General features: G+C 44.2%; 1 protein-coding gene across 2 annotated transcripts; it reads right to left on the reverse strand.

Annotated features, from left to right (window-relative positions):
* Positions 1-10377: 10377 nt before the first annotated feature.
* Positions 10378-58126, reverse strand: LOC121287417 (RNA-binding protein 38-like). 2 transcript variants are annotated; one of them, XM_041205277.1, is made up of 4 exons: positions 57733-58126; positions 47858-47981; positions 45625-45679; positions 10378-11906 (listed from the first exon to the last, which is right to left on the reverse strand). In XM_041205277.1, the coding sequence occupies exons 1-4, from the start codon at positions 57898-57900 to the stop codon at positions 11618-11620; spliced, it is 636 nt and encodes a 211-aa protein (XP_041061211.1). In that variant the 5' UTR covers positions 57901-58126; the 3' UTR covers positions 10378-11617. The 2 variants fall into 2 exon arrangements, with proteins under 2 accessions (XP_041061211.1, XP_041061212.1); XM_041205278.1 differs by lacking the exon at positions 57733-58126 and adding an exon at positions 52692-52844.
* Between the last annotated feature and the right edge of the window lie 2455 nt (positions 58127-60581).

A 60581-nucleotide genomic window follows, 5' to 3' on the forward strand; every position in this document is an offset into this window, starting at 1 on the left:
TTTGACTGAATGTGGCATCAGGAAGCCCTAGCAAAGCTGGTGTCAATGGGAATCAGGGGGAAAACTCTCTGCTGGTTGGAGTCATACCTAGCACAAAGGAAGATGGTTGTGGTTGGTGGAGATCAGTCACCTCAGCTCCAGGTCATCACTGCAGGAGTTCCTCAGGGTAGTGTCCTCGGCCCAACCATCTTCAGTTGCTTCATCAATGAACTTCCTTCCATCATAATCAGAAGTGGGGATGTTCACTGATGATTGCACAATGTTCAGCACCATTCACAACTCCTCAGATACTGAAGCAGTCTGTGTCCAAATGCAGCAAGACCTGGACATTACCCAGGCTTGGGCTGACAAGTGGCAAGTAACATTCGCGCCGCACAAGTGTCAGGCAATGACCATCTCCAACAAAAGAGAATCCAACCATTGCCCCTTGATGTTCAATGGCAGTACCATCATTGAATCCCCCACTATCATCATCATTGTGGTTACCATTGACCAGAAACTGAACTGGACCAGCCATATAAATACAGTAGCTACAAGAGCAGGCCAGAGGCTAGGAATTCTGCAGTGAGTAACTCACCTCTTGACTCCCCAAAGCCTGTCCACCATCTACAAGGCACAAGTCAGGAGTATGATGGAATAGTCCCTACTTGCCTGAATGAGTGGAGCTCCCATAACACTCAAGAAGCTTGACACCATCCAGGACAAAGCTTGTTTGGCACCACATCCACAAACATTCATTCCGTCCACCACCGACGCACAGTAGCAGCAGTGTGAACCATCTACAGGATGTACTGCAGGAATTCACCAAAGATCCTTTGACAGCACCATCCAAACCCACAACCACTACTATCCAGAAGGATAAGGGCAGCAGATAGATGGAATACCACCACCTGGAAGTTCCCCTCCAATTCACTCACCATCCTGACTTGGAAATATATTGCCATTTCTTCACTGTCACTGGGTCAAAATACTGGAACTCCCTTCTTAACAGCATTGTGGGTATACCTACACTACATAGGCTGCAGCTTTCAAAAAGGCAGCTCACCACCACCTTCTCAAGGGCAATTAGGGAAAGGCAATAAATGCTGGCCCAGCCAATGAGGCCCACATCCCATGAATGATAAAAAAAATCCAGAATGCTTCAACTAAATTTCAGATTCAAGGGAGATGCAACATTACACTTGAAGGAGAATGCAAGTCCATCAATTGATCCACCATGTAAATTCAGCATCCACTTATAAGACAAATTAAAGGTCGAACTGGACAAAATGAAGAAAGGCAGTATCATTAGAAGAATACAAGAGCACACTGATTGCTGCAGCTCAATTACTTATCATAAAGAAGGACAGATCATTGAGAGTATGCCTTGATCCATGACATTTAAACGCAGCTTTGAAACATTGCCCTCACAAAATACATTAAATCCAAAATTTGGATGTACAAAATTCTTCTCAAATCTCAATGTCAAGCATGGCTATGGATCAGTACATTTTGTGGAGAAGTTCCAAGAAGTTACTACATTTCGTACCACATTTGGACAATACTGTTCTCAACTACTTCCTTTTGGGCTATCTGTTAACCAGGATCTCTTTCAAGCTCACATGGACCACTTTACATGCATTGTACAAGGATGCTGTTGTGGGAAGAACAAATCATGAACATGACCATCATCTGCACTTATTAATGCACGTGGTACGTAATGAGGGATTTTTTGTCAACAGTCTGAAATATTACATAAACATGCCGCAGATCAATTTCTTTAGTTCTATTTATTTCAGAGATGGCATATGTCCCAATCTGAATAAGATAGAGGATATTAAAGCCATGCCAATTCCTGAATGTAAGGATGGTTTTCGAAGATGTCTAGGTCTCTTTAATTTCTTGTCTCCTTACATTACCCATTTCACTCATAAACCTTCATCACTAAGGGAATTGTTGAGAAAGGATGCATCTTTCCTGTGGCACGAGGACCACCAATTCCTTTTCAAAGCACTGAAACTGTCATTAACAGAGGCATCAACATTACAATTTTATGATCCTAGGGAGACAACTACCCTGGAGGTAGATGCCTCACTGAAAGGTCAGGGAGCACACATACTACAAAAGAGGCAAACTGATCGCATTTGCTTCAAAATCTATGTCCGTAAAACAATCCAAGTACTCCAATATCAAGTGGGAAACATTAGCTTTGGTGTTTGGAATCATGCGTCTACATACCTATTTATTTGGCAAATGATTTGTGGTAGAGACCGACCACAAGCCCCTGGAGGTGATTTGGTGCAAACCATTGACCCGGTGCACCGCCAAGACTACAGTGTCTCTTTCTAAAGATTCACAGTTATGACTGTGAGATCAAGCCAGGTAACCTGATGGTCACATCGGATACACTTAGCAGATTATCTAACCCAGTGAAAAACAGAAGATATATCCTTAGATCTACAAGTTGGCTTCAATGACATTGGACTTGAAGATGCACATACTAATCCCAGCAGCTACAAGAAGAAATGGCAAAAGATTCCACATTACAGAAGCTGTGGAAAGCCACCATCAAAGAGTAGCCTGATTCAATTCAGTACGTCCACAAACACATGAGACCATTTTGGCCTTCTCAGGACGAGGTAGGCATCTCCTGGGGAGTCATTTTTAAAGGCAGGCAGATCATCATACCGGAATCTTCACTACCTGATTGTTATGGCACAGCAGTTGGCAAAGGCTGTTATTTAAAATCTCAGAGAGAAACTTTAAACAACTGTCATAACCTATATTTTAAGTGGTATGTTTGAGATGCAGCTCTAAATTCAGGAATCAGACTACCAGTTCTTGAGAGGTTTTTATATCAAACTACATGAGACATTTATTTCACAAGCTAAACATATACACATGGCTACAAATTACTCCTATCATAACTTTTTAACAAATTCCCACTAAGGCAACAACAACCCATAGACTTTAAGCAGACACCAGGCAAAACATTTTCATCTTACAAATTTGAAATAAGGTTCCTTTCACTTTGGTTCTATTGCAGTCTGTTGTAGGCTTACAGCTGCTTTCATGTTACATTGCTTCTGCTCTGCACACACCAAATTGCTTTCTGTTATACCCAACACTTCTCTTTGAATATAAATTCTCATTGTATCACCAGGCCCTTTGAACTCCACCCATTCTAACAATAAAACCCCTTTCATTATACCAATTTTATTAATAATATAAACATTGATTGGTGTCTCCTAGCTAGGTGCAAGATTTCACTTTTGAATGCTCTATGGAACTTGTAGAATAATGCCAATGAAACTTCATTATTATCCCACCCCTTTCCCTGCCCACAACAGTTTTCTCTTCTCCTCTCCTGAAGCTGCCAACTCATGTTGGGGATAGTTCTTCAGTTCTTTGCAATCTCTTCCGATTATCTACTGGGCCGAAATGAGGCCACCTCGGTTCTTGCTGATCCTGCCATCGACACACCAACACTTGTCCACATCGCAAAATCCTGGCTAGCAATCAGGATCAGGAAAACCAGCTTCCTTCACACTCCATCCCAGGGCATCCATGCACACGGACCCGTTCTCCACAAACAAAAGGAATATGTTCAAACCTTGCAAACTGTTTTGAATTATCCGGGAGCTTGGGGAGTCTATGGTTCCCTGTTGCTTTCTCCATAACAGCACCTCAGTCTATCAGAGTCAACTTGCCAACCAATCAGTACCCTTTTCTCCTGTAGTGTAAATTGTGATTGTTTGAAATTTGGCATTCTCACATTTGTCCTGATGAGTGCAAGATGAAAAGCTTTAGCAAATGTCTCTCTTTTCAACAATATAGATAGAAAGTCTGGAATATTCCTGGCTACTACAAGCAGCTTGCATTTTTAAAGCGCCCTTTTTGACACACCAAAATGCTTCACAACGAATGAATTATTTGTGAAGAGTAGGCAGTGTTGTAATGTAGTCATTTCATACACAATAAGGTCCCACAAAAAGCTCTGAGATAGTTCGTGGTAGTATTGATTTAGCAACAAATGTTGGCCCTTTAGTCCAATCAGATTGGCACTACCTTCCCACTCCTGCCATGTATCCCTACATTATATCAGGGGTTACATTTCAAATATATTTCACTGGCTGTGATGCACTTAAAAGCATCCAGGTGTCGTGAAAGTCACTGAATAAATAGGATCTTCAAGTCAAAGATTTCTAACATAATAAAGGTGTGACCGTCTCACACTTTCCTCTGTCCACTGGGAGACACTGGGAGGAAATTTGAAAATCAAAGAAGCCTGTCCAACTAGCCCATAACAAGTCAGAGGAACAGTCTCTGGCAGGACTGAGCACAGCTCGGGGCATCTGGGTGGATTGTCAGACACATTGGTGTATCTACTGGGGTGTCTAGACTCCACAGGTGATTGTAGTTCTGTCATGTGAAGGATCTATCCCATAGAAGGGAGATGTGTTGTATTACAGGATTACAGGATTTCTAACTACGTTGACATCAGGAGACCTCAAGCTCTGATTTTTAGCTCCTGCCGGGGCCAGGAATGGAAGTGGAAGGCTGTTAAAAAATTGGCACTGTCCTGGGAGTGGCAGGGCTACATGCCTGTATGCAGCTGTTGCCAATTACACTAATTAATAGACACTTACGGTAAGTGAAAGAGGCCGACTGGGATTTTCCAGTCAGTCTCCATGTTCCCAAAGCTGGCAGGGGGTAGTTTAGTTGCCTGGAGGTGGTTTTCCAGTGATAGACTGGGGTCCATTACTCCAGGCAGGTTTGGAGGCCCCCCCTACCTGACTGGGTGCAGCAGCAGCCATCCTGTTGAAGGGTTCCGCCCCCCCACTCCCCTCACAGTATGGCCTGGTCTCAAGGCCAATTTTTTATTTCGAATTTTAAGAAGTTGGAGAAAGGGTGCCTCAATTTTGAAGCACCCTCTCCCTCCCCTAACTGCCATGTCACCTTGTGGCTGCTCTCAAGTCGCCATATCTGAACTCACACCAAGCCTCTTCACCCCTTACCCCTGTGCTCACTGACCCACCTTAGTCCCTGGTCCCACAATGTTTCGATTGTCATTCTTGTTTTCAAACCTCTCCATCCTCACACCTTTGTATCTTTGTAATCTCCCCTAATCTTACAGCCCTTGAGATCTCTGCACTCCTTTATTTCTGGCCTCTTCTCTATTTCCCATTTCCTTTGGCCCATCATTGGCAGCCATGCCTTCAGCTTCATAGGACATAAAGCTCTGAAATTCCCTCCCTAAACCTATGTCTCTCATCTTCTTAAATCACCCTTTCAACACTTAATGGTCAAGTGTTTGATCACCCATCCTAATATCTCCTCACATAGCTCAGGGTCAATTTTTGCTTGATAACGCTCCTGTGAAGCAGCTTGGGACATCTTGCTATGTCAAAGGCACTGTGCAAATGTAAGTTGTTGTTGTTGTTGTTGTAGATATTAGGCCACGGAAGTCAGCTCTTGAATGTAGCAGCCATGTGACCACACATGACAGTGACCGGCATCACTGAAGATGAGCAGGTCAATACTGTGCTGCATTTGTCACAGATAAAAATAAACCATACAAATCCGAATGTTTGGTTATTCAATTGTGGGAAAGTTTTAAAAAGTAAGAAGGAATTGAAAGAAATTAGTATTACTAAGAACAATAGTACTGGAGAAATTAATAGGTCTGGAAGCCTATAAATCCCCAGTGCCTAATAATCTACATCCCAGAGGGCTAAAGGAGGTGGCCATGGAAATAGTGAATGCGCTGGTTGTCATCTTCCAAAGTTTTGTAGACTCTGGAACAGTGCCGGCAGATTTGAGGGAGGAAAATGTAACCCCACTTTTTAAAAAAAGAGGGAGGGAGAAAACAGCAAATTACAGGCTGGTTAGCCTAACATCAGTAGTAGGGAAAATGCTAGATACCATCATAAAGGGTGTTATAACAGGACACTTAGAAAATATAAACAGGATTAGACAAAGTCAAGATGGATTTATGAAAGGGGAATCATGTTTGACAAACCTACTGGAGTTTTTTGAGGATGTAACTAGCAGAATAGATAAGGGAGAACCAGTGGATGCGGTGTATTTGGATTTTCAGAAAGCTTTTGATAAAGTCTCATATAAGATGTTAATGTGCAAAATTAAGGCTCATAGGATTGGGGCTAATATATTGGCATGGATTGAGAATTGGTTTGCAGACAGGAAACAGAGCAGGAATAAATGGGTCTTTTTCAGAGTGGTGGCTAGTGGGGTATCGCAGGGATCAGTGCTTGGACCCCAGCTATTCACATCAATGATTTGGATGTGGGAACCAAATGTAATATTTCCAAGTTTGCTGATGAGATGAAACTTTGTGGGAATGTGAGCGATGAGGAAGGTGTTAAGAGGCTTCAAGGCAATTTAGGTTGAGTGAGTGGGCAAATACATGACAGATGCAACATAATGTGGATAAGTGTGAAGTTCTCCACTTTGGTAGGCAAAACAGAATGGCAAAGTATTATTTAAATGGTGATTGATTGGGAAATGTTGATGTACAAAGGGACCTGGGTGTCCTTGTACAACAATCACTGAAAGCAAGCATACAGGTGCAGGAAGCAGCTAAGAAGGCAAATGTTGGCCTTCATTGCGAGAGGACTTGAGTACAGGAGCAAGGATGTCTTATTGCAGCTGTACAGGGCCTTGGTGAGACCACAGCTGGAGTAGTGTGTGCAGTTTTTGTTTCCTTATCTAAGAAAGAATATATTTGCCATAGGGGAGTGCAGCGAAGGTTCACCAGACTGCTTGCTGGGTTGACAGGATTTTCATGTGTCAAATGGGCCGACTAGACCTGTACTCACTGGAGCTTAGAAGAATGAGAGGAGATCTCATTGAAACATATAAAATTCTGACAAGGATGGGCAGACTGGATGCAGGGACAAGGGGTCACAGTCTCAGGATACGAGATTGACCATTTAGGACTGAGATGAGGAGAAACTTCTTCACTCAGAGGGCGGTGAATCTGTGGAATTCTCTACCACAGAAGGCTGTGGAGGCCAAGTCATGAATATATTTAAGAAGGAAATAGATTTCTGGACTTAACACTCTGGTGTTAAGGGCTATGGCGAGGGTGCAGGAGTAAGGCATTGAGATAGAGGATCAGCCATGAACATATTGAATGGCGGAGCTGCTTGAAGGGCCGAATGACCTACCCGTGCTCCTATTTTCTATGATGCTACGTTTCTAATCCGTACTGAAAGACTCAGCCATAGTCTGGGCTTCTGAAAGGGGCAGCTGTAATGAAGAGAAAGGTAATTGTATTGCTGCCTAAGGTGCCAGGGCAGGTTGACCTAGAGATAGGTCCAAGTATATATCCTGGTAAGCGGGGTAGAGACTGGCATCCAATGTAGAGATTCATCTGGAGCTAAAGGCCCCTGTTGAACTGTAGTTCACTCTAAAAATACTTTATTGGCAAGTCATGACACATTGACCAATTAGCCCTGGAGCTTAGGAACAGGAGGAAGCCATTCAGCCATGTCCCATCTTGCAATTAGATCTGTATTTTGACTCTGTTGGCCCAGCAGATATCTTGATCAACACTCAGTCCATCACCAACAGCATAATCATTCCGCCTCATTGTTGTTTATGCAATGTTGTCAGTGCAAATTGTCTACCAAGTTTGCTTACTCACTAGACATCAGGCTTTCCAGCAGGTAGCACTATTACCTCTACATCAGAAGGTTGTGGTTTCAAATCCCACTCTAGAGGCTTGAGCACCAAATTCATGCTGAGAGAGTGCTGCACTGCCAAAGGTGCTGTCTTTCAGATGAAACATTAAAACAAGTTCAACCTCTCAAGTAGATATAAAAGGTTCCATGACACTATTTTGAAGAATAGCAGAGGAACTTGCCCTGGTACCTTGGTCAATATTTTCCCCTCAGCCAAATTCATTAAAATAGATGATCTAGTCACCATAACGTTGTTATTTCTGGGGGCTTGCTGTGCACAATTTGGTTGCTGCATTTCCTACATTCCAACAGGACTTATGAAAGTACTTCATCAGCTGTAGAGCTGAGATTGTGAAAGCTGCTATAGAAATGCACTTATCTTCTTGCACCAAATGCATTGGAAAGATATTTTTGAGCCCACAAGGCAGGATATAAATGAAGTTTTATTAGGAAAGCTGGAGGAACAAGATTCAAAACACTATCTGCCACTTCTTAGCAATACAGTTGATGTTTTTGTGTTTTACTGATTTTTAAAAACAAATATTTGATAGACATTTTGAAGCTATTTTGGAGGTCTTGCGGCACAGTGGGTAGTGTCCCTGCCTCAGAACCAGAAGCTCTGGGTTCAAGTTCCACTCCAGTCCTGATGGCCCAAGCAAGGTGTGTTCATAATGCAGCCAAACAGGGTTAAGTATCAATCTGCAAATTCTTCCAACACACACTCATGGCAGGCAGCAAGAGCCAGAGAGATTCCTGGTCAGCCACGCGACAGAAAGAAATTGGAGTCTCTACCATCCCTTTTCATAGCCCCAGACTACATCTCGTATGTAAAAATGTATGTGGCCACAGCAACTCAGACTCCTTGCGGGGGCCGATTGGCTCACTTGGCTGGATGGCCAGTGTGGATCAGATTGGTGCCACCAGCACAGAGTTTGATGCCTGTTCCAGCTGGGCTAGATTTGGGTCCTGCCTCCTTGCCGAATCGGTGATGGAGGTCATGGTGCTGTGGGTCAGGCCTGCCTTCAGACACAGAACTGAAGAAAAAGGTCATTTTGTGGAAATAGGTTAAAGTGATTGATCAAAAATTTGTTTATGACAGTACAAATGTGGACTTCTCTCGTAGTGCATTTGGTGATTTCATATTAACACTGCTGAGTCTCACACAGCAGGCATGACCTTTGATCTGTTCAGCTTATGTATACAGCAAAGGGCACTCAGACTGGAGTGTCCCTAAGGTCAGGGAGGGTAAATACTAGATAGCGTCTCAATGATTCCTGTGCCAAGACTCTGCACTTGGATGGAACTTAATAATTGATCTTAATCTGATTAGTGAGATAGGCAATTGCACAGCGTCATAGCCAGACCCCATCAGGAGTACTGCATCCAGGGCACCACTTCTCAGGAAGGATGTATTCCAGTTAGAGGGGGTGCAGCACAGATTCTCCAGGATATTACCAAGGTTCAGAGGGTTGAATTATGAGGACAGTTGGTGCAAGCCTGGTCTTTATAAGGGTTGAAGGGTAATCTGGCTGAGGTATTTAAAGAATTTGATAGGGTAGATGGATAGAAGCAATTTCTGCTGGCGAGGAAATTAAGGGCAGAGAAGACATTATCTTAAAATTGGAGCTAGACAGCTTAAGGAATGAAATCAGGAAACACTTTCACACAAAGGGTAATAGAAATCCAGAATTCTGTTCTCCAAAAAGCTGGGGTCAATCAGAGTTCAAGGCTGAGATTGATAGATTGTTGTTAGGTCAAGGAACATGAAGCAAACGTGGGTAAAACAGAGTTGGTATAGGTCAGCCATGGTCTAATAAATGGCACAGTAGGTTTGAGGGGCTGAATGGCCTCATGTTAGTCTTATGATTGTTTCCCCCCCTTTGCCCAAATAGCCTCCTTTCTCTCTTCCTTAAGACTCAGATGTGAAGATTGATGTTTTGGTCTGGTAGTCCAATGCTGGCAGCATTCATGGGATCCTATTCAAGTACAATGTGCAGTTCTGGTCACCTCATTACAGGAAGGGTGTAATCGCACTCGAGAGGGTATAGGGGAGATTTATGAGGATGTTGCCAGGACTGGAAAATTGCATCAATGGGGAAAGGCTGGATAGGCTGGGGTTGTTCTCCTTGGAACAGAGGAGGCTGAGGGGAAATTTGATTGAGATGTACAAAATTGTAAGGTGCCTGGATAGAGTGGATGGAAAGGACCTGTTTCCCTTAGTAGAGAGGTCAACAACTAGAGGGCACAGATTTAAAGCGATTGGCAGAAAGATTAGGTCCTGAGGAAAAGGTTTTTCACCCAGAGGATGGTGGAAATCAGGAGATCACTTCTGAAGGGGGGTAGAGGCAGAAACCCTCAACAGATTTAAAAGGTGCTGTAACCTGCAGGGCTACGAACCAAATGCTGGGTGGCTCACTTTATCAGCTGGTGCAGAAACAATGGGCCAAGTGGCTTCTTTCTGTGCTGTAAACTTTCCATTATTCTATACAAGTCATCCATCATCAGCAGAGCAGGGTAAGAGGAAATCAAAACCTAATCTCTCAGCTGAGGGGGAGGGAAGACAACTAACATGCAGCCCTCCTCCTATCATCACAGCTACAGGCTGTGGCACCTCAGTGTACTGTTCTACTTCCCAGTTACAATAGCAAACCACTTCAGTGCAAGCACAAAACAAATCACAGAACAGCCAATCTTTCATTTGATATTTATGTTCCTTTAATACAACATTGAAAACATTTTTCTCAGTACCTGCTACAGTCCGATAGGAATGCCGTTACATGTAATTGTCGCTTTGAGCCTAAAACGCTTTTGCTTTTTTTAAAAACATTTTTTTACAAAAAAATTATTTAAAAATTGCATTTATAACTTAAAACTTCTCATTCATTTCAGCTGGGTATAAAACGTTTGGTATCCAAATCTATTAGACATCTAGTCAGTTTGCTTCTCAACACAGCAGGTGTTTTTACAGTTAGGAAGTCCCAGTTCCTTACAGGGTATCGGATAGAACACGAGATGAATACTGCACCATTAAATTGATAAAAATTACTGTCCTGTTCATATACAATTAGCTTTCTAAAAAAAAGCTCTCTTTTAAAAAATATATACCCAAGTTGAGATGATCTTAAGATTAATTACAAAATTAAGAAAATAGAACAGTGTTCTGACTACAGAAATATTGCTTCCCTTCCAAAGTTTTTTTTTGCATATTGAAATTAATTAGCAACCTATTAATTTATAATCTACTTACAATAATTTATACATTGGTAGCTGAACAACTAACTTTCCTCTTTCCCCAGTTGCGATTCACAGTTGATCGCAATAAATATTAAAAAGTAGTCACAATTTTTATCCTCTGTAAGGTATTGATAAATAATAGGTTTTTATACAACAAAAATAGCGTTTTGTCTGTGTGTTCTTTTATCTCGCTGCATCATTTCTGCTGCAGTTCGTACCTTACAATAAACAGTCTGCTACTCTTTATTCTAAGAGGTGGTGATAAGGAGAGAATACATTATGTAATTGGGGGAAAGGGGCAGAGGTGGGTATTGAGAGGGTGAGAGAGAGAGAGAGAGAGGCTGACGAGAGAAAGGCAGAGAGTGAGAGAGACAAAAACAGAAAGACAGACAGTAACAGAGAGAGATAGAGGGAGGGTTGTCTGCTTTCCTGGCTTGTGATTAATGTTCGGTTTCTGATCAGAGGCACTTCTTTCCAGAAGGTAAACTGAAAGAGATGACTCATCTTCGAGGAGCCCAGGTTCCTGTCTGCCCCACTAATACTTCAAAACAGCTCTCCATATTCACCCGTTCAATGAGATCTCACAGTAATATCCCATTAATCGCCCGTGTATCTTTCCACCTTAGAATAACAGTCCCAAGCGGATGATGTGAGGTCCTTTATCATTTAATCCTTCTCCTTCCCTTCCTCCTTTTCCTTTATTGCATCCGGTCAGGTTGCAGTGGTTGAGGAGGATACTGTACGAAAGCGGCTGTGGCAGCAGCGGGACTCCCGCCCACCACAGGCTGCTGCAGAGCGGAATAGCCGAATCCAAGGTAGCTGGCAGCAGGTGAGGCGGCGTATGGGTACTGATCGTAGGTGGCATACTGCGCGTAGGTAGCAGAAGCTGTATAGTCAATGAAAGGAGAGGTCACTGACTGCAGCTGGGTTGGAAGGACGACTCCAGGCTGCACAATAGCTTGTGGGTATATGTACTGGGCAGTGAGCCTGAAAAAAGAGAGAGGTACAGGTTAGAAAACATCCCTACACGGCAACAGTAGAACAAACAAAAATAAGTTAATTAGAAAGGGACTTATATTTCTATCACACCTTTCATGACATCAGTATGTCACAAAGCATTTTAAAAGTATTTCATTGGCTGTAAAATGTAGTCACTGTTGTAGGAAATACAGCAGCTAATTTACGCACAGCAAGATCCCACAAACAGCAATGCAACCATGAGAAATCTGTTTATTTGTCTTGGTGATGGCGGTTGAGGGATAAATATTGGCCAGGATGCTGGTGAAAACTCCCCATTTTTGCTTCAAAATAATGCAGTGGGATCTTTTACGTCCACCTAGGGAGCAGGTAGGGTTTAGGATTAGCAGCACCTCTGACACCGTCAGCCTAGATTTTGTGCTCAAGTCTCTGGAGTGGGGCTCGAACCCATGACCTTCTGATTCAGAGCAAAAAGCGATACAAGACCCATGGCTGACACCCAGGGAGAGGTAAGAGGAGACTTAAAGTTGATGCATTTATGCGAAACTTATCACTCTACAGCTGGGTAGAAGTGAACTGTAAATCTGTTTACGACAGCAAATGTATTTTTTTTTAGGGGAATCTCTTTAGGTACAACAAGCCTATCTCATTGAATATCCCCTTGCTCCAATTTAATTCTTTCCTTGCAGAAACTCAGCAGTCTCTTGCACCTGCTGCTGAATGACTTTTGTAATTCCTTCCACAATTCCACTCCACTTTGGTGAAAAAACTTCCTTGACTTCCTTTTTTGCATGCCTCAACTTCCTCATTTTCCTCCTTGCTCTTTGTACTCTCAAGAGGTGATTTTGATTTAACTCGAACAGAATATAATGCCCCTTGCTGCGATTCAGTAAAAAATGTGGACTCCCCCCATCTGCGGGCAGTTGAACTGCAATGTAGCAATGGGCAAATCAGTCAGGTGAGCTGCTTCCCCTCCCTCATTCTTCTGTACACAACTAATCATTCAATCAGGAGGTAGAAATCGCGTCACACTTGGGGTGAGCAAGGATGCTCCAATCTCAGATCCCGAGTTAGGGACGGCAGCACTGGGATCCAATGTCAGTGATTGTTGTGTGGCACAGTGTGCCAGGTTTGACAACATCCAGCTTTAGAAAACTTGTACTGAATGGAGCAGTCATCTCCTCTGCCTTTGAAAATCAAACATAAGCAGTTGAGGTCAAAATACAGAAACAAGCAACCAGTGGCGATTAACAAAGTGATAGGTGCTAGTAAGAAAAGGCAGAGAATACATCCACGGATACCAGTTACACCAGGGTGATCATGTTGGTAGGAGCATTGTGATAGTCATTCTCCTCTTATAAAGGGGCTATCCTCTCCCCCCATAGCCAAATGAAGCTCATCTGCAGTGAGCTGTGCTATCAACTCCCACCACACTCCTATTATAATCTCACTGGGGGGCTTCAGAGGGAGGAGAGGAATCTCGTTCCCATTGGTGAAGATCAGAAAAACCACAACTGCAAACACTTGGCAGCTTCCATGGAGTTGTGCCCGAGATTCTTCACCAATTCTTAACCATTTCTCCTCTCTGCCTACTTGCTGCATCCATTCTTGTGTAGCCCCCTTCAGCCTTCCTTACCATTCTACCAACTCCTCAGGAGGTCAAACAAGTCATTGTCTGCCTCTTGAAAAACAGCAACAGTTATAGGACAATCCAGCAAAAACTTTGCACCTCTCAACAAATGAAAAGCGACACTGGGAGAATTAAATGATGCAGCCAGCCATTTTAACGTGACATGAAGTGGAGGAATTCTATAATGCTCAGCGATAAAGCCACTCTTTTATTATATTAGATTACGTGGGTATTGCTGGCTAGTCCAGCATTTACTGCTCACCCCTAATTGTCCTTCAGAAGGTGGTGGTGAGCTGCTTTCTTGAACCGCTGCAGTCCATGTGGTGTAGGTACACCCACAGTGCTGTTAGGGAGGGAGTTTCAGGATTTTGACCTAGTGACAGTGAAGGAACGGCGATATATTTCCAAGTCAGGATGGTGAATGACTTGGAGGAGATCTTATAGGTGGTCAAGTTCCTATCCATCTACTGTCCTTGTCCTTCCAGGTGGTAGAGGTTGTGGGTTTGCAAGGTGCTGTCAAAGGAGCCTTGGGTGAATTCCTGCAGTGCATCTTGTAGATGGTACACACTGCTGCTACTGTACGTTGATGGTGGAGGAAATGAATGGTTAAGGTGGTGGAAGGAGCGAATGTTTAAGGTCATGGATGGGGTGCCAATCAAACAGGCTGCTTAGCCCTGGATGTTTTGTTCATTTTTTTCTTGGGATTTAAGTATTGCTGGCAAGCCCAGCATTTGTTGCAAATCCCTAATTGCCCTCAAGTTTCTGGTCAATGGTAACCCCCAGGATGTTGATAGTGGGGAATTCAGTGATGGTAATGACATTGAATGTCAAGGGGCGATGGTCAAATTCTCTCTTGTTGGGCATTGTCATTGCCTGAAACAATGTGTGGAGCAAATGTTATATGCCACTTATCTGCTCAAACCTGAATGTTGTCCACATCTTGCTGCATATGGACAGGGACTACTTCAGTATCTGAAGAGTCACACATGGTGCTGAACATGTTCAATCATCAGCGAACATTCCTACATATGATGTTATGATGGAAGGAAGGTCACTGATGAAGCAGCTGAAAATGGCTGGGCCGAAGGCACTACCCAGATGAACTCCTGCAATGATGTCCTGGAACTGAAATGACTGACCTCCAACAACAACCACAACCATCTTCTAAACATTTTGGTTTATAGAATGACCACACTAACCGTGTCTCTCAACCCAAAGAAACAACTGTCAAGCAACACCCTCCTTCTATCCTGTTGCCATGAGGTGCATATCAACATAACAAATTCCATTTTTACATGTCCAGGCCATTAGCCTGACTGGCAGGGAGTTGATCCCATGACTGAGGTGGCACAGAGGTAAGTCATTTCTCCACTCCCATTGGATTCAAGTATCCTGCTGGATGTCAATACGGTATCCAGGGAATAACACACCCATCTCCACTTCTCATAGTGCTTAGGGAGTACAGCTCGAACTCATAACCAACCGAATTGGAAACAGGAAATCTAGCAGCGACTCAAGGTGCATGCCCTGCCCAGCAGCATTGAGAATGTAGCATCTTCCTGAACAGAAGGAGATTGGCTCCTTGAAAGAGCTTTTCAATTAAAACCACTTCCCAACTATTCCCCTATAGCCTTGTAAATGTTTCCTATTTAAGTATTTATCGATCACCTTTAGAAAATTACTTGTTGAAACCGCTTCCATCACACGAGGGCAGTAATTCCAGATCATAACAACTGCACACTAACAAGTATTACACAGTGACAGACCCTATCTATCGATACTGTACCCCAGAGTTATACAGTGATAGACCTGTCAGGATACTGGGGATAAATCCTCTGCTCTTCTTTAAATAATGTTGTTTTTTTTATGTCCACTGGAGGGCAGCTATGGCCTCAATTTAACTTCTAATTTGAAACACGCCACCTCCAACAGTGCAGCACACCCTCAGTACTGCACTGGAATGTCAGACTAGGGTATGCACTCAAGTCCCTGGGTTGGGACTTGAACCCATGACCATTTCAGAGATTAGAGTTATAGCACTGAGTCACAGGCTACACTTCTCAGCATCTTCAACTGGAACAAAACAAGGTAGTTGACCGATTGAACATTCTTCTAAGTTCAAAGGGTAAATGCACTGTGGAGTGTGTTATTGCTCAGGGACCCTATGCTCCAATCATTGCTCTGTTATGGGGATGAGGGGGGCAATGGTGGGAACACTACAACTGACCTCAGTTCACCTATGCTGGAGGAATATGACATGACCCAGGCAACCCCACCTGCAGGAGAATGAGAGATAGTGCCCCATCATTCTGTTCTTCCAGCTGCCTCAAGTAGTTGAGTAGTATAGAAACACAAAAATTAGGAAGAGTAGGCCATTCAGCCCACTGAGCCTGCTCCGCCAATCAGTAAAATCATGGCTGATCTGAGTGTGGCCTCAAGTACACATTCTGTCTACCCCCAGATAACCCCTTGTTAGTAAAGAAATTATCTACTTCTGCCTTAAAAATATTCAATAATGCTGCTACCACTGCTCTCTGGGAAAGAGAATTCCACAGGCTGATGACCCTCAGAGAAAAAAAATTCCTATCTCCGTCTTAAATATTTAAACTGTGTCCTCTAGTTCTAGTGTCTCCCACAAATGGAAACATTCTCTCAGCATCCACCCTGTCAAGTCCCCTCAGCATCTTATGTTTCAATAAGGTCACCTCTCATTCTTCTAAACTCCAATAGGTACAGGCCCGGCCTGTCCAACTTTTCATCATAAGATAAACCCCTCATCCCAATATCACACAGCTAAATTAATCAGAGCACCAAAATACAGCAGACCTAGCTCCAATAGGCAAGGGAGTGGGGGCTATGGGACTGTACCCCAGGACCCAGCACCTACAGGAGAGGCTGGTGGGGACTATGGGACTGTACCCCAGGACCCAGCACCTACAGGAGGGGGAGTGGGGGCTATGGGACTGTACCCCAGGACCCAGCGCCTACAGGAGGGGGTGTGGGGCCTATGGAACTGTACCCCAGGACCCAGCACCTACAGGAGAGGCTGGTGGGGACTATGGGACTGTACCCCAGGACCCAGCACCTACAGGAGGGGGAGTGGGGGCTATGGGACTGTACCCCAGGACCCAGCGCCTACAGGAGAGGCTGGTGGGGACTATGGGACTGTACCCCAGGACCCAGCACCTACAGGAGGGGGAGTGGGGGCTATGGGACTGTACCCCAGGACCCAGCGCCTACAGGAGGGTGTGTGGGGCCTATGGAACTGTACCCCAGGACCCAGCACCTACAGGAGAGGCTGGTGGGGACTATGGGACTGTATCCCAGGACCCAGCACCTGTAGGAGGGAAGAAAATACCAACTTCCATGAATTAACAAGGCTGAATTAATCTTATGAACAGTACAAACTGTTTGAGAGTTTACACTTTGATATCAGAACTTTGGGCGTAATCATGTTTTACCTTATTATATATGACTTTTCACTGGGTTTTATTTTGTTTTTTTCTGTGAATGAGAAGAAATGGGTTTGGAAGGTTAGGGAGTAGCTAATGACCCTGAGCTGCTGCCTGTGAGGTGACTGGACCCAAATACAGCCCTGCGGAAGTAACAGACTCACCGTGGGGAAGATAACAAAATGGAGTGGGAAAATTCTGTGTCACCTGCTGGTGTCCCCCAAAATACATCTCCTGGAAGTTCCCCTCCAAGCCCCTCACCATTCTGACTTGGAAATATATCACCGTTCCTTCACTGTCACTGGGGCAAAATCCTGGAACTCCTGTCCTAACAGCACTGTGAGTGTACCTACACCACAGGGAACGCAGCGGTTCAAGAAGGCAGCTCACCACCACCTTCTCAAGGGCAACTAGGGATGGGCAATAAATGCTGGCCCAGCCAGGGAAGCCCACATCCAATGATGGAACTTAAAAAATAACAGTGACAGGGTGGTGATTGGGTTTGAGAGCAACTAAACCAACATTCTTCAATTTGAAAATAACAAAGTTTTATTTTTGAAATGAGTGTTTAGGTGACAGTTTGAAGTTGTTCGTGCCACCTGGACTGGTTTCCTTTCCTGAGAGTCACTGTGCACGTTTTGAGGTCAGGTCCACCTGACCAGGCACTTCCTTGGTCATGTCTCTGCTCGCTCACTCCTGCTTGTTTTGCAATCTCCTTCCCTCCCACTATCTCATCAAGCTGCTGAGCTGAAAAGCACCTTGCTCTCCTTTACAGAAGCTATCTGACCTCAGGAGGCTGTGCTCAGTGTTCGACCTGCCTCACACCATATCAGCTGCTATTTACAGCAGCATTTTGGAAGCTATTCCAGCACGCTTGCTCTGTTCAATATCACAGCCAGATTTGTTAGCTCTGAAGTGTGCCAGCTCGCATGGCTATACAAGGCTCTGTAAAACAGAGAGGATCAACAGCTGACTGGCTTCACAAGAGAGATTTTCCAAGGAAAAATAAGTTATCTTTCCATTAGGCATGACAAAGGATTAAACCAGATTTAAGAGGGCAGCTGTCTATGGTCCATCCTGGATTCAGTACATAGTGAGAGTGAAACCGAGTCAGGGAGAAAGAGACACACATAAATACAGTGACAAAGAGGAAACAGACACACAGAGGCATGCAGACAGAGAGAGGCCGACACAGTGAAAATGGACAGAGATACAGACACAAGCAGCCGGAAACCCATAAAAACAAAAGAGGGAGAGAGAAAGCACAAGAGAAAGTGACAGACAGGCATGGAGCAGAGGCTTTGGGGGTCTTGCCTGTAGCTGGACAGCCAGCAAGAGACCTGAGCTGCCTCTTTTCCAGAAGGCCCGCTGAACCACAAGCCAATCAGGTAGTGGTGACGCCAGCAGCGGGCCTTGTCCTGGAATCAAGAACCTGGGGGGTGGAAGTCTTGCCTACCAAGAGCTGGCAGCCAATCAGAGGCTGGTAGCTCTTGTGCTCAGCAGCGCCACTGAGTAGGTACTGGCTGTTGCTGCTAGGACAGGCATCAGAGTCCCAGGATCATGGAATGACCCAGGCCACAGGTAAGTAATGTGAGGGGGGCATTTTACAGGTAAGGGGTCATGGCAAAAGGGGTGTAAGGGGGTCGTCAGCAAGGGCATGGGGCAACTCTCAGCAGGCCCCTCCCCTTCCCGATGTTGAGGCCCTCAATCAGGCAGAGTGCCTCTGATCAAAAGACCTCCACCCCCCAGGAGGTGACAAACAGCTGCACATGTTTACTTGCCGTGCACACCACATGGTGACAAGCCCGTCTGCAGCTGGTTTAAAACCAGCAGTGGTGGGATGAGGTCCTTAACTGGTCACTAATTGGCCTCTTAAAGGCCTCAATAGGCAGTGGGGTGGGAAGGTTGACCATGGGCCTTCCCACCCAGAATTTAATTCATATAAAGGCAGGAAGGTGGTGGGGTTCTGAGATGCTACCATCCCACCTATGTACATGCACTTCGAACTTCCAAGCTTGACACCAGCGACTGCACAAGATTCCATCCATGGTGACAGAGAGATAGTGAGAGAGAAACAGAGAGAGGCAGATAGCAAGAGAGACACACATATGGTGACAGAGAGCGAGAGATGGAGAGAGAGAGAGAGAGAGAGAGAGAGAATTCCAGGGGGTTTTGGATGTATGATGATCACAGGTTTGCTGCATTAGACAAACTATTTGTTCCTTCACAGGATGTTTCAGTGGGGTTACTGGATGTGCAGAGCTGATGAAGTCACATTTACACAGCAGCGTGTGCTCTCCTCGGCCTGGTCCTTGTTAAAATGCTTCAGCCAAACTCAGAGTGACAGCTCTCCATTCCGAGTGGAAACAACACCATCCCATAATTCAAAAAGAAAAAGTGAAGTTGTTCAAAAAATAAATGTTAGATTTGATCTATTTCTGTTCAAAGTTGCCATGGTTACTTTGCCATGAGTGCAAAGAAGAACAACCAACCAATGAAATACAGCCACCAAAACACTGCATTCTACAGGAGCTCCTTGTTAATAATGCAGCTCCTCTCATTGAGTTAGTTCTCTGCACAGGTACTTCAAGTGTAACTCTCCAGTAAAAAGAAAAACACAAGTTTTGTCCAGAAAGTGGAAATAATTTGTTAAAGTGAAAGTCAGTGTTACCACAGGTCATCCAGTTTACTGAAGCGGGACAGTGATGATAGACAACGCACAAGGAATGCAATGGCCAACCATTTAGAATGCAAGAGGAGATACCGTTGGGGTCAAGACAATTTCTTCCCCACAAACCCCAAACAGTGTCTACAAAATATCCACAAGAGTCACACAACCCATCAAGGTTAGCTTACCAGGAAACCCTAAGCCCTTTCTTAAATGCTTCAATTCAGTACTTCAATGGCTGTAACACAGTGAGATGTACAGTGGTTGAGAAAAACGCTATAAAAATGAGTCTTTCTTTTTGTGTTCTTAGGTATGTCCCAATAGCCAAGCTTCAGTATTCTAATTGGTGTCATTTTAAATGGGTATCAAAATAAACCCAACGGAATAAATCTAGACCAAAACTGCAGTGACTAACATTAAAGTGAGGGGACGGGGGTGGGGGGACAGGGGGAGGAGGTGAAAGGCTGGAGGGAGTGAAGGAGCATCGCATTTTATGCCATAGTTCATAAGTAACTTAATAACAGATCAATGGGTTTTACATCATTTCAGGGCATCTATAAACAAAGAAGGTGGGAAGGTAAACAAGAGAGGGGGTTTCAACTGTTTTCATGGGGACGGGGCCCCTTTAAGTCACTCACCTGGCAGAAGGAAAAAGATGGACTTTCCATTCAGCAAGTGTTCTACTGAACTTAATGTGAAATAGATGCAATTAGAGGAGAGGACTCAGATATGGAGGGGAAAAAATGGAGGATAAGGATGAAAACAAGAAAGGTAATGAGGAAAGAAGTAAATGAAGAGTGGGGAAAAGGTAGAGGAACTGAAGGGAAGGAGGTTTGTGCGTCTGCAGTCAAATAGGTTGTTAACACTGACTGACTATCTAATGTTAAACAGCAAGAATGGTCACTTGGATTGGGCACTGGTTGGAGCCTATGGGACTATAACCCATTGGGAGTCCAAGTTCAAAACGAGACGGGGCAAAAATGGGGAATAAATGCTGTGATGCAGCTTTGATACATATTTATGTGACAGTGTGGTTAGTGCAGGCACAGCGTCTTCAATCAACACATTGTTACTTTACCACACGCTGTTATACATTGTGCATCTGCAGCACACACACTGACCTACAAAACACGCCATTGTCCTTCCCAAACAGCACAATAAAGCCTTTGAAGAAGAAAAAAAGTCTGTTGCAACCTTTGTGCGCATGACATCATCTCAGTGTCAAAGACAACCAAATCGGTCAGGGTCCACTTTCAGTTCATTCACAGGCAAAAAAAAAAAGTCTCGAAAAAGGCAGAAATATTTCAGGCATCTGATCAGCCACAAGGAAGTGCCCATGAGTGTGCCTGCTAACTAAATGCTCACATTCAGCAGTTTTACAGATGTTCAAATTGTTACTCAAAAGGAGGATATTCAAACGTAACACTTTTTAGAATTTAAGTTAACCTTCAGTTAGTGGCACATCACCTTTGCTCCACCAGAAAGGTCATCTGTACTGAGCATCTGCTTATTTTGGTTTATTTTTGGGTTTATTTTTGGTTTGGGCATATAGAGGCTAGAAGAGGTTACTATAGCAACAGTGGAGTCCAACCCCAGGTCACTATGAGACTGCTTTCCTCTATCCCCTTTGCAAGAGTGAAAGGGGGTTTTGTGTGCAGTGCTTCTCCGAGAGGAGGACAAGTGAAAAGTTGCAGAGAAAGGTGTCACGTTGGAAAATACCCACATGTAAGGATGGCCTGTCCTCCTCCAAACTCCCAGCATGACTAAGAATAATAATTCATGATTGCTCAAATCAGAACAAGCGAATTGAAAAGCACGCCCACACAGCGAGAATGGTTAATGTCAGAACCCACACAATTGATGGATGACTCTTAATCTGTAACATCAAAGTCACGGTTGAGAGCACCTAGCCCTTGTTGTGCCAGTGATGTGTCAGGTCCTAGGGACAGGTATTCATCAACTGACCCAACAACCCAAATTTGGGATATTGCCATAGGTTTCACTCCAAAAAGGCCTGCGACTCCCAAAATATGTTAAATCACACTTGTGGCTACAGAATTTCCCTATTGACAGAAAACAGTGCAGCTTTTGCGTAAAAAAAATAGACAGTTCATGTAAACTGGGCAGGGAAAGTGGTCAAGAATCCACTGGGTTTCTGCCCCAGTTTGGAGCCACATTGGCCCATCCATGTCCACCATGGCTATACATAGGGTCACAAATCTACAGTCTATTTGGAAGGAAGCAGTAGCAGAGATGAAGCTAAGAAAAAAAATGAACACACAGCTACTTGATAGCATGCTAACTCAGAGAAAGCACATAAAAGGAAACGGCTCAGATCTGAAGACCAGTTTAGGTCCAAAAACAAAGAGAAAGAGCTTGTCTGCTGTAGGCAAGCCAACTTTCTTCCTCGTCCATTTAACAGCCTCATATCTACAAATTAAAAACAAAGAAAAGCATAAGTTAGAAGCTTTGTCTAATGTTGGAGGCCAACCTGGATGATTACTGCATTAAACTGTCCCTCAGACACAGCTATCCGATTGATGTCATGCAAAAGGTGTTTTATAGATAGAATTAAAAGGAAGAGATGCTAAAGTGAAGCCTTGTCAGCTTACAGAAGAGGGTGTTCTCCCAGCACCGCAGCCAACAACCCTTCCTCAAATGCCACCAACAAAAACAAAATCACAGATCGACTGGTAAGGCACCTCATTGGTGTCTGCAGGAATTAACTGGGTGCAAAATGGCTATGATTGCCTGTATAACAGTGACTGCATTTCAAAAGAATTTGTTGTAGGAGAAGCATTTTGGGTTGTTTCCAAGAGCAGTGATAAAACTCAGTACAAATCCAAAAATCTGTCTTTCTTTTCACAATGTACTGACAGCTCAAATGAAAGAAATGATAAACTTCAGTAGGTGGGCCAGAATAAGAGCTGTATTCTCAAATAGTTATTCATTGATATGGTTTAACTAGTGATTTGCTATCTAAACAAGAGGAACAGTAGCCCATAAAAATAGATGAATCTCCTTGGGTTTATTTTAAGAGTTGTTGGAAAGGACCATGTACTGCAAGCATGTGATGGCTGCCAACTTCAATGTTCCTGAGGGCTTCAGAGCATTGCTCAGGAGTTTGGTCTGCATTTTCAGTGATTATCAACTGGCACAGATTAACCAGGAGCCTCACAGGCACATTGGGAGATACAAGAACGCAAGTCAAGGAGATGAAGGAGGCTGGCCATTCAGCCCATCCATTTCCATTATCTTTGGCTATGGTAAGGTAAAGTAGCTGTTGTTGGGGTAGTATAATCCCACCACCAGCAGGAGAGTATCCAAACCATTCAGGTCTTCAGCTACAGACATAAATGACCCTCACCAGTGGTTCAGTTGGTAGCATGCTCACCTTGGTGTTAAGTGGTTCTGGGTTCAAATCCCACTCCAGGGACTTGAGCACAAAATCTCTGCTGCTATTCCAGGCATCACTGAGGGAGGGCTGCATTGTTGGAGATGCCATCTTTCAGGAGAGGTATTGCACAAAAATGAATGTAACAGATCCCAGGTAGCTCTGGTCAGTATTTATGCCTCAAGCATGAATGAATTCAGTGAAGCAAATAAAAGCTAGTCTCAGTATTGTGATCATGGAGCTACCAGATTGTTGTAAAAACCCATCTGGTTCAGTAATGTCCTTTAGAGAAGGAAATCTGCTGTCCTTACCCAGCCTGGTCTACATGTGACTCCAGGCCTACATCAATGTGGTTAACTCTTAACTGCCTTTGAAATGGCCTTTCAAGCCACTCAGTTCAAGGGCAATTAGGGATGGGCCACAAATGCTGGCCCTGCAGGCATTGCTGACATCCTGTGAATGAATTAATAAAAAGGACACCATGCAGTGAGCAAGTTACTTAATGTCGAAGAAGCAAAACTTATCAAAATAATAGAATCATTGAATGATGCAACAGAGGATCTGGCCATTTGGTCCATTGTACCTATGCTGGCTCTTTGAAAGAGTACATCCATAGCCCTGCAAGTGTTTCCTTTTCAAGGTTTTAACCAGTTCCCTTTTGAAAGTTATTACTGGATCTGCTTCCACCACCCTTTTAGACAGCATGTTCTAGGTCATAATAACTCGCTCCTTAAAAACTCTTTCCTCACATCACATTATTTACCAATATCTTAAACCTGTATCCTCCAGTTACAAATCCTCCTATCAGTGGAAACAGTTTCTCCTTATCTACCCCTAATAATTTGAATGCCTCTATCTAAACTCCTCTTAATCTACTCTGCTCCAAGGAGAACAGCCCCAGTTTCTCTGAAGTCCCACATTAATGAACGTCACCAGTATAAATGTTAAAAAAAAGGTTCCTATTTTTGGATTGTATGTAGCAGCAGCAGAGCCAGTTAACAGTGAGAGAGAGCTCTCAGGAACAGCCATTTTTGCACAACAGGCTTGTTGAGGGTTTAGCAAATGGAGGTGTAACATCCTGACCTCAAAACACATCTACAGAATGGAGATACACCCAGAGTGGAAAACCTCAAATCAGTTGGTTTCCATGGCAATTGTATTACTAGTTAGAAAATGTTTTACACTGGCACAGAGAGCTGTGTGCATTGCAGTTGGATTGCAGAATGGGGGGAGGGGCTGTGTGTTGCCTGCTCGGTCATCAATCATTCCCCAGATCTCTGAGCTGGCTAGCTATATTTTTTTTACAAGAAGTCCCCATTTTCCTCTCAGAGTCCCGCAGAGCAGTCTGCAGAGGGATCAGGTGGGAACTCTGCTGCCTAGTTTCCCTGGACCAAGAGGAACTAGAGATGGGACGAAAAGGAGTGCTCCCTCCTGCCTCGCCTACAGGCCTCAGCTAGACCTAGTCTAGGGCAGGTGCTGCTACCTCTGGGTGTCTCCAAGGATTAAAGATTAACCCTCTATCATGAGCAACCCAGGAGAAAAATCATTGGGGTAATAAAGATAGTGATTTTCCCCCATTTTCTTTGAACACCAGTTTATTTTTTTAAAAATTGAAGATAAAAAAACACTGTGGGTCGTTGGAGGTGAGAGGTCATGTGAATAGACCTTGAGGAATATGTCAAACCAGAGATGAATTAGCAGATGCCTGGAAAATCCCAGGAGCCCAGTTTTGACAGCATTGACCTGGTGCAATGGATCGCCACCCCTATTTCCCCTCTTTGCTCCACCGGAGAGCTCAATGTTCCTCAAGAATGAATAAGAGAACCTCCTGCTGTAACTACACAAGTTCTTCCTGTCCATCAGCATGAGTCACTTTCTCTACATTCCAGACCTAAGAAACAAAGAGGCTTGGTCAATACCGAATCAGATGGCCCCATGTGTCAATTCAATGTGCCTAGGGTAGAACAAGAGGTTGACTGGACAAGGTCCAGATACAGGATAGCACATGGAGGAGTCTGTCACATATGCAATGCCAGAGCAATGGAAGGCCAAAGGTACTCTACAAGGGGAGTGGTCATGGTGACATGGACACCATGCACAAGTAGAAGGAAAAATGCACAGAAAATAGGAGGTTAATTAACTCTGCAACACCGAGCCTGGGAGTATTAATGAAGATTAATATTACACGTTGCTGATCAGGCAATAAAGACACTGTGGACAAGTGACCTTCACAGCAAACTGACAAAGGCAGCTGCTCTCCCCAGTCCTTCAGCCCATATATTGTGCAGTCCAAACATTGTCCTTGTGTCCTCACAGTCAGCAAACCTTGTGTGCAGGCCTCTGAGAAACTGGGCAGGGTGAGAATTCTCTGCTAGTCCCCATGTCATTATCTTCCTTCCCATAGCCAGTCACTGCCATGCCTCTGTCAGACACCTCACTCACTCTGTAAACATCCCTTCAGATCTTACAAGCCACAATGCACCCAACTGTGCAGACTCCATGTTCCAAGTCTGTTCCTTCATACGCCAGATCTCAGATTCCACTGTTCACTGGGTATCCATCGCTGACACTGTCAGGTTTACCAAAACTCCCTTTCACCTGCAGGCCAGCATGGCTAGCTATCCAGTCTAAATGTCCCCTTCTTTGTCACAAGAATGCCCACCTGTTGCAAGGCATCCTCCCCTCAAAGAAGCTTACCAACATTCGAGATGTCAAAAGCTACCTCCAGGTTGCTACCATTGTACTGGATGGCTCACTCCTCATTCGGCACAATGTTCCCCTTGACCCCTCCAGAGAATTGATGATCATTCCACATGATGTCCTGGCAAGCCTTATCATTGCTCCCCACCTACATCTTGGTCACCCATCATATTATCAACTCAAACCAGTCACCCACCGATATTTCTACGTACTTGACATGGACGCCTCTACTGAACGGGTCACAGCTAGCTGCCACACTCTCGCTGCTCTCTAGACCATTCTGTATACTGTCGTCCCCTTGTCTTCAAATGACCCTCTAGAGGAGATTGGCATCTCATTTGTTGTTGACATTATCAAATATGAACAATAATTGATTTCAGTTTTTCGAAAGCATGTCTTTTCATACACAGCTGTTTTCATCATTGCCAATGAACACCTTGAGGGAATGCTCTCCTCTAGTTGTGCATTGGGTTTTGTCCACTATATGGACCGATCCTGTCCCTGGGTTTCCCACCCCATTAGGAAACACGCTGCTTCAAGAAAACTGCACTGAAATTGAACTCGGGGATTGAAGAACCTCAACAAGAACCCGGTAGCAGAGTATGGGAACTGGAGGATGAGCTTCTACACCATGAACAACATGAAGACCTGTTCACACCTTTCACACTATCCATCGCCACCACAAGACCCGACTCATGTTTTCATTCACAGGTCTTTCTGCGAGAGAGTTATGGACACAGGAAGACCAGTTCACCAATGTTCAGATTCCCGTCTAATCCGAAAGGATTATTGAGATTCAACATTGGTTCCACCAGGTCAACTACCCATTTGGTCAGAAATCCAAGGCCCTCCCTAGGAATGCAGCCAACACTCACCTCAGTTGATGTTGATAATCTGGTCTATCTTCATGCTGATCGCAACAATTCACAGGCCTGCCAACCCTACTTGGTTACCTCTTTCGATGACAGCTGGTGCAATATTCGCAAACTCATCAGTTCCCCGCTCCATAGCGCAGCTTATCGACTCAAGGGATCGAATGCTACAAGGTCAATTCGTTCTGCCCTGGCTCTGCAATCTGCTCCACTCCAGCTATAGTTATACTAGCCACTGTTAACACTCCATTCATCCAGCCCATTCCCAAAAACCTTAACATACCGGATGAGTTGCCTACGCCTTCCACAGCTCCAATGCTGTCAACTATGGGTTCAAATATACAAACTCCACAACCTGCGATGGGGCCCTCGATCCTGTCTCAATCACTGACCTCAGGTCACATCCCTGATGCAGTGACGCCAATACAAGCATGATCTTTTTCGCCTACTCCAGTCCAGGCCCCCCATTCGCACTGGCCTTTAGCATACCTAGCTAGCTGTCCACAAATACCTCATTCCCTCAGTGCCTGCTTTAAAGCTGCACAACTCGTCAGAGACGCCTCCGAAACATCCAGCAGATTTTATACTTCCGGATTAATGCTTATAATGGGGGCAGAATAAACCCCAGTGGCTGGAGGGTAATCTAGCCCTGTGAAATGTGTTTGTGTGCCCAGTATGTCTACCATTTGCAGTGGATCCCTATGCATGTGTTTGGAATTGCCTTTCACATAGGCATTTTTATTTCTTATGTTTTTAATGTTGCATTCTTTAGGCACCCATGTTCACTTGAGCATTCATTTTGATACTAAGAAGCTGTTTACATATATTTATCTTGGATTTTTTTCACAATATTAGCAAATATAAGGTGGGAATTGGATGTACAGAGAAGAGAAAAAGAAGTCACGCCATTGTGTGTTATCACCCTCTGGTGGCTGGGAGGCATTTCCCATGTGGGCTCAGCCATTTTGTAACGTTTATTGTAAAGCTTGATTTCATGGTTGCATTAAACCACAATATATTCACCTAAACACTGCTGATATTGTGATCCAACCTGAAGGTAAACACAGTCCACTGGCAGAGATTGGATGATTTGAGGTGTCTCTGCACTGCTTCCTAGCTGTCAATAACATTATTTGTTCAATAGTTTATCCTCTTACAAAATGTTTCCAATGTTACACATATTTACCCCATCTTCTGAACTGAACTTTACACACTGGGGTGAAAGTAGATCCCCTCCCCCTGCCTTGGTACACAGTATGACAATGCCCGCCCCCCTCCAGGGTGCATGCATCCCCATACACACCTCCCCCCCACCCCCCCAGCATGCACATGTCCCCAATACCACCTCAGGGTGCATGTGCTCCCACTCCCTCTGGAGTGACTACGTCCATGGTAAACACCTGCCTGATCTAGATCCCGTCCTATTTTCACTCTGTTGATTTCACAGGCCAGGCTCGAGAACAGGAGGGTGACCCACTCCCTCAGCTGGAGAAAAAAAAAATCGCTCCCCGAGCAGTAAGTTGACAATACCAGGGGAGTTCTTCATTGGTAACACACTACACCCATATACTGAAGCCCAGGGAGTGAGGGGACAGTGCACCAAGGCCAGAATTAGCAGCGTCAGAGCAATCTAGAATCGAGAGGACAGTGAAGGCACATTAAGCACTCAGGAACAGCAGTAGTCCATTCAGCCCCTTGAGTCTGTTCGCATGCTATAGTCGGTCTTTCCTTTAGTTAGAATCACACACATGTTGATCTGTCACGACATTGTTCCTGGAATCCTTACCCTCCACAGCCCTGCTTTAAAAACTGTTGCTTAGACTAGACATGAATGGTGCAAAGCAGGGCCAGCAAGTTGCAGTGGGACAGGGAGGGGCAGAGGGTGTGAATGGATTGGTAAAGACATTGTGGGTGGGGAGGGCTAAAAAGGGCAGTGTGAGTGGAGGGAGTTGTGGTAGTGAAGGACAACACCCTCCATTTGATGATGTACTGGAGCACAGCTTTGTAATGTCAGAGAAGGAGCAGCATGTAACAAAATGGCAGCTCCAGGGATATTTCTTATAGGGACTGGTTGAGCCATTACCTTTGAGACAATACGGAACAACTAACTTCCTCTTTAAATTCATGCTGATTTACAGGAGCAACAGCTCAATACTAGAATATGCAGGGTTACGGGGAGGAAGGAGGGGAGTGGCACAAGGTGAATTTCCCATTCGGAGAGCTAATGCAGACATGACGGGCTGAGTGGCCTTCTTCTGTGATTCTGTGAATATTCAGACCCAAACTGTGAAGAGTGTAGGCTCCATGTGGGCAGTGCAGAATATTTGAAAAAGGTCTGACAGGTCTTTGAAAGTCTGGAATGGCTTTCAAATCCCTTTGAGAAGACACCTGATGGTGCTGACAGGAATAAACAACAGGTGCCCAAGAAGCCACACTGGGGCCTTGCTGGCAGTTATAGCCAGACTGACAGCACAAGCTGCCAAATCCAAACCCTAGCTCCTTGACAAAGCATCAGACTGGAAGCTGAAGTGTTGGGCAACAGCTGTAAGTGGCCAACTAAAGGTAAGATTGACTAAGAAATCAAAGGAGAGAGAGAGGGTGAAGAGCAGAGAGAGAGAGAGAGAGGCAAAGGGCAGAGAGAGAGAGACACAGAGAGAGAGGGGTGGGCAAAGTGCAGAGAGAGAGTGAAAGAGAGACAGAGAGAGAGAGAGAGGGAGGTGAAGGGCAGAGATGAAGAGAGAGGGGGCGAAGGAGAGAGGGGGGGGCGAAGGAGAGAGAGAGAGGGGAGCGAAGGAGAGAGGGGTTGAAGGGCGGGGGGATGAAGGGCAGATAGAAAGAGGGGATTGAAAGAGAGGGGCGAAGGGGAGAGAGAAAGAGAGGAGGGCGTAGGGCAGGGGGGGTGGGCGAAGGGCAGAGAGAGAGAGGAGGGGTGAAGGGCAGAGGGTGAAAGAGACAGAGGGAGGCGAGGGAGAGAGAGAGAGAGAGAGAGAGAGAGGGAGAGGGAGGGAGGCGAAGGGCAAAGAGAGAGAGAGAGAGGGAGGGAGGCGAAGGGCAGAGAGAGGGAGAGGGAGGGAGGCGAAGGGGAGAGAGAGAGGGAGGGAGGCGAAGGGGAGGGAGGGAGGTGAAGGGGAGAGAGGGAGGGAGGCGAAGGGGAGAGAGGGAGAGAGGCGAAGGGCAGAGAGAGAGAGAGAGAGCGCGGCGAAGGGCAGAGGGTAACAAGGAGAGAAGCACACAGAGAAAAGAGGGAGGAGTGAGAGCTACAGCAGCAGACACGCACAAAAAAGTTCAAATTTGCACTTTAACAGCTGGGGGGAGTAGGAAGGCAAAGTACCTCTGAAGACCTTTACAGGAGGTGAAATCTGTGCAGAGTTGGAGCATCCAGGGGTGACACTACAAATAGAAGGATGTGCAGCACAGTGCCTATGAAGACTGGCAGTGAATCTCAAACACATGCACGAGATTTGCATAACTGTCTTTGTACAAAGATTCAGGCAGAATAGCTTGTTGGTTTAGGAGGAAGGAGCAGGGTCATTGAGTTCACTTTAAAGGGACTGTTACTGCTTCAGAAAACATAGGAGGTAACGATCCTGCTCTGGATTCCTGGGAACGCTAATGCTGCCCCTGTCAGGAATCACCATTTCTAATTCTGAAATGGCGGCAGTGTTTCATCCAGTGAGAAAGAACAAACGAACTTGCATTTGAATAGCACCTTTCATGACCTCAGGACATCCCAAAGCACTTTACAGCCAATGAGATACCTTTGAAGCGTAGTCGCTGTTGTGAAGCAGCTAGCGCAAAAGCCAACTTGAGCACAGCAAGATCCCACAAATAACCAAACAGATAATCTGTTTTTAGCGATGTTGATTGATGGATATTGTTGGACTGCTCACCAGGGAGATCTTTCCTGCTCTTTGAAACTGAGCCATTGAATCTTTTATGCCCAACAAAGTGGACGGACTTAGTTTAACATCTTAACACAAAAGACGGTCCTGCTGACAGTGCAGTGCTCCCTCAGTGCTGCATGGAAAGTCAGCCCAGATTTTGAGCTCATGCCTCTGGTGTGGGATTTGAACCCACAACCTTTCTAACTCAGAGGGCCATGAGCCACTTTAGTTCCAGAGTGGCTTCACTACTGGAGCAGGTAAAGTTAAATTTTTCTCCACCATCCTTATCGCCAATGTTGTTATCTATTTTATATGTCTCAAGAGCAATGCAGAAATGGCACTTAGTTTCCAAGTGTGCAACAGGTTTATTTACAAGAATTTTAAAATATCTCTGCAAACACAAAATGTCTGCACCATGCTTATAGCTCAGCTCCTGTGGTGCCCTTCTTCTTTGCACAGAGTCCACATCCAGGCTTAACCAATCAAGCACAGTGAGCATAGATCAGTTACCAGTTTCACATAATCAAACACAGGACAATTGAACATTTCAGATCAGTTACGTCACCCACTCAACCAACAGGTTAAAAGGAAGCTGGGACTGGTCCAATCTTTGGGTGAACAGCAATGCCAGCAGGCCCAAACCTATACTGATAAGTCTGGCATTCTTATTAATAAACTAATGCTGCAACACAGGGCCACGCTGCATCAGCAGCTTACTACCACCCATCAGAAGGGAAATCTTGATTTTCAAGTGTCTCAGAAGCCTTATGAATAGAGCAGATTCACAGCAGTTAAGACATGATGAATTATTCCATTCTGCCAGCACTGGTTACCATCTGCTCAAACATTTCACACCCACAGTAGGTGCTGAAACATCTTCCTTGTGCACTGATCAGCCAGATACTGGAGGAGTGAGACATCGAGTTGATGAAAGAATCCCTCAGCAGTCTTCCATCATGTTCTAAGAGGTGAAAAATACTCAGAACAAGAGCAAAACCTAAAGTTAATCAATGACTGTGGTCAAGAGGGGCAAAAGTGAAAATGGGTACACTCCTCTGGGACTGTTGTCTGTATCTGGACCCCAGGTGGAATTCATATGTGCTCTCTGGGATAAATCTGACTGTAACTCTGGCTGTGCAATAATACAATACCATGACCAGTGAATCAGGCACCACTTTTATGTTGCTTTCCATTTTGCTTTGAGTTGACATCAATGCAAAAAAGGAAGAGAATTAAATGGACAGCTGATTCCTTAGCACCTATTTTATACGATTTCACAAAGTTAATATCTTCCCTTACTCTCAAGTTAATGGTGTCCACCATTAGTAGTGCCCACAGTTCAAGCATAAACTGGCAAACTCGCTCCGATACGTCAAGTGAGGGATGTGGACTCTAGTGCAGTAAGGAGCATTCTTCTGTTGACGGGACTGAGGGATGTTGTTGGTACAGATCAGAGGGAGTTTTGTTGATCCTGAACCTCGGCATACCAAGCAGGGAGTGCTTGATGGTATCACCAAAACCCAACTGTGTCACAACATTATGCAAAATGGCCCATTGCGGTTCACATACTGACACTGTCATTCTCCAGCTCCCATTCAGCCCACATGGTTTTTAAGCCAGCACAGTTTCAGTTCCAATTCTGACAGCTGGATGCCTATCAGGTGGTTCCTAGACTTCACACTGCTAAATCCAGCTGGAAGATCCTGGACACTGGAGGCTGGATTTTGTATTTTGGGTCAGGTCCCCAATGCAGTCAAACGTTGGTCCCGACCCCGCACTGTGACATGAGCAACAACCTGATATTGATATTTGCTGAATTGGACAATTAGTGGCCATCCAATTAATGGGGGGGGGGGGGGTCCTTCGGGCCGACTGGAAAATTCCAGTCAACCACTGATCATTGGCTTTTTAGTTATCTTGAGAAGCTACCCGTTGCCCCCAGTCTGCCCTGCAGGAAAAGGACTCAGGAGTCGAATAATGCCAACAATCAATACACCAGCCGGCAGCGCAAAATCCATCCACCTCAGTTTCTGCCCTCATATGGGACATAAATCCTGCCCTGGGTCTCCCTCTAGCATGTGGAAGCCAAATTTAGCAGTGTGAATGACCAGAGCAGGCTCAGAAAAGTCACCCTCTCAGGACTGCAATTCCAACCATGTCAGTATAAAACCGTAGAAGACATGAACCCTTTGAGGCAATGGTTTTACATCCATAGCCACCACTAATAGCATCAGGTTGTTTCAAATACAGCACAGAAACAAACTATTGAACCCACGGGGCATCCTCCCAGCATTTTCCAGCCAGTTCCATCAGGATATCACTCTCTTCCTTTCTCCCTATTGTTTATCGGTCTTCCCCTTAAATGCAACTTTCTTATTTGCCTCAGCCATTGGTACCAATGTCCCCATTCTCACCACTCCCTGGGTAGAGAGCCGTCTCCTGAATTCCTTATTGAATTTATAGGTGACAATCTTATAGTTAGGTTTGGTTTCTCCCACAGATGGAAACGTCTCCCATACATTTACCATATCAAACCCCTTCATGATTTTAAAGACCTCTATGAGGTCACCCCACAGCCTTCTCTTTTCAGAAGGATGGAGGCTCAGCCTGTTCAGTCTTTCCTGATAGTTATAACCTCCCAATTCTGGAATCATTCTTGTGCATCTTGTAAATATGGAAGCAGTTATTTACAAAAGGTAACTAAATACAAAAGTAAACAACAATTGTTTTAGAGTTACATTTGAAACAGTAAATGGGTCAAAGATTTGCATTTAACCTGTAATTTGAAAACACTGGTCTGATGAGTCTAGTATGGGATGCACCAGTATGGGAGATGCATCTCGTCTCCCCCTCTCCAGTATCCACCCTAAGTGAGCATTCTTCACATTTGAGTTTAAAACCAGGAATATCTGCAGGCTGTTCCATCATGGGGTGCATCACAGTGGTTCCACTGTTTTTTTGAGGATCCAGTTCAAGAAAAACAGGAGAAGAAAATGCCCCTATGATTTTTCTTCAGTTGCTCCCAGGAGCATCTGCAAGATTAATCTCTTGTTCAACAAGAGCTCACAATCCTAGCTCAAAATCTTGGAGAAGGTCTTAGGCCCATAACCTTCTAACTCAAGGAGATAAGAATGCAACAACTGAACCAAGCTGACAACATAGCCCAGGCACTGAACCTGGGGCTCTCCCAGTCTGAATGAGTCAGTGTCTCACTTCAGGTGCCAGTCAGAGGGAATAGCCAAAAGTAAAAATTTGGAACTTTTAGCCCATAAATCATTTGGAGTCAAACTTGGCAGCAGCACAAATGGAAAAAAAAAATCAGAGAGCTCAGCACATACAAATTAGAGGGAAATGTGCCATCCTTCCCTGATCTGGATTACATGGTTACTTCAATCCCACAACATGGTTGACTCTTAACTGACCTAGTAGGCCATCAGTTATATCAAACTCTAGGTAACTAATTACCTCCTTGATAAATAGTTGAAAAGGAAATTATTGCAAGGTTATGGGGAACGAGCACGGGGATGATTGGATAGCTCTGCTTCAGAGCCAGCACAGGCATCATGGGCTGAACAGCCTCCTTCTGTGATGTGTCATTCTGTGATGCTATGAACTAAGATGGGTACTAAATGGCAGTGACAGCCACATCCTGGGAATTAATTTTTTTTTAATTCAACCATGGTTGAAAGTAGTGATCCTCTATGAACTGAAACAAAGACACCTACACACGCAATGCAATGAATTCCTAGTTACAAAAATACAGTGGCTGTAAACAGCACAAGCCCCTTCCCCCAGCCACCCACCAGCACAGACTCGGGTGACATTGTGATTCCCTTGTACTCAGCCTGCCCACAAGACAGAGCAGAGAGTGAAAAAAGACAGAAGGGAACCCAGAGAAAGAGGCAAGAGGAAAAGTGGAAGGAAAACAGATTGAAATGAAAAAGGCTGCCACATGAACAGAAATACCTACAGCTGCAAACGCAATTCCCCAAATATATTGCAAATAAAGCCATTAATAAAAAACAAATTTTACAAATAGAGGCAGAGAGTTCAAGAGTCAAGAGGCAATGATAAATTTGTATAAAACATCACTTAGGCCACATTTCAAGGATAGGATTGCCAGCCTTTCAGCACTGGCCTGGAGTCCCCAGGAATTGAAGATCAATCTCTGGGACACTACATCATCAGGACATTTTTTAAAAATTGTTTTTTTTATTGTTTTCTTTGAACATTTCTTTTTACCAGCTATAAAATATTGAAAATGGGAAATAAAGGCTGTTTGGCTGACAGTCGAGCATCATCCAATTGGCTAATGAGTTATTTTGCTTTCCAATTGATGTAGGAAGGCAGCACGTCACAAGGATGGATGTGTTAGCCGATTAATGGCTGGAGCATGAGGGAAAGTCATGTGATGAATCCTCCAGAAATACATTTAAACACAATGGGCAACCCTATCACAGGAGTCTGTTCCATTATAGAAAGGACATTAAAGGAACAGGGAGTGTACAGTTTTAATTCAGCAAGGATGATGCCAAGATGGGGAAACTATATGAGGAGAGACTTGAGAGACTGAGGGCGGGATTTTCCAGCTCCTCTTGCTGGTGGGATCTTCCGGCCCTGCCAAAGTCAACGGAGATTGGAATAACTCTCCAACACCGCTGTGGGGAAACGCGGCACAGCGGAGGCCGGAAAATCCCAGCCTGGATTATTTCCACTGGTGAGGCCGTCAAGAGGTGATTTAATGGTCGTTCTTAAATTATGCAGAATTTTATTTGAGTGAATACAGAAAGATTATTTTGTCTGTCTGATTGAGGAGTCAGTGACAAGGAAGCATCAATTTGAAATTATGAGAGTGGGGATGTTTTGCCACTGGGAATTTTTGAGACAGAGACAATTGCATCTTCTGAAAAGAGAAAATTCGATAAACATATGAAACAAAGGAAAATGTAGGGTCATATTGGAAAGAATATGGGACAGTGGGCTTAGCTTTGTCTTGCTCTAATAAAGGGCCAGCACAGGCACGATGGGCCAAGTGGCTTCATGTATATAAAATTGTGTGGTTCTTCCATGTAATTGTAAGGAGTTTTGCCTTTAGGAAGTATTCATTTAAAGATATAGAACAGGAAACTTTAAAAGAAAACAGACACTCATAGCAGCTTCCTGTTGTCATGGAAACTGTAAACAATATCACATATCAGATGGGGCTGGACGGAGTGAACCAAATCCTTGTCACTTACCCTGAAGTGAATATAAACCCAGAAGAAAAACCCCACAGAAAATATTTGTCAAGAGGTGTTATAGAGGCTGCTGCCGGGGCATCAAGACAGCAACTTCAAACTACACATCAATACCTATAGTTCTAGCAAGTCAAACACATTCAGAAAGAAAAATCTGAAAGAGATGTAGATTAAGCAAATATGGATTTTCAACCTCAGTGTCCACCAAACCCTACAAAAATCCCATAGTCTCACCATGCGTAATATTTACATAATCCCAGGTCATGCAGCTCATTTCCACAACGATTGTGTTTATTTGGCCTGCACCATCATAGCGCAAAACTAGCTTCTGTACCCCGAGGTGTCTTACATAATGGGAACCAACTTTATCGAGGACGCAGCTAAAAGCCATGCTGTCGAACTAGCGAAGGGGCCATTCCTCATCTTTCTATTGTACATTGTCACTTCCTCCTTCCTTGGACTTTATTTGTCTTTCTTTCTCTGCATTTTCTATCCTAACCATCCACCCACTTCCATTTCTAACACTGGGCTTTCCACAGGCATTTATTACAAACCCACCAACCCCTACAGCAACCTGGGATTATGCTTCCTCCTAGAAAACCTCCAATCACTTTCTCCTAGCTTCTCAGTCATCGCCACATCTGCACTCATGTCTCCATTTTCCATTCCAGACCTTCTGGCGTGCTCCCCATCCCCAACCCACAGTACACCACCTCAACCAAGGATTCCCCTCAAGCAATGGTTGGTAGCATCCCATGGACAAAAGTGCTCCTCTTCCTATCTCCCCACTCTCACCACCCCTATCTTTCCCCTCAACAATAACAGGATCCCCATGCCTTCACCTTGCATCCTACCAGCAGTCACGATCACAAGATTTTCCACCATTTTCAACAGCTACATGATCTGACCAATACACATGTCATTCCTTCTCCTGGAGGAGTACTACCCACAGTGATGTACAAACCAAACTTTTGCTACCTCACCCCAACTTCCTCTGGCCTTATGCAACCACACAAGAAGCAGTGTCTATCCACTCACTTTCCCCAATGTCCAGGGTCTTAAATGTTTCTCCCACGAGGAGAGGGGTTTACTTGCACCTCTAATCTTGCAGCTGGTGTCACTACACAAAGTGAGCTCTCCTCTACTTTGAGATTGGATGCCCAACATACAGTGTCTTCATCCACCATTTCCACTCTGTGTGAAAATATGACATTGAGTAATAAAACTGATATTTAATATTTATGACTCAAGCATATGAAAAATATTGCAGCTAATTTCAGCCTTATAGAAGGTCAGGGCAATATTCATTCCATGAATGCAACTGGAAAACGTCCAACACAGCTTTCTGGGTTAAGGAGAATGGCTAATCCTGATCGCAGACGGTAAGAAAAGACATCTTTCTGTCACATCTTTCATGACCTCAGATGCCCTGAAGCACTTTACAGCCAATGAAACACTTTTGAAGTTTTGTAACTACAGCAGTAAAAAGAAAGGCTTCAGATAATTTTACATATAGCAAGGTCACAGCTATGTGATAGCCATCAGATCAGTTTTAGGTATCAGTGGATATCTAATGCACGCCCGACATCACCGTGCGTCATTTTACACGTAGGAAAGTGGGCCCTGCCCCCACTCGCCGACCAGAAAATTCATTTGACTTTGGCACAGATCTAAATCATTGTTGGAATTCAGATTTTGAAATTCCCATTTTCACAGCAATACTCCTAAACTGATCTCGTTCCTTATCTGCTTTGAAGCCTGTCCTTATGGTGTCAGCCATGGTTCAGTGGGTAACACCATAGTCTCTGAATCAGAAGGCCCTAGGGTCAAGTCCCACTCCAGAGACTTGAATCAAAAAATCAAGGGCTGAGACTCCAGTGCAGTACTGGATGAGGGCTATTCCACAAGGGCTGAGACTCCAGTGCAGTACTGGATGAGAGCTATTCCACAAGGGCTGAGACTCCAGTGCAGTACTGGATGAGAGCTATTCCACAAGGGCTGAGACTCCAGTGCAGTACTGGATGAGGGCTATTCCACAAGGGCTGAGACTCCAGTGCAGTACTGGATGAGGGCTATTCCACAAGAGATGCCATTTATTTTGGATGAGATGTAAATGGACTGTGACCTCTTGAAGAAGAGGAGTTCACCAAGGTGTCCTGGACAATTATTTATTCCTTAACCACCATCAGTAAAACAGATAGATGATTTTTAGATATATAAAGGGTAAGAGAGAGGCAAAAGTGGACATTTGGCCACTGGAAAATGACGCTGGAGAAGTAGTAGTGGGGAACAAAGAAATGGCAAAGGAACTGAATAGGTACTTTGCGTCAGTCTTCACAGTGGAAGACACGAATGAGATCCCCAAAGTTCAAGAGAGTCGGGGGGACAGAGGTGAGTATGGTGGCCATTACCAAGGAGAATGTGCTAGGAAAACTGAAAGGTCTGAAGGTGGATAAATCACCTGGACCAGATGGATTACACCCCAGAGTTCTGAAGGAGATAGCTGAAGAGATAGTGAAGGCGTTAGTGGTGATCTTTCAGGAATCATTAGAGTCAGGGAGGGTCCCAGAGGACTGGAAAATCGCTAATGTAACTCCCCTGTTTAAGAAGGGAGTGAGGCAAAAGATGGGAAAATACAGGCCAATTAGCCTGACCTCGGTTGTTGGTAAGATTTTAGAGTCCATTATTAAGGATGAGATTTCAGAATACTTGGAAGTGCATGGTAAAATTGGGCAAAGTCAGCATGGTTTCATCAAGGGGAGGTCGTGCCTGACAAATCTGTTAAAATTATTTGAAGAGGTAACAAGTAGGTTAGACAAAGGAGAGCCAATGGATGTTATCTACTTGGACTTCCAGAAGTCCTTTGACAAGATGCCGCACAGGAGGCTGCTCAGTAAGATAAGAGCCCATGGTGTTAGAGGCAAGGTACTAGCATGGATAGAAGATTGGCTGTCTGGCAGGAGGCAGAGAGTGGGGATAAGGGGGTCCTTCTCAGGATGGCAGCCAGTGACCAGTGGAGTTCTGCAGGGGTCAGTGTTGGGACCACAACTTTTCACTTTAATCATTAATAATCTAAATGAAGGAACTGAGGGCATCCTGGCTAAGTTTGCAGATGATACAAAGATAGGTGGAGGGACAGGTAGTATTGAGGAGGCGGGGAGGCTGCAGAAGGATTTGGTCAGGTTAGGAGAATGGGCAAAGAAGTGGCAGATGGAATACAATATGGGAAAGTGTGAGGTCATGCACTTTGGTCGGAAGAATAGAGGCATAGACTATTTTCTAAACGGGGAGAGAATTCAGAAATCTGGAGTGCAAAGGGACTTAGGAGTCCTAGTCCAGGATTCTCTTAAGGTTAACTTGCAGGTTGAGTCGGTAGTTAGGAAGGCAAATGCAATGTTGGCATTTATTTCGAGGCGACTAGAATATAAAAGCAGGGATGTGCTGCTGAGGCTTTATAAGGCTCTGGTCAGACCACATTTAGAATATTATGAGCAGTTTTGGGCCCCATATCTCAGGAAGGATGTGCTGGCCCTGGAGAAGGTCTAGAGGAGGTTCACAAGAATGATCCCAGGAATGAAAGGCATAACATATGAGAAACGTTTGAGGACTCTGGGTCTATACTCGATGGAGTTTAGAAGGATGAGGGCGGATCTGATTGAAACTTATAGAATACTGAAAGGCCTGGATAGAGTGGACGTGGGGAAGATGTTTCCATTAGTAGGAGAGACTAGGAGAGGAGGGCACAGCCTCAGAATAAAGGGAAGACCTTTTAGAACAGAGATGAGAAACTTCTTTAGCCAGAGGGTGGTGAATCTATGGAATTCATTGCCACAGAAGGCTGTGGAGGCCAGGTCATTGAGTGTATTTAAGACCGAGATAGATAGGTTCTTGATTGGTAAGGGGATTAAAGGTTATGGGGAGAAGGCAGGAGAATGGGGTTGAGGATCTTATCAGCCATGATTGAATGGCGGAGCAGACTCGATGGACCGAATGGCCTAATTTCTGCTCCTATGTCTTATAGTCTTATGTCAGAATAGATATCAGATATCAGAACTAACTATTTTGCAATTACATAGAAATGTTCACATTATTTTGACATCTCAAAGCACTTCAGGGTCAACAAGTTACTTCTGAAAGCACACAGTCACTTGTTTTGGGCAATGTAGCAGCCAATTTGCACACAGCAAGCTCCCACAAACAGCAAGGAGATGAGGAAGGCCTCAATCTAATATCTTAAGCACAAGACAGCACCACCAACAGTGCAACACTCACTCTGTGCTGCACTGGATTATCTGTCTAGATTAAGTGCTCAAGTCCCAGGGTGAGGGTTCAAATCCACAGCAGTCTGACTCAAGTGGCAAAAGTGCTACCTCTGAGTCAAGCTAAAACTTGGGGCAGAGATTTCCCTCCATCAGGGGGGTTTTGTGGGAGCGGGCATGAACCTGATTGGCACCCCCAATCAGGGACGCACTGCCATTTTACGTGGGTGGGCCAATTAAGGCCCACCCAGCATGACGCATGCCCAGAAGCGCTGAGCGCTCCCTGAGTCGGGGCCTGCGCATAAAAGAGCGCAGAAATCTCCCTGAGGCACAGAGGTGCCTCAGGGAGATTAGTTTAAGGTTTAAAAAGTTAAATGAAGAAAAGAAAATATTTTAAGACATGTCCCCTCATGTGAGTGTCACATGATCTGGGACATGTCAATGCATTTTTTCAGTGTTTTTTATTAATTAATAAACCCTTCATGAAACCTCATCCCACCCGTGGATGAGGTTTCATGAAAAATGTGAAGGCCGCCTGGGCTCTTGGCCTGCCCGCTAACCTTAAGGTTGGATGGGCAGCATGTTTAACAACTTTAAATACTTTGTTAATGGCCTTAATAGGCCTTTGACAGTTCAGCGGGTGCACAGCCCAGGCAGCTGCGCGCCCACTGAACTGAAAATCTAAATGCCACGCGGTGACGTCGGGATGCACACCCAATGCCACCACGCGTCATTTTACCTGTCGGCGAGCAGGTCCCGCCCTCCCGCTCACCGATCAGAAAATTCTTCCCTTGAACATGGATCATTTGAATCAAAGCACTTTGAATAAGAGACACGGTATTGGGGTCATGATTATTAGCAATCCCTCCAAATGCTGCCACTCTGTCAGACTTTGTGACAGGGAATTCAGTCACTGCAGAGTTCCAAGATCCTGCTCATTTTATTTAAGATATTAAGTGCAGAATTGGACTCCTCAACTAGAGGTTGTCACACTTTTTAACTGAAATTGTACAGGGAGTGCTGTTTGATGAAAACAGATTAAACAAAAACACAAGAGAAACATCCACCAATTACTGATGTGCTACCGAATCTGCCAAATCAGATGTGTAATCCTCAGCCCAACACCAGGCCTCTGTCAGTCCATCTCCTAGCAACAAGGCAAGTTATTTACAGCATGGTACAGATAGCAGGCTAATATTCCTCAGAGTTCAAGTCCATGCCAAAGGCACAGGATTGGCACTGGCATTTCCACACTGCCACAAGTTCCACAGTGCTTGCCCCGCATTGCTTTTTAGTAGTTTTGTAAAATAATACCTCCAGGTCTTTTTAGTAATTTTTCATTTTTGGGGCATGGGCAATGCTGGCAAGCACAGCATTTATTACCCATCCCAATTGCCCTTAAGACTGAAAATAGTCAAAAGCCATTGGTGTGGGACTGGGGTCATATATTGGCCCGACTGGGTAAGGATGGCAAGTTTCCTTCCCTAAAGGACATTAGTGAACCAGACACTCTCACATTCACTTTTACTGAGGCCAGCATGTTTTGTATTATTATTTTCAAAAATAATTTACATAGATTCTCAAATATGAAGTTAGCTTGCAGATCAGCTATGATCTCCACTGGTTTGATTGGGTTAAATGGCCTACTCCTGTTCCTATATTCCCAAACTCGCATTCTCTGGATTACTGGTCAAGGTCTCTGGATTACTAGTCCAGTAATACAGCCACTACACCATACCCATGTAATATTTTAAACCACACTGCATGTCTCCGCAGCATTACTCAACCACGTACAATGCTAGAAGGGATTAAAATTTTCCGAAACCAATTGAAAATTACCCAACATTAAATATCCAACCAGACATAGGTTAATGAGAAAATGTTGGCAGAGAGCTTCCTCAGCCAACATGTATATCCTTCCTCTCAAGGAGGCACAAGCCTGCCTGCTTCCCGCCCACCAGCACCCCCCTCCCCCAACCCCCTACTCTGTTCAGAAACACAAACTGCCAAAACAAGGTCCCCTAAATGATATAATGGCAGTCAGAATACCATTGCGAACAACTCCAGAGCAGATTGAAATATGCTTTGCATTCAATCTCAGAAGATTGACATCACTGGCAAAGCTGGCATTTATTGTTCATCACTCAATGCCTTGGGAAGGTGATGGCGGGCCTGCTGGTTTATCACGGTGGTAGTCTTTGGCCTCCCACAAGGTTACATTGGGCACTAGTTTTTCTTTTCAAACAATCCAAAACTTCAAAACTTGTTTGCCACATTTCTGACAGGCAGTCTAATGGTCGTTGCACTGGACTAACAATCCCAAGATGATGAGTTCAAACCAAGATAAGTTGGACATTTAATGGACTGGCACCAAACATAAACTCTGTAACTGATCCATAGTCCCCTTCAGGGGAAGAGAATTAGTTGCTCCCATCCCAGCCTGATCGACACATGACCAGAGTCTCACATTGACTCTACTGATGGGTGATAAGTTCAGCTTTGCCCACATCTCAGGAACATGTTTTAAAAAGCGACAATATTGCTGAGAAAAAAAAATACTGTTGAAGCTTTTTGTCCTGCAAGTACGCCAAATCTCATGTATCTGTCCTGATGAGTGCAAGATGAAAAGCTTCAACAGTTTGTCTCCTTCTTCAGCAACCCCCAAATTCTGTACTACCAAACGACTAAAAAAACTTGAGGTTCTCAATATGTCATTATTCTGGAAAAAGGAAACAAGGGACAAGTCCTCAAACAGGTATTGTAAATGCTGAGAGAGTTTACAAATCTTAGGTAGACTAGTCAGATAAAAATCAGTGACAATTCATTCTCATGACCTCCACAAGGAGTGTGCCTTTGGTTAATGGTAGCAGAAGGTTGAGTTAAAGCAGTTCTAAAAACCATGCTCAAGAATACACAGCCACCAAATTTCACGATGAACAAATCTGGAATAAGCAGCAATTCCTTGGGAATAAAGCATGGGCTAGCATGGTACAGTACAACCTAACCTTTAGAACCAGTGCCATGAGAAGCTCTACTCAGATTGGCAGGCAGCATAAATAATGGGAAACTGTAGCTCAGCAACAGTGCAACTTAGAGGCCCTGAGGTTTGGACTTTGATTGTTTAAAAAGCCAGGTGACCAGCCAACGCCCATCATGCAGGACATGCCAAGCTTGAAGGGGGCAGGAAAGATAGTAAGAGGGTCATATGGGTGACCGCGATCTTGTGCTTTAAAAAGCTGTAGATTGCAGGGAGAAGGAACGATTGCCTGTATGATTAATACAATACCAAGAGAGCTATGGACCATTTTACTGAGTCGTGTTTCAATTGGCACCACCCCACTCTGTCTCAGAGTCTGAAGGTCAAGGGTTTGAGTTTGAGGGACTGCTTTCAATTAAGGCATTAAATCACAGCCCTGTCTACCCTTTCAGCTGGATTTAAAAGATCCCAGAGCATGAGTAGAAGAGCAGGGGGTTTCTCTGGGTCCTGGCTAGCATTTACCACCACCCACCCTCCTTCAGCATCAGCAGACAGATTAACTATCATTTATCTAATGGTGGCACTCTGCTGTTGGCAAACAGTAAATTAGCTGTTATGCATTACAAGAATAACTGCATTTTAAAAGGCTGTAAAGTGCTTTGGGATGTTTTGAGATTGTGAAAGGCGTTACGTAAATGCAAGTCCTTTCTTCCTTCCATGAATATGCAGTTGGATGGATGCCCATCCCTTGACAGGAATTTCCACGAGTTGAATAATCACCTTGGCTGAGCCAATGAACTGGACTGGATAGGATATTACAGCATGTCCACGTAGTATCATTACTGTTTCCAAGGCAACTCACTCCAAAGTCTGATGGTGAATCACTGACCGGCGGGAGGAGCATTTGCTGCACTCACGTCAGAATTTTTAGTTAAAACTACCCCCTTCCCAATTTTCAACTCAGATTGGAGACACCAAGACATCTTTGGGAACTGGGTATCAACCCTGTGGTAACTGGCCCCAGGAAATATTCCTCATATGTGAGCAGAGAGAATGAGTGTATAGCAGGGTATTCGACTGTGACACCATCACAGCAGAGCCCAAGAGACTCACAGATACACATGCAAGGGTCAGTGGGTTGTCATCAGGAGCAGGAACATTAGCTGTTCTCCCCACTTGTCACACCATGTCCCGTAGCCCACAGATGCCCCAGCTGCAGCATCTGGACCTTGGTCCCAGCCAAACCAGGAATTGAGCCTGGGGTTTTCCTGACCATTATGGCTCAGTACTCCGCAGCCAAGGCACTAAACGTCAGAAGCTCTGTAATGTAACAGCCAGAACCATTGGGAGCAACTCCGAATGGATTCTCCGCCTCTGAGAAATAGCACAATATAAAAGGAAAGGAAGATGGATTAGACAAACACACAAGAGACTCCACAGAATTCAGTCTGTACATTCCTTCTGCCTGAATATCTAATGCAATGTGAAAGGTTCAGTTTAGTGTGAATTCATCTGAACTTTCACTCAAAAACAAGGGATTATCCGGCTCCTTTGGGAATGGGAAGGCAGTGCTGTGTACTCAGTGCTAATAAAACTGAGCAACTATTTCCCATCAAAATTAAGAACAGAGAGAGAGAGAGAGGGGTGGGAAAAAATGAGCAAATATATCTGTGAATGGTATTGCTGAGATAAGGGGTATGTTCGAGTAGATAGGAAAAATAATTCTTCTGCTGGAAGAGTACAGAATGAAAGGGCACAACCTTAAAATTAGAGCCAGGTCATTCAGAGGTGATGTCAGGAAGCACTTCTTCACACAAAGGGTAGTGGAAATCTGGAACTCCCTCTTCCTGAGATCTATGATGTTAGGTTATTTGAAAATTCCAAAATTGAAATTGATCGATTTTAGTTAGGCAAATGTATTAAGGGTTATAGAACCATGATGGACCAACAGAGCTAAGATACAGAGCTGCCATTATCTAACTGAATAATAGGCTCGATGGCTATTTCTGTTCCCAGGGCCTCAGCTTGTCCCCTGATTCAGCTACAACTCAATCCCTACCTCGTAAGGCCATGTTTTGTATTTGCTAACAGCTGTAAATGTGTCAACCATAACTGAGGGAGTAGCATTCTCACCTCTGAGTCAGAAAGTTGAGAGTTAGAGGCCCATTCCAGGGACTAAAGCACATTATCCAAGCTGGCACCCCAGCGCAATACAGAGGACGTGCTACATTGTTGGAGGTGCCAACTTTTGGATGAGGTGTTAAACTGAAGTCCCATCTTACTTTTTTTCTCATTCTAGGAATGTGGTCAGCATTTATTGCCCACCCACAAAATAAGCAGGTGGTGCTGAGGTCTTGCAGGGTTGTAAAAGATCCCGTGACATTATTCAAAGTTCAGAGTTCTCCCCAGTGTCCTAACCAATGTTTATCCATCAACCATCACCACTAAAACAGACTATCTGGTCATTATCACATTGCTGTTTGTGGTATTTTACTATGGGCAAACAGGCTGCTGCATTCCTTACATTACAACAGAGCCTGCACTAAAAAAAACCTCACTGGCTGCAGACTACTTTGGACAGCTTGAAAGGCGCTAAATAAATGCAAGACTTTCTTTAATATAGAGCCATTAAAACAAATGTTTTTCTCCCTTACCCAAGGGGACGCTGGATCAGAGCTGGGTGAATCTGCTGGACGCCCAAAGCAAATCCTGAAAACAAAATAGATCAGATATGAATAAAACTTGCAGGAGAGAACAATGCAATACTGTGAGACAGAGCCAGATACATATTTGTGGAGGTGGGAGGGGAGGGGTGGCACAATGGAGGGGTGTTATGGAATAAAGCTCTTCCTACTCTGGCCCCAATCTTGATTTTTTTTTCATGGGATGTGGGCTTCGCTGGCTAGTCCAGCATTTATTGTCCATCCCTAATTGCCCTTGAGGTGGTGGTGATAAGCTGCCTTCTTGAACCACTGCAGTCCATGTGGTGGAGGTACACCCACAGTGTTGATAGGGAGGGAGTTCCAGGATTTTGACCCAGCGACAATGAAGGAACGGTGATATATTTCCAAGTCAGGATGGTGAGTGATTTGGAGGGGAACTTCCAGGTGGTGGTGTTCCCATCTATCTGTTGCCCTTGTCCTTCTAGATGGCAGTGGGAATGGGTTTGAAAGGTGCTAAGGTGCATTGGTGACTACTTGCAGTGCATCTTGTAGATGGCACACACTGCTGCTACTGCACGTCAGTGGTGGAGGGAGTGAATGTTTGTGAATGGGGTACCAATCAAATGGGCAGCTTTGTCCTAGATGTTGTCAAGTTTCTTGAGTGTTGTGGGAGCTGCGCTCATCCAGGCAAGTGAGCAGTATTCCATCAGACTCCTGACTTGTGCTTTGTAGATGGTTGACAGGCTTTGGGGAGTCAGGAGGTGAGTTACTCACTGCAGGATTCCTAGCCTCTGACCTGCTCTTGTAGCCACAGTATTTATATGGCTGGTCCAGTTCAGTTTCTGAGCAATGGTAACCCTCAGGATGTTGATATGGCTAGCCCAGTTCAGCTGCTGGTCAGTGGTAACCACCGGTATATTAATAGTGGGGGATTCAGTAATGGTAATGCCATTGAACGTCAAGGGGAGATGGTTGGATTCTCTCTTTTTGGAGATGATCATTGCCTGACACTTGTGTGGCGTGAATATCACTTGCTGCTTATCAGCCCAAACTTGAATGTAGCCCACATCTGGCTGTATATGAGAATGGACTGCTTGCATTTGAGGAGTCGCAAATGATACTGAGCATTGTGCAATCATTAGTGAACATCCCCAATTCTGGCCTTATGATAGAAGGAAAGTCATTGATGAAGCAGCTGAAGATGGTTGGGCCGAGGACACTACCCTGAGGAACTCCTGCAGTGATGTCCTGGAGCTGAGATGATTGATCTCCAAAAATCATGGGCGTCTTCCTTTGTGCCAGGTATGAATCCAACCAGCAGAGAGTTTTCCCCGATTCCCATTGACTCCAGTTTTGCTAGGGCTTCTTAATGCCACACCCGGTCAAATATTGTCTTGAAATCAAAGGCAGTCACTCTCACCTCACCTCTGGACTTCAGCTCTTTTGTGCATGTTTGGACCAAGGCTGTAATGGGGTCAGGAGCTGAATGGCCCTGGCGGAATCCAAACTGAGTGTCAGTGAGCAGGTTATTGCTAAGCAAGTGCCGCTTGATAGCACCATTAACAACACCTTCCATCACTTTGCTGCTGCAAGTCCCAGTGTTAATGCCCCTCCCAACACCTTGTCCCACACCAGCTATCCTTGATGCCTCTCTGAGCTGGGTTTGAGATAGCCTTTTGTCAGGGATCTGCAACCATAGGACACTGTGGCAAAAATGCCTCAGGGCTCCCACACACATAACACTTAAAACCAGCATCTCCACCAGTCTGACTTGCATTCAGGTCCTGGAGATGAATGGAGAAGATGTCAACTGACTGACCTGCACGGGTAGGATTGTTCAACTCTGATTGGGGTGTAAAGCAGACAGCAGATCTGAGGTCACTCATTATACAATGGTGCTAAAGGTAAACATTTCCGTGATGGGCTTCACACAAAATTGCATGTTCTCATGACCCAGTTATCTACAGAATTCATTCAACCTGTGACCTGCTCCATAAAGAGGTGCTCCCTGGGAGGAGTCTAGGTTCCTTTAGCCAAGAGAACAGTCTGACAACTATCAAGTAAGTTCACTGGGCGGGGAGTAGGACTGGTGAAAAAGGTTCAGCCATTTAGGTAAGGGAGTGTCATTGTATACAACATATCTCAGACTCAGGGATGCACAAGACGAGTTCTTGTATTCAATATTCAGGAGGGCAGCTTCTCTGTACAGAGGCTGGTTACTCACCAGTTTGTATGGCTCTTGGTTTTGCTCCCAAGTAGGCTAGATTGACATTGGCTTTTCTGCCGTCGATGATGGGATTGGGATCTTTACATGCTCGGTCTGCTGAGACCCTGTCTGCCATGGTGACCTGCGACAAATAAATAAATAAACAAACAAAACTGTTAGTCATTAAACCAAACCACTGCGCGCAGCTCCCTTGGTGGATCAGCTGGTAAAGATATTAGGAAATTGAGCCATGCTGATCCAGGACGGCCTGGGCTGGATTGCTGACCGTAGCTGATCCAGGCCCAGCAGAAGTGTGTTAACTAGCCTTACAAATCTCTTGGGCTAGAGCAGAGATGTCAGTAACACCAGTCTGCCAAGGCTCTTGACGCAAGCTCACACAGAAATAAACCATTCTTTGTGCAGTGCAGAGGATGACACTTCAGCCTCCAATGAACTATGTCCCAACACCAGGATAGTGTGGGGACAGAATGAACCTGAACCATCGCATTTATAGAGAGGGTCTTTAATACCAACAGCCTCCAGTTCTTTATATTGAGTCTTTCACAAACTCAGGATGTCTCAAAGCACGTCAACAGCCAATTTGTTTTTTTTAGGCAAACGTGGCAGCAAAATTCTGCGAACAGCACTGAGACAAAAGAGAGGATAATCTGATATAGTGATATTGGCAGAGGGATAAATAGCGGACAGCACAGCCCATAGTGCTGTGGGATCTCTTACACCCCCCAGGAAGGCAGATGTGGCCTCGGTTTAACAACAATTCCCTCAATACTGCAGTGAAGTGTCAACCTCTGGTGTGGGGCTTGATCCTGTGAACTTCCAATTCAAAATTGACAGCGCTACCCCTGAGTTAAACACTCAAATTATATGAATTTTCAAAAAGCATTTGATAAGGTTTTACATAACAGACTTATGGCAAAGATAATGGCAAATGGAATTAAGAGGAATGTAGCCACATGATAAGAGAGGTGGGTGAAGCACAGAGTGAAAAGTGGACGTATAAAAAAAATTAACTCGCATTTATATAGAGCCTTTCATGACCTCAGTACTTCCCAAGGCACTTTACAGCCAAGTATAGTCACTTTTGTAAGAAACACAGCAGTCAATTTGTGCACAGCAAGACCCAACAAACAGCAATGTTATAATGACAAGGTAGTCTGTTTTAGTGGTTTGGTTGTGTTGTATCTTGTTCATAATTCTTTTTTAGAATGTTAACTTTTAGTTTTAGGAATTAAAGTTTTAGCTGCAGAAAATGGGGGCGTCTGGTAAGAAACTGATAAGCAACTCTGATCTAAATGCAACTCAAACAAGCCTGGGTTTATTATACTTGTGTTTATACAAACACATGAATTAGGAGCAGGAGAAGGCCACACAGCCCCTTGAGCTTGTTCCGCCATTCAATAAGATCATGGCTGATCTGAATGTAACTTCAACCCCACATTCCTGCCTCAGAGAAAAAACTTCTCCTCATCTGTCTTAAATGAGCAACCCCTTATTTTTAAATAGTGACCCCTAGTTCTAGGTTCACTCACAAGAGAAAACATCCTCTCCACATCCACCCTGTCAAGACTCCACAGGATCTTAAAGGTTTCAATTATGTTACCTCTTACTCTTCTAAATTCCAGTGGATTCAAGCCTAGCCTGTCCAGCCTTTCCTCATAAGACAACCCGTCCATTCCAGGTATTAGTTTAGTAAACCTTCTCTGAACTGCTTCTAACCATTTATATCCTTCCTTAAATACTCCAGATGTGGTCTCACTAGTGCCCTTTACAACTGAAGCATACCCCCTCTACCTTTGTAATCAGTTCCCCTCACCATGAAAGAATACATTCTATTAGCTTTCCTAATTACCTGCTGTACCTGCATACTAGCCTTTTGTGATTCATGCAGTGGGACACCCAGATCCCTCTGAATCTCAGAGCTCTGCAATCTCTCACCATTTAGATAATAAGCTTCTTTTTTATTCTTACAGTCAAAATGAACGATTTCACATTTGCCCACATTACACTCCATTTGCCAGATCTTTGCCCCCTCACTTAACCTATCTATGTCACCGTGTAGCCTCCTTCCATCCTCTTCACAACTTACTTTCCTACCTATCTTTATGTCATCACCAAATTTAGCCACCATTCCTTTGGTCCCTTCATACAAGACATTTATGTAAATTATAAAAACTTGTGGCCCAGCACTGATCCCTGTGGCACACCACGCTTCATATCCTGCCAACTAGAAAACGACCTATTTATGCTAACCCTCTGCTTCCTGTTAACCAGCCAATCTTCTATCCATGTCAATATGTTACCCCCTACACCATGAGCTTTTATTTTCTGCAATAGCCTTTGATGTGGCAATTTATCAAATGCCTTCAGGAAATCTAAATACAATATATCCCCCTTTATCCATAGCACATGTGACTCCTTCAAAGAACTCTAATAAGTTGGTCAAACTTGATTTCCCTTTTACAAAACCATGTTGACTCTGCCTGATTGCCTTGAATTTTCTGAGTGCCCTGCTATAGCATCTTTAATAATAGCTTCCAACGTTTTCCCTATGACAGATGTTAACTGGCCTGTAGTTTACTGTTTTCTGTCTCCCTCCCTTTTTGAATGAAGGAGTTACATTCGTTATTTTCCAATCTAATAGAACTTTCCCCAAATCTAGGAAATTTTGGAAAATTAAAACCAATAATCAACTATATCACTAGCCACTCCTTTCAAGACCTTAGGATGAAGTTCATTAGGACCTGAGGATTTGTCAGCCCATAGCCTCAACAATTTGCTCAATACCACTTCCCTGGTGATTGCAATTTTCCCAAGTTCCTCCCTCCCTTCCATTTCCTGATTTACAGCTATACTGAAGCAAAATACCTGTTTAATTCATGTGCCTTCTCCCTACTTTCCATTATCAATTCCTCCGATGCACAATATAGGACCAACGCTCACTTTGTTAACCCTTTTCTTATTTAAACATCTATAAAAAATCTTATTATCTGTCTTTATAAATACTAGCTAGCTTTCTCTGATTTTTCTCTCCTTATTAATCTTTTTGGCATTTTTTGCTGTTCTTTATATTCTTTCTAATCTTCTGACCTGCCACCTGTCTTTGCATAATTATATGCTTTTTTCTTGAGTTGATACTGTCTTTAACTTTTTTAGTTAATCATGGATGGTGGGCCCTCATCTTGGAATTTTTCTTTCTCACTGGAATGTATATATTCTGTGTAATCTGAAATACCCCTTTAAATATCTGCCAATGAACCTTTATTGACACATTCCTTAATCTCATTTGCCATTTCACGCCCTCATAATTGGCCTTATTTAAAGTTAAAATGATAGTCTTGGACGCACTCGTTTCTCCCTCAAAATGAATGTAAAATTCAGTCATATTATGATCGCTGCTACCCAGGGGTGTCTTCACTATGAGATTATCCATTAATCCTATCTCATTGCACAATATCAGGTCTAGTATAGCCTGCTCTCTGGCTGGCTCCAGACTGTGCTGTTCAAAGAAAATATTCTTTAAACATTTTATGAACCTCTCATCCACGCTTCCTTTGCCCATCTGATTTTTCCAGTCTATATGTAGATTAAAATCCCCCATGATTATTGTTGTACCTTTCTGGCAAGGTCCCATTATCTCTTATTTTATACTCTGTCCTAGCATGTAGATACAGTTGGGAGGCCTGTACATCACTCCCACAAGTGACTTCTTGTCTTTATCATTCCTCATCTCAGCCCAAACTGCTTCTACATCCTGGTTTCCTGAACTTAGGTCATCCCTCTGTAATGTGCTAATACCATAATTAATTAACAGAGCCACCCCTCCACCTTATCCTAACTTCTTGTCCTTCCTAAATGTCATGTACTCTTCAATATTCAGGTTCCAATCTATGGCATCCTGTAGACATGTCTCTGTAATGGCTATCAGATCATATTTATTTATTTCTATTTGCACTACCAGTTCATCTTGCAAGGTCAGTGGTAAAACTTAAACAATGATAATCCCATCTCTGGGTTTGGTCGGAAGAGGTAGAAGGTCTTATGTATATAGTTCCCAAATCAAAAGAAGGTAAGAACAGGTTGTAAACAGGAGAATTCCTTAACAGGGTCTGCAATTCTGGAAAGAGGAAAATTACATCAATTAGCAATACAAATTAATCATATGGGTTATAGAACCAAAGGATTATGTTGAAGATAAAGTAATACGTTTGCATTTCTGGTTGAATTATCCCAAAGAATGCCACGTTGCCATGGGGATAGCAATTCTTGGTGGAGCCATGCCTAGAAGGTTATTTTGTTTAATTTATCTGTATGTATTTGTCGACAGAAACAAGTAGTTCAAGTTGGGTTTTGTGAGGGAAAGGCAGCTGGAAGATTTGTTCTAGCTTGCAGCTAGTGGAAGAAATCTACAGTGGTCCTCACAGAGCCGTTTGGCAGCAAGTAGTTAGCAGAGTTAGCTTGGAAAGCTGTGGGAAAGCAATTGGAAATCTGCTGGCAGCCTGAACAAGTAGCTGAGAAATCCACAATCGTGAGGTCGGTAAAGGAAAAGCTGGAGGGTAGAGTATAGCCAAAAAGCTAATGGAAGGACCCCCATGGAATATTAAATCAGAATAGGTGGAATACTAAGGATAATTAAAGTAATTTCCAGAGGGCTGTGGCATACATTTGGGGCTGGGTGCAGGAAAAGTTAATGAACCTTCAAGATTTTGTTAGACAAGGGAACTCTTGGGCAGAAGTCACTGGGTAGGTGGAGCAGTGTGGGGTAAATATAAAGTAGAACTGGGTTTATAGCATAAGTCTTTATAAGCTAAAGTGCTAAATTAACAGTGCTTACTTTGTTTAATTTTTTGATATACAATAAAGTTTGCTTTTGTTTAACAACATTAAATCTTGTGGTGTTTTCTGTTGGTTGATTGCTGGGTATTCAGATTTCTTCTTTTAAGCGTTAACGGTCCATAACAGTTGAGGGATAAATATTCTGAAGAATCCAGAGAAACCTCCCTTGCTCTTCTTCAAAATAGTGTCACAGGATCTTTTACATCCACCTGCGGGGAGCAGACAGGACCTTGGTTTAACATCTCACCTGAAATACAGTGCAGCACTCTCAGCTTTGCACTGGAGTGTCAGCCTGGATGATGTACTCAAGTCTCCAGAGTGGTCTTGAACCCACAACCTTGTGACTAAGCGACAAGAGTGCAAACCACAGGGCCAGGGAAGTTTGTCACAAAAGAAACTTATGGTAAGTGATGACGGGGTCAGCAAGGAGGTCACTCTATCATAAGTGATCTGAACTTGAGGAATTGAAGGAGCAATATTGAGGTTTGCTGGTGATGGCAAAATTAGAGTGTTGGACAAACCGTGAAAGACCAAAGGAGCCCATATACGCTGGGATGTTGCACAGGTCAAATCAAGTTGGACCAATAGCATGGCACTGTGCTGCCAGTGTCACCAGGACACAAGTTGGCACCATAAGAGCTCCGTCAATCCGAGGAGCGCACCACTAATAAAACAAGCTAATGTGAGGTCCAACCAAGCTAAAGGAAGCATAGTGTTATGGAGCTAATCTTCAGACAACTTTTCTTGGTGGACACATTTAACTTTATTTACAAGACAGCAGGAGCAGTTACATGTGTGCATCAAACTCTATAACTAAAGAAGAACTCTCTCCTAAAGGTTCCCCACACTGCTCACGCATTGGTGTGCACAGATCATGTGATCTTACAACACAGGATTATTCTTAAAGCTACAGTCCTACATTTCCCAAAACTATAATTACAGTGTCGAAGTAGCGCAGGGTTGAACAGCTGCAATCAAATTATTCAGTTTTCATCCTGTGCTGCACACCGGTCACAGAAGGTTTTACAGTCAATGCAGCTCAATGTCAAAAAAGTGAAAAACAGGGAAAGAAATGGGCTTTAAAAATGGGAAAAGCAAAGATGGATAGAAGGCAACAGAGGAAGATCGAGGTTGTGGATCATTCCTATTAACTGAACACATTGTAACAAGGGCACAAACTATCAAATATGGGAGATTGAAAAGTATTTTACACAGGTAATCTCTGCCTCAAACCACTGCTGATAGAGTCCATAATTTGTTGTGAAAGAGAATTAGGTAGCTAGAGGAATATTATAAAATACGAGAAGAACAAGCAGGAAAGCAAGATTAGATGAGCTAGCTCATATGGAGGAAATCACCAACAGAGACTGAAGGGCTGGATGGCCTGTTTCTGAGCTGTAATATTCTAGGGTATCTAGGAACACACATTGCGTTTAGTTTTCCCACAGAATCTAGCTCAAGAGTGCAAAGTGTGGGGAAGGAGAGTGCTCACTCTGGCTGCCTGCCTCACTTCCATAGCCTTGTTCGAGCATGGGTGGCCTTGGAGAAAAAGCATGCAGTGTCCTGATGCATCCTTGATGCCTTCCACAAGCTGTGGGACCCACAGGGATTAGAGTACAGAATAGACAATAATAATATGATTTGGTTGTTAAGTTTCCTTTGGTGTTGTTGGAGTGGGAGTTTGCTGCTTTATTTTAAACATCTCAGTTTGATTAGACCTCATGGTATTTTATTATTTTAGTGGTGCCACTTCTATCAGGTGACAATGGGGCAACTCAGAGCTATCCCTTTAGGTCCATTTAAAATAGGCCCACAAAATCTCTAAATAACCATATCACAACCTCAGCTGCTGCTGCCTTATCTCGTAGTTGCACTTATTTAGGTTCACCAGCAGCCCACACAGGCCAGTGACTGTGCTGTGAAGAGTGCTGTACAGTGTACTGCGATACAAACCTCTTCTGTTCAGGCCAGATAAAGGCCTGATGTGCAGAACAGCTAACACCCTAAGTGCAGTCAGCCCAGTCAGCATAACAACCTGTTAACCATAACAAAAAGGAAGCAGCATGAAGTCTCAGCTGCCTTGCGTTCACCACTACAAGCTGTGCAAGCTCTGATTTTTGAAGTGTAGTCACTGTTATAATGCAGGAAACACAAGAACAAACTTGCAGTGAGGATATTAGAATAATGAAAAGTTTTAGAATATTTTCACACTTTTCTTTAGCTTCTTCCATTGAGAAGCTCTGCTTAGCAATTGTAAGGTCAAGGAGTTGTGTTTGTCTGTATGACTTTCAGAAACCCGTTGAAGGAGGGGCGATCCCAAAGAAGTGACTCTTTGCGGGACCTTGTTGTGCACAAATTGGATGCTGTATTTCTTACATAACAACAGTGGATACACTTCAAAAGTACTTCCTTAGCTATAACTTCTGGGACATTCAGAGATCATGAAAGGCATTGTATAAATGCAAGTTCTTTCTAAAACAGTGCCCTTTTTAAGGTAGACCCCACTGTTCGCATAGTATCGCCAGCAAGCAAGTGGTACCTGAGAAGATAATGTGTGGAAAGATGGCACGAGAGACTTTGCAATCCATTTACTGGCCTAGTGGATCAATTAACCTTCAATGCTGAATAAACTGATTTGGGCTCCGTGCCTAGCTTGGGCCTAGTTCTAACTAGCCCTTGAATTTTCCTTAGATAACTGCAGTATTTGATTCTAACCTTTAAAAAGTATTTTTTAAAATATGAAACTCAGGATTATTGACTATTGCTGGTAGAGAGCCATAAAAATAGAAAACAAACAACATCCTTTGTGTGACTTTCTTTGTGTGATTTTATATTTGCACAGCAGAAGTTGACAACATAAGGGAGGCCAGATGACCTGAACGGGGCTGTTATTCTGCCTAGTCTAAGCTGAATAAATACATGCAATTAGCTCCAAAGCAGCCAGGGCCACCGGTAGAATCTCTACTTGTAAATCTAATCCTCGTGCATTGACTGGGACTCAGTAACCCTTCCCAACCTATGTTACTGACTGTCCCTCCGCGTTAATCCAACTCACAGCCACTGCTGAGTTCAGTCAGCTCCTCCCAGTCCGTTCCCCGGAGACATGACTTAAAAAGGAGATTGCTGGGCATTTTCTCAGTCACCATCTGTATTTATTTATTCTATTTTGAAGTTACTAATGAATATATTTGCTGATTGATTGAAGGCAGCAGAAGTACAACAATTAGCTGATTGAATCTCAGTTTCACTAAACTCAAACAGCACATCTGAATAAACTGCTTGGTAAACCTCCAAACAATAAGACACGTTCTCTCTAAACAAGGCTCCCTCCCATTATCTTAAAGAGTATTATTACAGGGAAACACTCAGTTTAATGAACTTTCTCCATTGCTCCAACACCTTCTGAAGGTAGGGGAATATTTGCGCCAGGGCCAACGACCCTTCTTCATCACATGCAAGCATAGACAGTTATCGCAAAAGAGTATATATACCACTGTGGGGTGTAGCGCAGAGGGCATCCACAAATGTGCACTCTCTAGTGAGAAGTCATCGGACAACCATTTGGAGCAGGAATCACTGGTTTCTTTCCCTCACTCCTCTCTAATCTGTGGGTGTGGAGGTCAATTAGATCCCTCTCCTGTTTCTCTGGCAGGACTCAGTGCACTGAGCACAGGCCAGGTACTGCCCCTTCTCTGATACACCATACTGTCCTTACCAACAGAGTCATGAGGAAAGCTTGACATTGTTCTCTGAATGTTTGTCAGACCCAATGGCACCCAGGTCAGGTAGTCATCAAGCACTGCCATGCTCAGAGAGCAGTTCTATTTATAAGAGAAATTTGATCCCTTTGTTCCTAGGCAGGAGAAGGACATCAGAACATGAAGGAGTGCCAAGTACCAGACTGGCCATTACATTTCAAATTGTGGCCGAGCTCCTGGGACTGTCCCTGATCTTCACCTGGTCTCTGAGGGGGAAATGAGCCACACCTACAGATCACTGTCCTTCTATAGTGAGACTGTGGCCATCAGTGTTTGTGGTCACTTGGCTCACCTCAAGGATAACACTTCAACATTGGTGCCCTCTCATCCCCCACAGCATGGGTCATCGATACAGGCAGCTCCACACTATTCAAGACACCATTAGAGGAGCCCCTCCCTAGCTGAGGATGGCTGCTCCTCATCCTGCCCCAACACAATCAGAGGTCTGCACTCCTCGCACAGCCACCAGAGAGCGGGAACAAAATGTTAAATATAGACCTGTTCACCGCATGCTGCCAGCAGCTGTGCGTTTACCACAAAACACAGATTTACTGCCAAAGAAAAAAAAATCAACCTGCATGTTACATGGAACAAATTTAAAGATAATTATAGGATTTGCTGGTGGGGTGGGGGTGGAGCAAAATTAAATCAGGAAGTGGAACTATGAGGCTTTCCATGCAATTTATAAGTTTAGTCAGCCAGACTGGGTTAGTGTGAGAGTCTCTCTCTTTTATATATTACAGATTTCACTGTACAAAACACCTGCTCTGTTCTCTCAGGAGTTAAGAGACACAAGAGTTACCAACTCCATGCTAGCCCCAGTCCTATTTCCTAAGTTGGCAGGTTTTTTTTAAACTTCTCATTTGACTATTAGCTTCAAGAAGTGGTAGTTTCTCAAAGCAAATATCACATCGGTTGAGAATCAAGCAGTCACTTCTGCATTTTGGAGAAAGGAGAAGTAAGCGGGTTTCCAGATTCAGTGCAGTTAACATCACCGGTGGCAGACTCAGCTGCGGGCCAGGCACTCACAATAATCGATGATAAAAATGATTTCACTGTGTCCAGTCCTGCGATCAGTAGGAAGGGAGTTGGACACAGCTCACTGGCTGCTGGGGTCCACCAGTGAACCATCCCCCATTTAAACAAGCTGCTCGTGTTTATAAATCCTCAACCCACCCCACAGTGAGAGGCGAAACATTTAGTGGCACCACTAAGCACGAAGTCCCTGGTTAATCCCCCTTTAAAGGCTCTGTGAGTGCACCCCACTCTCCAGATACTTACAAAGCCGTAGCCCCGGGACTTCCCCGTCTGCCGGTCAGTAATCACCACCGCCTCCTCGATGTCCCCAAACACCTCAAAGTATTTCCTTAAGGACGAGTCAGTAGTGTGATAGGGCAAGCCGCCCACAAAGATCTTGGTAAAGGTAGTGTCCTTCTGCAGGGTGTGCATGGTGTCAGGGTCGGTACAGGCGAGAGGAGGCTGCGAGAGCACTTAACAGATAAAGACAGAGTCCGGGCTGGAGCAGCTTCAGCCCCCGCTGCTCAACACAGGCAGTCCATACAGAATCACACAACAGCTTCTACAGCTAGTGCGCTCGACTCAGCACAGACTGCAGCGCTTATAGACTGAGCGTTAAGCTCCACCTTGCAGCTACTTCATTGGCTCTGTCTTATCTGGCTAGCTGAATATGGGAACTGTAGTCCTTTTATATCAAAAAAAATAGGGGCCGTGCCTGCAGCAAGTGCACTTGTATTGTTCAGCAAAAGATTCCTGGAAATCCCAGACCAAGGTAGGGAGTGCCCTCCAGGCCAGGCGGCGACAACAACCGACTTTTAACCCTTTGGGTCTGGACCGTTTACACGAGTCCCAGTCCCCTTCCAGCGGACTGTACCCCAACATTAAAAAAAGGCTTTCATGATCTCAGGACATCCCAAAGCTAATGGGTAACTTTTTTTTTGGAGTGTAATCCCTGGAGTAATGCAGGGAATGCATTGCAGCGGCCACTTTGCGCACAGCAAGATCCCACAAACTGCAATGTGTAAATGAACAAGTAATCTGATTTTGTCATGTTGATTGGGGGATGCAGATACAAAAATAAAGTACTGCGGACGCTGGAAATCGGAAATAAAAACAAATTACTCAGAAGTCTGGCAGCATCTGTGGAAAAGACGGAGTTAATATTTCAAGTCAAAACACCCCCTCAGTACCGCATTGGACTATCAGCCTGGAATTTTTGTGTTCAAGTCTCAGCGTGGGACAAAATAGTTATTAACTGAGCCACAAAGAACACCACTTTTCTGGTTCTGGTCTCTTGAATATTCCTCCCTCAGGTCAATTAAACTATTAACACTGGTACCTTCACCTGCCCACTCATACTCTAGAATTCCCTCCACAAACTCTACTGCCTCTCCAGGTCGCTCAACTTCCTGATCCACCTCTTTTGACAATGAACATAACACTCTAGTCCCTGGGGAAGGTTGGAGAGCAGGGGACTGCACCCCAACATAGCACCATGCTTGGGGGAAGCTGGTATTGATAGCTCACCCTGATGGAGTGATCAGTGATGATGGAATAAATACTGGGATGATGAAAGGTCACAGACCTGAAACATTAACTCGGTTTCCCTCGCCACAGATGCTGCCTGATCTGCTGAATATTTGAAGCATTTTCTATTTTTATTTCAGATTTGCAGTATTTGCAGAATTTTGCTTTTGTAAACAGTAGGACATGTTTGGCTTCCGAGAGCATGTGTGTGTGTGGGTGGGTGGGTGGCTCTATCAGAAAGCAGCTCAAAGTTAGTAAAATGAAGATGTCATTAAAAAGTTTACAATGGTCCCATTCTCTTTAAACTCCTTTTCAGTTTTGTCCCTTCCTCTCCTGAAAGTGTTCATCTGCTCTGATTGTTCTTCAGTACTGCACACGAGTGCCTCTTGTTCATACATGAATCTTGACAGTAGACATCAGCTGACTGCTCAATGACAATGGCATCAACAACAACTTAGGGCCATTAACATGGAGAAGCGATTTGAGGTGCTTCACGCAGCTGTGACTAGACAAAAGTGAACACTGAGCCAAAGATGGAGGTATTAGGAGGGAAAACCAAAGGTTTAGTCAGAGAGCTGGTTTAGAAAGAAGCAGAGCGAGATGGAGAGACAGTGAGCTTTATGGAGGGAATGCCAAAGCATGGAGCCCACATGGGTGAAGGCACAGCCACTGGTGGAGTGATGGGAGCGAGGAATACTCAAAAAAAACCAGTCAGCAAAGTGAAGGATTTGTGGAGAACTTAGAGGGCTGGAGGAGGCTACAGAAATGAGGCAATGAAAGGGTTTAAACATAAAGGTTAAGAATTTCAAATGCGAGGCATTGTCGAACGGTGAGCCAACATAAATCAAAGGGCACAAAGGCAATGGGTGAACAGGACTTGGTGTGGACTGAGATATGGGACACTGAGTTTCAGATTAGCTGAAGATCAGGGAGGGTGGGACAGGACATGAGACCAGCCAGTACATCATTGAAACCAATGTGTTTGAAGGTCACAAATGAATCTATAAGTGTGCAAGTAGCAGAGAGGTGAGGGCAATGGTTGATGATATTATAGAAGTGGATATATGCTGTCTTTCAGATCTACATAGAGTGCATGACAGGCAAATGTCATTCTGTCACCCTAGGGTCCACATGGGCACCTAAGCCTGTAAGGATGCTCCCTTCCTAACCCAAGTGACCGAGAGCAGCTGTAGTGCCAACCCCAATTCCTCCCCAAGTCAGCCCAGATTATAGATTGGATTTGAAACCTGCCTGGCCCATTTATCTTGAAGCTAGTCAGCCAGCATCAGGGGGATAGGGTATAGCCCAGGCTGATATTAGTCAGCAAAGTCAGCACAGACTTTGGACCGTGACCAGTCAAAAAGCTCTGTGAACCATTGTGAGTGCCAAGCCTTGGGAGGAGCACTGGAACCTTCCCTGGCACCTTAACTTGGTCTCAATATCTCAGCAAAGTCTGAATGGGGACCCTCAAGTACAAGATGGGTGAGACAGAGAGTGAGAGAACAATGAGTAAGACAGTTATTTTAATGATCTTTCCACTAGTTTGCAGTTGGTGTTTCTTTATGTGTCTGAGGGCACCAAGGGTG

Source organism: Carcharodon carcharias, chromosome 14 (assembly GCF_017639515.1).
Source record: "Carcharodon carcharias isolate sCarCar2 chromosome 14, sCarCar2.pri, whole genome shotgun sequence".
In the NCBI taxonomy this organism is placed as follows: domain Eukaryota; kingdom Metazoa; phylum Chordata; class Chondrichthyes; order Lamniformes; family Lamnidae; genus Carcharodon; species Carcharodon carcharias.

Coding starts and splice junctions, on each gene's coding strand:
- LOC121287417 (XM_041205277.1), bottom strand. CDS start 57,900: ATGCACACCCTGCAGAAGGACACTACCTTTACCAAGATCTTTGTGGGC. Junction 45,680..47,857: donor ACCAAGAGCCATACAAACTG/GTGAGTAACCAG, acceptor TTTTGTTTTCAG/GATTTGCTTTGGGCGTCCAG. Junction 11,907..45,624: donor CTGATCCAGCGTCCCCTTGG/GTAAGGGAGAAA, acceptor CTCTTTTTTCAG/GCTCACTGCCCAGTACATAT.